This window comes from Balaenoptera musculus, chromosome 1, assembly GCF_009873245.2.
Source record: "Balaenoptera musculus isolate JJ_BM4_2016_0621 chromosome 1, mBalMus1.pri.v3, whole genome shotgun sequence".
Classification (NCBI taxonomy): Eukaryota; Metazoa; Chordata; class Mammalia; order Artiodactyla; family Balaenopteridae; genus Balaenoptera; species Balaenoptera musculus.
The window spans coordinates 97704615-97760395 of NC_045785.1; the positions used below are offsets into that span (position 1 = coordinate 97704615).

The window sequence follows — 55781 nt, forward strand, 5'->3', positions numbered from 1 at the left end:
GGTTTCATGGGTGTATACTTATCTCCAAACTCATCAAGTTGTATATATTAATTATGCACAGCTTTTTATATGTAAAAATGAAATAAAATACAACAGAAAAACATGACCAAGCCCAAGTTCTTCTCTAATTCACAGATACATTTTTAAAAGTGTTATCTTGTTCCAGGGCACATCCAAACACTTTAAAAAGTGACATTTATTGTGTTTTCTTCCTGATCACAAAAGTGCTGCATGATCATTAAGGAAAACGTGGAAATTACAAGGCCTCTGGCTTCTTTGATTGCACCAAAGGGAAAGCCAAGCATCCTTCTCCATCCTGTCCTGTTCTCAGGATCCAAGTCGTATCCCTCTCCATCCTGACCCCCTCTCTTCATCCAGGGATGGCTTCAAGAACTCATTTAACCTATTGGTCAATTAGTATCTTAAAGGTCAACTCAATATTAACTCCTCCAAAATTAAAACTATTGCTTTTGGTGTACACTTTCCCCCTCTACAACATGGCATGATGAATGTTAGCTTTAATATTCTATGATTTGGTAGCGATAAAAAATGACTCCAGTTCACATTTTATTTTATTATCTTGGGGCTATATTTCACATCTAACTCATCTGAGAGGGTCCCTTTAGATGTGGACCCATGCAGAAGAAAATGTTCTCAAGAAATGCATGTGGCATAATATAACGTTATATATTTTAAAAAGCAGAAACAAAAGTGTATATGAGATGTGCTACAATGTTAAACTGCACAGATTCATCAATGAACAGAATATAGGGGCAGAGAATAAAGAAACTTACCTAGTAAGTTTGCTACCTGAAAGTGGCATTTCAAATCAGTTAAGGAAAGATGAATTTTTCATAAATAACATTAAAGCATGTAGCTAACTATTTGGGAAAAAAGCTCCATCCACATTCATTAAAGAAAAAATTAACTCCATATAGGTCAAAGATCAAAATGTAAAAAATAAATGACAAAGTGTTAGAAGAAAACATAAGTAATTTTTAAAAATATAATCTTGGGTTTAAAAGGCCTGTTTGCTTAAGCAAGATACCAAAGCCAGAACTCATAAAAAAAAAAAAAGATTGATTTTAACTACATATAAATTAAAAACATTGTGGGCAAAACACCACAAACAAAATTAAAAAAAAAAAACTAAGAAAATATATTTGCAACACATTTGACAAAGCTCTAATACACTTTATATATAAAGTCACGGCTAATTTATTTATGGTATAGAGTTCTTTCAAATAAAAAGGAAAATCCAATAGAAAAGTAGACAAAAAAAATATGCACGCAGTGCTCTGACAATGAAATGCAAATGATTCATAAATGTAAACAATAACACTCATTTAAAAGAGTACAAATTAAAACAATGAGGTAACATCTGTCACCTATGAAATTGGCAGAGATAACAAAGTTGAAAGATGTGCAAAGTCTTTGGAAGGCAGTTTTACAATAACTCTCAAAATTTAAAAATTCAAATACCCTTTGACCTCTCAATTCTACTGCTAGGGATTTCTCCTAGAGGTAGACTCCTACACGTATAAAGAATAGATATTTTCATGGATGCTCATTTTAACTTTGTTTTAAATAACAAAAGTATCTAGAGATAAGCTAAATGTTCATCAATAGGAAATGATTAAGTAAATGAAGGTATAGCCATACAATGGAATGCTGTGAAGCCAGTAAAAAGACTGAGTTAGATAGGGACTGATTTGGAAGGATATCTAGGTATATTAAGTGGGAAAAATGTAAAGAAAATGAATATTTTATGCTCCTATTTAGACATAACACTAGATTTCTTAAAAGGTGAACAAGTATGGCTGGTACAGTGAACTAGCAGGACATACCAGTTAGAATCATCAAAGCAACTTTACTTTTGGCTCTGGTCCCTCTAAGTTTGCTGCTCAGTGGAGATGGTTCTACCCTCTTCCTGGATTTTTCTTCTGACTGGCAGGTAATAAAAGTTCTACAGTCAATATAAGTTACAAACACAATTCAGTTTACTAGCCAGTCCCAGATGATAACCAAGACTCCAAGCTTGCCTGAATGTTAAATCTGATCCTCTTCCCCAGCCCAGCTTGCTATGGGATGCCGCTTGAACCCACCTTCCTTTTCTCTTTTCTTGCTTTACTCTTCTGCCCCCTCATTTTCCATCTTGCTGTTTTGATTTCTGAACCAGCTTTAGCCAAAGCCAGGGGAGGGAGAAGAGTGGCAAGAGGAATAGGATAGTTGTCACTTAACTGGTGTGGGCTTAAGAGGGCTTCATGCCTCCAGGGCCTGGCAGATGTTTCAAGCTGACATTTTTCCCTCCTGAGAGAATTTGTGCTTTTTCCTCCAGCCACTGGTTCCCATCTGTCCCTGCTTTTCAGGTATGTCCCTCCAAACAGCAGACTTTCTCTGTTGGGGTCATATTGCTCTTCCTTGGGCAGAATTTAAGATGGATCCAGGCCATTTGTCTTTTCTGCGTGGCCCACGTCTGATATATGAGAAACAGCAGGCTCAAGGCCAGAGAGAAGTCTCCTGGGACTAACACAGAGCAAGAGAACAGAGTCAGGAAAAGTGAGAGACAGAGACACACCCACAGAGAAAGCCAGGAGCCTGGAGAGGTGGTCAGGGAGCAGATCGTGTAGGGCCTGGGAGATCTGGGTTGCTAATTCGTGCCTGGGTTTATTGTTTGGGGAATGTGAAGTCCCTATGAAGTCCAGCTCTGCTTTCACGAAGCTTGCCAAAATGTGATCACTTTGAGATAGATGAGGCAGGATCAGTATCTTCAATCCCAATTTAGAGATGGCCAGAGTGAAACCAGAGAGCTAGTTAGTGAACAAAAGGCCACTAGACAGGACTGTGACCTGGGACTTGAACCTAGATCTCCCGACCCTAAGCCCACCACACTGCAAACTGCTTTCTCAAGGGTGTAAGATGTTAAAGAAAACCAGAGCTGGACAGTAATTAAAGAGGTAAAAATAGCTTTTATTCAGGAGATATTATAAGAGGGGAAAGGAGACCTCAGTATTGTACTGGGCTCAATTCTAGATACAGCAGAGGCAAGTGGGGATGTATAGCCAAGGAACAGGTTGCAGGTGTGGGTTGGTGGATGGAAAAAGAGGGAACATTAGAGCTAGGGAGATTCTTGCTAAACTGACTCAACAAAACTCTTGCTGAAGGCAGGCCAGGGTGACCAGATATCACCTGGGGGATGGTAGGGGGAGGAGGAATTTGATCAAATATTGAAGAAGATCTGATATCAAGGGTGGGGCAGTCTCATTAAACTGACTTAGGATTCTCTTTTTAAACATCTTTATTGGAGTATAATTGCTTTATATTGTTGTGTTAGTCTCTGCTGTATAACAAAGTGAATCAGTTGTACATATACACATATCCCCATATCCCCTCCCTCTTGTGTCTCCCTCCCACCCTCCCTATTCTCCCCCAAGGTGGTCACAAAGCAGGGAGCTGATCTCCCTGTGCTATGCTGATCTCCCTGTGCTATGCGGCTGCTTCCCACTAGCTATCTATTTTACATTTGGCAGTGTATATATGTCCATGCCACTCTCTCACTTCGTCCCATCTTACCCTTCCCCCTCTCCGTGTCCTCAAGTCCATGACTTAGGATTCTTGCTAAAACTGCACTCTGCAAAGATAGGCACAGAAGTCCAATGTCAAAGTCTAGTTGAGAAGAGGGTTCAGAGGAGTCTGGCTAAAGTTTGGTCAAGGAGCGTCTTTGTTAAAGGCAGCTCCATTACCCTGCAGAAAAGTCTGCAGAGAACCCAATCTTCCTCTACCCAATCCAATCAATTTTCTGGCCCAACAATCCTTCCTCTCCTTTTTTGTTCCAAAAGAGACAGGGGTTGGGATAGATAAGTGGTGAGAAAATACTGGGGAACGGAAGACTATTTCAGGATTTCTGTGAAAAATATGTTGTGCAATGGCAATTACTTCCTCTTTCCAAGAAACACCTGTATTGCTTCTACCCAGGTTCCACCGCATGGTTGATTCTTCTACATTACGCTTGGAATTTATCAACTCTGTAATCCTGTTTCTGAGGAACCATAACTTTGATGGGCTGGACATAGCTGGATTTACCCAGATCTGAAAAACAACACTTGTTTCACTGTGCTGATTCATGTAAGGCAAACACTGTGGTACCCTTAGTACCTTAACAAATGGAACCCATGGCCACACCAGGAGAAAAAAAGGAAGAGATTGGCTCTGGCTTGCAGTCCCTTCCTTCCAGAAGCCCCCACTGTTGAAGGAAAAGCCCTTGGTCCTAGTTTAGGGCAAGGACAACATCAAAGAACAGAGCCTCCTTACACAATAAACAACACTGAAACAAAGCAATACCCACGTAAAAGATTGTGGGGCCATAGAATCTCCTGAGCACTGAAAGAGTCTCATAGATGGTCTATCAGATAGATTAGAGAATCCATTAATAGGAAACTCAGATAGTTTTTCCTGGGTACAGTGTGACTGGTTGTCCTCCTGCCTAATGTGGAGATTTCCTGACCACAAGGCAGGAGGCATCCCCATGTGGGAATGGGGGGAAAAGATTTGATCTTTCCATCTAATGCCGTTCTAGAGACGTCCTATCAAGCAAGAACTTTAGTGCTGTCCTCTGGGAGGGAAAATTGACCTCTTCTAGGGTTTTTTTTGTTTTCATAGGAGTTAGCAGAAGCCTTTCAGCAGGACTTTGTAAAATCCACCAAAGAAAGGCTTCTCTTGACTGCAGGAGTTTCTGCAGGGAGGCATATGATTGACAACAGCTATCAGATCAAGGAATTGGTAAAGTAAGTGCATTGGAGCACCCTCTCCATCTCTCTGCCTCCAGCCTGGCCCATGCAAGTGATGCGTGCCAGTATGTCTGAGGGATGAAGGGAAGAGGGAGAGCATGAAGGTCACTAACCACATCATCTGGGCAGGAACTTTTCCTTTATGGCTTATTTCAATCCTTCTAACAGCACCCAAAGCCCTAAACAAATATGTATACAGTTGACCCTTGAACAAAGCGAGGGTTAACCCACATGTAATTTATAGTTAGCCCTTTGTATCCATGTTTCCTCCACATCTGTGGATTCACCCAACCACAGACCATGTAGCACTGCAGTATTTACTGTTGAAAAATACCCTTGTACAAGTGGACTGTGCAATTCAAACCCACAATGTTCAAGGGTCAACAGTAGCTGCTCCCATCTCTGCTCATCACAGAATCTTTTCCTTTGCTTTTGGCAATCTAGAGAACTGGATTTCATCAACCTCCTGTCCTTTGACTTCCATGGGTCTTAGGAAAAGCCCCTCATCACTGGCCACAGTAGCCCTCTGAGAAAGTAGCAGCTGGACAGAGGGACAAGCTCCTACTACAATGTGGTGAGTTATAAGGAGGAAGTGTGTTGGGACACTGGCTGTGGGGCAAGCTGAGGACAGTGCAGAGTTATTTGTGTCTTGAACTGAGGAGGACATGTGTTGCCAGAGGGACTCAGGTAACCCTGGAATCTGGTGAGAACAGGGAAAATGCTTTGACCAGGCACAGTAAAATGTCACCAGGAAAATGTCAGAGGACCTCATATTTGAAGCGCCCCAAGCTTTGTCTCTGGCCCAAGGTGTCAGCCACCCCAGTCTTCTCTTATTTCTCCATCTTTGATACATTTCCTAGTGCCCACATGGATGTACAGGACTTGGTACTCTCCTGTGTCTGTCCACATTCTCCATTAATTTGATCTTCAAAATAATCCTTTGAGGTTGGCTGGTCAGGAAGCATTACTCTCACTTCACAGATGATGAAATGGAAGCCTGGCAAATTAATTGGCTCAAATTAATTGGTTCAAGGTCATGCTGATGTGAAGGTCCTGAAAAGTGGTGGAAAATGAAAAATGCAAGGGAAAAATGTCATTAACAAAACAATTTTATTGTTGTGGTACATATATATAGATATGTATTCTTAAAATTGGGTGAGAGAAAATGTTGTCTGGGTTGCATATTTCCAGGCCTTCATGTTTAAAATTACAAAATGGGTCAGTCCAAAGCTGGGTATTCTAATTTCTAGTCTGGGGTTTTCTAGAACTCTGTATGATCGTGTCACATCAAGTTCCCTTCATTCCTTCCTCTCCATTGATTATCTTTAAGGATAAGGAGACATATCCTCATCTTCTCTAACCCCTTATTCTGTTCTGGAGGGCAGTAAGGCCCCAACTAGCCTCTGACCTCTTACCTAACCTCTTGGGTCTGATGTCATTGTGAGGCCCCACAGACTAGGGTCTGACGGCCACCTCCCCCCCCACCCCACCTTCATCAGTAACACAACTAGCCATAGTGTAGACAAACTCCATAGGCAATTGACTCAAAGGGGAAAGAAAGATGGTGACAACTTTGATTTCATGTTTTCTAGGTCACTTGCCTGATTTCTTTCGTGACCCATTGTTCAGTTTTCTTTCACGATTAGAAAAAGCTGAATTGGTCTCTTAGTGCTGAAGAGCATTAAGTGCATTAGAATAAGCACTCTGGTTCTGGTGGGACCCTCCATAGTTACTGATGTAGAAAAGGAATCAAGGAGTCACTTCTGTGAATTTGGGCTGGAGGCTCAGAATGGTCTGACATCTTTCTTTCCCATACACACTGTGCCTCAGTCTACTTCTCTTTCTAGGAATATGCTGTGGGATACTGCATAAACAAAGGGATGCCTGTGGAGAACGTGGTCATGGGCATCCCAATGTATGGACGTTCCTTTACACTGGCCTCTGCAGAAAACACCTCGGGGGCCCCTGCCTCTGGTCCTGGAGCTGCTGGCCCCATCACCAAGTTTTCAGGCTTCCTGGCTTATCATGAGGTACCTGGATCCACCCTGTGCCTTTAGCTGCCCTCTGTCTCTGGGTAGGGGTTCCAGCTTCAATCTGACAATAATAAAGTATCACATCCTGAGTGCTGGGAAGGGAGGTATGGAGTACTATTGGAGCATGTAAGAGAAGCTCCTCCCTCTGACTTGGGAGGGGGTCGGGGAATGCTTCCTGGAGGAAGTGACGTTAGCTGACATCTGGAGAGGAGGTGGAACTAGTGAGGAGTGGGGATGGGTGGAGCAGGTATGGGAGACTGAAAAGGGAGACTGCCCTAGGTTTCTGACTTGGGCAACTATGTGGATGGTAATGCCATTTTTACTGAGTTGGGATAGGAAGGAGCAGAGTGGGCATTGGTCTCAATCATGAGATCAGTTTTGGTCATTCTGAGTTTGAGGAGCAAGTGGGACATCCAAATGCCTGTGGGACATATAGATAAAAAGTGAGTGTTTAGGTATATGGGTTTGGATCACAGGAGGTCAGTCTGTGCTAGCGATGTAGATTCTAAAATCATCAGCATAAAGATGGTATTTGAAGCCAAAGCGTGAGATGTGACAAAGCCCAAGGACCTCCTGCACCTAAGAGATAGGTAGAAGAGGAGCCCATTAAGGAAACTGACAAGATCAACAGAAGGTAGGCAGAACCCATACTGTTCTGTGCCAAAGACCTTAGAGAAGAGGGTGTTTCAAGAAGAGAGGAGTGGTCAAATGTGTCAGATTCTGTCCGGAAGGCAGACAGACTTAACATCACAGAGATAACAATCAAAGGTGTTCGGTTGATTAGACCATCATTTCTTTCTGCCCCTCAATCTGAAAAAAAAAACTTTTTTTTTAATGTATAGGAAACACTAAGAATCAAACAATAATTCAACCAACAGAAACTCTTGGGACCCTGCCATATCACAAAGACTGGGTACTGTAAGAGCTAGAAATAAGTAATTCTTCATCCTTGTATCAAAGAGCTTACTGTCAAGGTGGAAAGAATGTAGAATGCATTCATAATATAACTAGTTAAATAAGAGTTTAAAAACAGGATAACTATGGGGAATTCCCTGGCAGTCCAGTGGTTAGGACTCAGCGCTTTCACTGCTGAGGGCTCAGGTTCAATCTCTGGTTGGGGAACTAAGATCCTGCAAGCTGTGTAGTGGGGCCAAAAAAAAAAAAAAAAAAAAACTTAAAAAAACCCAAAGATAACTATAATAGTTAATAAAATTATGTAGGTATTGCAAAATGAGATGTGATTAAGTGGCCAATGTGGAGGGTCATGAGTTCAAAGATGGATAACAGGGGAAGAGAGATACATGCTGGCCCTTGAAGGATGGGAAGGAGTTGGATCAGGTAAGGAAAGAATAATATCCTACATCTTGGTTTCCCCCTGGAGTCCTAGTCTAGCCTCTTGTCACTGGCGTGGGCAAGCTATAAACCCATACTGAGGGACTTGGCATCCACTGAGGTACTCAGTGAATGTAATGTTCAATTTTTCCTCTCTTCTCACACAGGGGAATGATTGAGGCACCTTGTTCAGTTGGCAAGGGGAAAGGGGCATGGATCACCATGGTAGTCCTCACTGAATCATTTAATATAAGGGATAAGAGAAGTCAGTGCTCAGAATCTGCTGGTAGGATTTTAGTACGGACCACTGGATACACACTCCCCTATTTCATGGAAACTTTAATTTGATTGTTCAGTTTACCACCCTAGATTATTATAACTTTGACAAACTGGTATTTGCTTAAATATTCAACTTTCCATTCTCTACCCTCTTTGAGGCAAACGTGAGTGTAAATAATCTAAAAAAAGTAAGCAAGATCCAAAATGAGTTTTCTACGTGACCTTAAAATACATTTTTTTCCACTGAAGATTTATCTCTTTTAGTAGCTCTTACTTATGCTAACAGAAAGAGAAAATAGCTGATGATAAAAGTGGGGATCCCAACACAGGCACGTTGGGAAGGGGAAAGGGGAGAGGGAGAGCAGCGGGATTGAAGCAGGGATAATTTACAAGGTGGGGGGAATGATGGTGATGGTCATTGTAACGCTACGTATTTATAAAGCACTTTACTGTTTTCAAAGTTGTTTCTTTCCTAACGTGTGTTAGTTCATTTGATCCTAACAACAATATTGTAAGACAGGTGTATAGGAGACATAATTATAATAGTTTCCATTTTGCAAATGAAGAAATGGGAAGATTTACTGGTCAGTGCTGAGGTCTGATGTGGAACTCAAGTACTGTCTGCCCTCTAGCTGTTTGTGGCTCCTTCTGATGAGGACTTGGCACAAACAATTTCCAAAGGTTCACCTTGGACCATCCATTCTGTATGCTGTATCTGGTCATTTCTCTCATTGATCCCTGGAGTGAAGATTCTGTTGTTCCCAAGACACTAGTGTCTTACCTGCCCCTTCTATTTCTAAATTTCAAGAAGAACCCATTACTGACCCTCTTGTTCCTCCTTCCCCTGCCAGATCTGCCAGTTCCTGAAAGGGGCCAAGATCACAAGGCTCCAGGATCATCAGGTTCCCTATGCAGTCAAGGGGAACCAGTGGGTGAGCTATGATGATGTGGAGAGCGTGGAGACCAAGGTAGGCAGGCAAGAGGCTCTGGGACAGCAGAACACTCATGCGGGTGGGGAATGGGGTGTGAGGTCAAATGCCTTAGTAGTCTGTGTGGAAGGAAAGAAGCCTCGGGGATCCATTCTTGGATGGGATCCAGTGGCCTCTGTGGCTCAAACCTAGTAATGACTCTAAGCCACACCTGTGAGCACCTATGGTACATGTGGGAGAGGTGGAAAGGACGCAAAGAAGAATTAAGAATAAGGGGAGAAGCGAGGAGTGGAGAGGAGGTAGGAGGAGGAGAAGGGAGAGGGAACAAAGGAGACATTGGTGCCTATATAGAGTAGTTACCCACCCAGTTGATCATCTCAGGACAAACCCTTCTGTCCTTCTCATGGATTACCTCTCTAGGAGACTCCAAATTTCTGAGCCTACCAGTTCTTAGATCTTGCTAAGACCTTTGTTTGCCTTCCAGGCTTAGAGCAGGACAAAGGCATCAATGTAATTGACAACCCAATTGTAATTCAAATCTTGCTAGTGGCTTCCTAGTTCCTACTCCTCATCCGGGAGTCTCTAGTGTTTCAGAGCCTCCAAGAACACTGAACCTAGGGTGTGGTTATTCCATGAGAAGTGGTTAATAGTGGGTGGCCCTCTCTTCCTTTTATAAGCCTCCCTAAGCGACCTTTCCCTTCAGGGAATCCATGAGTCCATAAGCTATAAGTCTACTTCTGCACTCTAAGCTCAAATCCTCATCTGAACCTGACTTGGGTCTTGGGCCTTTAACAGTCTCTTCTAACCTCTGTATGCCCTTCTGTGCCACCCTCAGGTTCAGTTCCTAAAGAATCTAAACCTGGGAGGGGCCATGATCTGGTCCATTGACATGGATGACTTTACCAGCAAATCCTGCAGCCAGGGCTCCTACCCCCTCGTTCAAGCTGCCAAGGGAAGCCTTGGCTCCCTAGGAAGATAACAGAGTCCAGGACAGGCTGGGAGTGGGCAGAGAGCTGGGCAGAGTGGGACACAGGAGACCGGGGGAGGTCATCTTCACATATTTGGATTGATCCATTCTTATGTTCCTTTGGACCTTCTGCCTTGTTTCCTTATTGATTAGGCTGGTTCTGTCCTTTTGGTAGGCTTCCCATAGATTTTTAAAATATAACAATAATAATTTGGTTACTATTTATTGAGAACAGTCTGAGCTAAGGGCTTTCTTTTCATGTAGAGTGGGCATAAACATTGACTCCACCACAAAATCATCAGCCTGTTTTAATTTTCTAAATCAGAATAAATCTGATTTTATGTCCCCCACTCACTGCTGAGAAATCCAATCTCAGCCGTTAGTAAAGTTCCCTCCCTCTCCACATCCACAGTTGGTCTTACTTTAGACATTCAGGAGGTCTCATGGTCACCATTGATAACCAAGCCCATTATTGCCTTAACGGCAGGTGGTTTGGCTCTGCTCCACCCCTGGGTTCCTGGCTCCCCAGGTGAATCGTACGCATATCCTCTTGTGCAGGTGAGAGCCTTTGCTGACCAACCAGCTGTGCTGACACCCATTGCAGTGGAGGAGCAGGAGACTGCGAATCACTGCAGACAGACAACTGGAGAGGACTGGCCATGTTGTCCTGGAGAAGGGGGGCCAGAACAGTTTGAAATCTCCTAGACTAGATGACTGGGCAGCAGCTTTCCAACTCTGAACATCTATGGCTTGGTAACTTGACTCAGGCCTCAGGTTAGTGACTTGGGCTTTGAAATAGTCTTTCTTTTGTATCCAGGTTTAACTCATAGCTGAGCAGCCAAGGAGCTGCCTGCTCCTCCTCTGCAGGAATTCCTGAGTGAGATTCTCAGAGGTTAGAAGAGGCTCTCCAGATGTCTCTCCTCCAAGCCACCCCTTGACTTTCTCTCAGACTTCAGACTGGGCCTGGCTTTGTTCTCCTGCAGCTGCTCACTTGTTGTCCTGAAGCACAGTAAAAAAAGCATTTGCTCCAGTCAGTGTGGCCTCATTTGTGCAATCTTTGACCTTCTGGTATAAGGTTGTCCTGTCTCACCATTTGTGGCACCCAGGTCTGGGGTACAATTGGAGGCCTGCATATCATATGTCTAAATATTTAAATGAGCCCAGTATTAAAATATGGTTTATATTCTTAACAAATATGATTTCACAATGACCTAAAAGACCAGGCTTGAATTTAGAATTCTCTGACTCCTCGGAATTCTGCACCAGCACGCAGCAGCTTGTGCTCTTGGTTCCCAGCCCATGTGCAATACCCTTCTCTTCCCATCTCCATCCCTGTCCCACAGAGCAAGGACCTCACATACACGCTTTGCATCCAAGGTTCGTCTACACCCCACCCCACCCCAACACACACACACACACACACACACACACACATCCTCTAGCAGGCATGTTCACACTAGCATTGTGGTTCACACTCAGGATCATGGGACCAGGAAAAAGGGCTGTGCAGGCCCTGAAAGTGGGCACAGGCTGTCTGGGCTATTTGGGCAAAGTCCTGGGTATCTGGATTAGGGTTTAAAAGAGCAGGGATGTGGGCTTCAGGTGGATGTGCCCTTAGTCCTGCAGTCTTCTCACCTCATGGTGAGGGGTGCATCTGGAAGAGGGCAAGAATGGAGCCATCAAAAGCAAGAGGTAGCAAACTGCGGCCACTGGGTCAAATCTAACGCACTGCTTGTTTTTGTAAGTCAGATTTTATGAGAACACAGCTGTGCCCATTTTTGTTTACATATTGTCTACGGCTGCTTTCTGTCTACAGTGGCAGGGTCAAGAAGTTGCAGCAGATTCAGTATGGCCTACAAAGCCTAAAGTATTAACTATCTGGCCCTTTATGGAAAAGTTTGCAATTCTTCCTCTAAAGCATGGTGCCCGAAGCAGGGAGTAAGGCTGATTGAAATCTAAGGCTGTTTCTGAGCTCAGACACCCTAATTTCAGGATAAACTGTGTTTCCCCTCATTCTCCCACTACTCTTCCAATCCTTTCCTTATTGAAAAATGATTTTTATCCTAAACTTTCTTCTTTTTCTTTTTTTTGGCTGTGCGGCATAAGGGATCTTATTTCCCCAACCAGGGATTGAACCAGTGTGCCCTGTAGTGGAAGCGCAGAGTCTTAACTACTGTACCGCCAGGGAAGTCCCTTATCCTAAACTTTGAACAACAATTTCATTTGCATATTTAATCCTCATGGCTTATGAAGGAGGCATTTAAGCCCAATTTGCAGATGAGCTGACTGGGGCTCAGGGAATGTAAGATCATATATCTAAGTGGTGGCAGCACTGATCTCGGAGAGACAGCAGTGAACGGTGGCTTGAAGTGAGATCTTAGTTCCCTGACCAGGAATGGAACCTGGGTAACCTGGATGAAAACAAGGAATCCTAGCCACTAGACCACCAGGGGCTAGAAGATAGAAGCAAAATTCCCCTGGCCCTTGCTCCCACTGAAAAATGTATTTCTCAAGGAGGCAAAAACTGTAAAAACAGGTACAAAGTTTATTATTAGAGACACAGTACAACAAGTGGGAGAGCCCACAGAGAAACAGTTTGTTTAGTTAAGAAAGAAGCAGGGCAAAGATACACACCAGGAGAGAAAGGGTGTGGGCCTCCTCCCTAATGAGGAGTGCAGTAGAGAGGTGGTTAAGTCATTTATATAGGGCAGTTCTTCCGGGCCTTTGTTTACCTTTGGCCAATTACCTGGTTTATTTTTCCACACCTGACCAGTCCTAGGACCCTCCCTAACGGGTGTGTGCTACTTTTTCCAAGATGGGTTCCAGCCCAGAGGCCTATGGGGGGCCTTGGCATCACCTATTCTGGGGTGGTGCCCCCTCCTTTTTGACCAACAAGGAGACTTTCTGTGCATATGCAGTATCTTCCTTGCCCCAAGGATGGGAAATACGTGACCTCTTGATCTTTTACTCAAGCAGGGTTTAGCCCCTCTCTGTCCCTGCCATAACTGTTATCTTAAAGTGTCCACAGGAGGCAAAGTCCAGCTATTTACCCTGTTCCTGTTGTTATTTCCATCTCGAAGGGCAAACAGGAGGCTGGTTGTAAATATCTAGTCTAGAGCCCACCTGCCTCCTTCCTCAAGAAATGTAAACAGGAGGCTAGTTGTAAATGCCTAGCCTGGAGCCCATCTATCTCCTGCCTCAGCACCAGAATTTCTGCAGATGAAGGGGCTTAGAGGTGGCTACATGATCCGAAGGTGAGTGAGAGTGGGAGTACTAGGGGATTTATTCCTTTATGGTTGAGAAAACATCAGATGTACATACGAAAAAACAGGGGTGGCAGATGCTGCTGGAGACTAGGGGGAACTTTGTGTCCAAGGCCCCCTAAATGCTGCCCCAGAGCTCAGATCTTCTTACTATAAGGTATACATTGTTTGGGGCACCTCTCTTGTTTTCTAGCTCTGGCTCAGTCCTTTGCTTCCTCAGGTTGTTGCGTTCTTGAGAATCAGAAGAGTGAAATGATTAAGAGCACAGTCAGGAGTCAGACTGCATGGATTCACATCCTGGCTTTGTCACTAACTTACTGTGTGACTTTGGCCAAGTTACTTACCCTCTCTGTGCTCCAGTCTTCTCTGTAAAATGGGGATAATAAGCGTGCCTGCTGCCGGAGATATGAGGGGTAAGTAAGGTAATATTTGCAAAGAATTTAGGCTAGTACGTGATACATCAAAAACATTAGTTGTGTCTGTTGTTACTTTGATTATCATGGACAGCTGTCCAACACAGTAACTTTGGCCTCGCATGGAGCCTAAGAGTCCATCAGAGGTCTATGTCTTGGGCTCCAAGCCCTGAACTCTATGGATTCCTTTCTCACACCTGCTGTGAGGAGAGAACCCTTTGCTTTGCAAATATCCAGGAGTAGATTAAGGAGATTAGGGCCTTTTGTTTAGCTGAGATTGGAGAGGAACCACCTCCCCCCCCCCGCACCCCCCCCCCCACCCCCCGCCCCCAGACAACTCCTTTCAGGAGACTTTTTAAGACTAGGAATCCCCTGCCAAAGAGGAGCCGTATGTGTGGGTTGTATGGGGTGGTGTGGGTGAGGGATGGTGGAGCAAGAGAACCCAGGTCCCAGAGGCAGGCTATCTCTGCTTGGGTCTCAGCTCTACTTATTCTCAGTGTGACCTTAGGCAGTTTACTTAATTTCCCTTAACTCTCAGTTTCCCCAGTCTGTAAAAGGGATGACAATAATATGCCTCAAAGGGTTGATTTGAGGATTAAATGACTTAATCACCTCGCACATTGCATGTGCTGAATGAATGTTAGCTGTTATTACTATTTTCAAGACCGGGCCAATTCCAGTTAGTTAATGCCTCAAGTGCTTGGCAGTCAATGACTAGAGGCCAACTGAGTCAAAGGCCTGGGAAGGATCAGGGGAGACTGTAGATAACAGCCATGGGAGTGCAAGCAGCCCGTCCTACTTATATTGAAGTCTGTAGGAGCCATTCCTGTATTCTCTGTGAACCCGGATTGCCCTTAAATGGGTCTGGATTAGAAGTTCCCAAGGGTCTGGTCAGCACCTTTCAGAAGACCTTGAACACTCACCTAGCAGGTCCCTAAGCAGCAGATGTTGCCTGGAGTGCCGCCAGCAGTGCCACCCGTCCCAACTGGGATTTTAGTCAGACTCAGTGGGTGTCCTGGGGCTGGTGTCAATGCCAGAGGTAAAACCACACCTTTGCTCCTCTCATTGCCTTCTGGGGCTGAGTGACCCTGAGATGTGGTCTGGACATCTGTGATGTGGCCTCATAGTGGGCTGCCTGTAGGTGCATCCTCTTCTGTCTGGGCAGTTAGCCTGGGAGTGGACTGGAGGGAGGGAGGCAGGTCCTAAAACATTGTGATTCTCAGTGCCTCGATCCACGGACATTTTTGCTGCTGTCTTTGCTCTGATTTTTATGGCTCCCTGGGGCCTTGTCCCAGGACTTGCTGCTTCTCCCGTCTGAATCAAAGCCTAACTATAAATGTCTGCGCCCCGTGAATTTCCTCCATCCTCTGTAAACCGGGCAACCTTCAGTTAAACAGAAGCAAGTTTGAAAAGTGATGCTTTCTCACTCCAAACTTGGTGAAACCTCACAAACTGGTAGCCATTACCTGACATCTATTGCTACAATGGAATCAAGGAGTTGGAGGCTGGGCAGGGCTACCTACCATTGTCTGGCCAGGGATAAATCCTGGTCAAATGGCAGCCTCACTTCCCTTGTCCATACTCCTCCCCGAGAGTCCGGATGGTCTCTTTGGACATGTAGGGCCTACTGTGACCTGTAATGACTTTGAACCCTAGGCCAGCCTTATACCTGTGCCAGATATACCATTTTCCTAAACGTACTTTCAGTCAATAACCTTTCAAGGCTGTTCTTACCGAGTCTCCCTTGTGTCTTGGGGTTGATTACCTAAGAAGGAAAACACAGATAAGGTGCAGAGGATAAATGGGAGCCACGTGTCCCCTGCTACCCCTTTATTCCTGGGTCAGAGGAAGGGAGCCTTGCTTGCTGAAGGGAGCCAGGTGCGGGGTGGGAAGGCCTCCAGCGCTCCCTATAAAAAGCTGTCGAGTGCCCATTCAGCCCTGGAACTCGCAATGAGCACTTCCCATCAAAAAGGGGAAATTGCTGATTCTTGCCGGTGAGTCTGTCCCAGGAGGCCCAGTTGAGCTTTCAGAGTATCTGCTTTTTCTCCTCCATTTATTCTACCTCCACCCTCACTCTCTATGCTCCAAGGCTTCCTTGTCCCCTTTCTCTCTTGCGGATTCCTTGGGTTCATAACATAGTGGGGAAGGAAGGAAGGAAGAGAGGGAGAGAAAGAGGAAGGAAGGGCCCACTAATCACCCAAGGGCTTCAGATGGGAAAGAAAATGGATAACTCTGGTGAAGCAGGACAAGGCCACTTCCCCATGTAGGGTGATGGAAGACTGGGGCTAACCATTCTAGTTCTGATGTTCTGTGATGCTTCCTCACTGCCAGCCACTGAGCGGGACCTCAGTGCATACACCTGACCAAGGATTAATCAGCTAACAGGAACAACTAGCAGAAAGCTGGATGAGGCAGAGGTTTTTCTGAATGTGTACTTTGGGGATAGGTGTGAGGGTTCCAGGGAGAGAGGCAGACAAGACCTCAAAGAGCTAATGCAGTTCCTCCAGTGCTAACTCATCCCTAGAGATGACGCCGCAACTGTGGGTAGGAGCCCAACGAGAATGGTCACTGAGTCAGATAGCACAGCGCATCCTGGGCACAACTGGGTAGCTTGGATGGAAATAAAATTTAGGAGCATAATTTCAGTTGAGAAGTAGAGTGAAACTGGTTCTGGAAAAGTGAGTTCCAATCCTCAGTGTGAAGGGAACGGCTACCGGAGGGGCTCTCTGCCTGCCCTCCCCTTCTCCACCTCTGGTGCCTCCTCTGCCCTTCTCCACCACTTTGGTTTATCTTTAGGGTCTGTTCATTCAACACATATGGATAGAGAGTTGACCATGTGCCAGGCACTGGGCTGGGGAGTGGGGACTCAGCGGTGTAAGCACAGTCCCTGCCCTCAGGGAGTTCATAGTCTAGTGGGCAGACCAATGAACGATTAGTGCTTTCAGGGTGAAACGTGCTGTGATAGGGATAAGAAAGCACAAATCCCAAAGGAGCCTAGAGGGAGAACAGAGAGCCCAGTCCAAATGTCACCTCCCTTGGGAAGTCTTCCCTGACTTGTTTTCTATAATATCCTGTGCATATCTCAATTTTATCACTTGTCTCATTGCATTGAGCTGAGGTTTGGTTGTACTTACAGGTTTGACTTCCCCACCAGGCTCAGAGTTCTCTGAGGGCAGGGAGCTTGTCTAGTTTTTCTTTTTGTCTTCAGAACCCAGTACTTAATATGAGTTTGTTGAACGAATAACAACAAGTGTTCCTGGTTCCTGAACTGCTCACTATCATCTGAGCTTCTAGATAGGTCACCGAATGCCTACATTAGCTACTTTCCCTGAAGTCATCATGTAGGGGTCCATGTTGGGAAAGGATTTATAGAGCAGAGCGGGTACCAGGCCCCAGCTCTCCTTCTCCATTTACTGCCAAGTGCTGTCGCAGGTCAGCCAGGGAAAGAATGACCCTGCTACCCTCTGACCAAGATCTCTTTTCTTCTTCAGGGCTGGCCCTCCTGCTGCAGCTGGGTAAGTGCCCCATGTGAGGATGGGGAGTACCAGGGTGCCCTGGGGACAAGGGATATTAGTCAGGGCAGGGGCCACCTCTTATTTCCCTGCCATTCCAGGCACAGCAACCAAAATTGTCTGTTACTTCACCAATTGGAGCCAGTACTGTCCTGGGATTGCCCACTACATGCCTGAGAATGTGGAACCTTGTCTCTGCACACACATCATCTTTGCTTTCACTGGCATGACCAACAACCAGATCACAGCCATTGAGTGGAATGTTGAGACCCTCTATGCCAATATCAATGGCCTCAAGCACTAGTGAGTTCTGGGCTCGGGCTCTGGGCTGGGTTGGAGGTTTTCGCATGGGTCTTTCAGAAGTCCTTAGAGATACCAACACCAGAATGCCTAGTCTTTGAGTCCTGTTTGCAGACACTCTCACGCCTCATTGGCAGAGCTATTGGCATCCTTCTCCCGAGGAGAGGCAGGTTGCTGTCATTTGTCTGGATTATTTTCTCAGCAGATCCTTCGCCTTGAACGCTATGTGTCCCATGAGGTGCCATCCACAAGGGACTCATTGTGAATACAGTCCCCTGGAGGTTGCCGTGTTGCAGTACAGACCCACACCAACCCATGGGCTAGCTGCCAATTTAACCTGACATGATTCTCGTGCCAATTAAACACTTAGCACATTTATTGGGTGACTACCAATGAATTGGGTGAGCCAGACATTATGCTAGGTGCTTTTCATTTATTATTTATGTAACCCTCACAACAAACACTAGGAAGTAGGCATGTTAAAGTTTAAAAAATATTTTAAGCTTGAGGAAACTGCACTGTAGAGAGGTTAAAAGCTTTCCCTAGCCCACAGAACTAGTAAGTGGCAGAACTCAGGAATGCCAGATCAGTTTATCAGATAGGTTAATTGACACTTTGGTCCAGTTGGGAATCCAGTGGGTAGGTTTTAAGATCAAGCTCACAGGACCTGGGTGCCTGCTGGGAGACACCATGGAATAGAGGAGTTAGGTTTAAATCCTGGCTCTGCCAAGCTTAGTAGCTGGGTCATCTGGAACAAATTGCTTAAGCTCTCTGAATATCACTTAAAGGTCAAAATGAGATTAATAGTTCCTGCCTATTTGGATTGTAAGGGTGACAGAAGCGATGCATGTAAAGTACCTGGCATTTGGTAGGCACTCAGTAAATGGTAGACACTTCTACTGCCTCTATTCCTTGTTCTTTCCTTTAAGAGTCTCAGACTTTCAGCTTTCTGGCCTAGTGTATCCTGGCAGCTCCAGCCCCTCTACCATCTGTGCTAAGGGACTACTTTTATGTTCTTCCATCCTCCCTAGGATGCCCTGCCTTGTCTTCCCCTGAAGCTTCCTGTTGAACCAGGATCCACCAGCCCACTGGCAAGGCCAGGAACAGGAACCTGTTCAATGAGCATTTATACTGTGTCCTGGAGGTACCCAGAGTAAGACAGTACTTTGCTCCTACAGAGAACTCTGCTCCCAGTGCGAGATCAGAGACTGGTAATGGGGCAGGCCTGGCGCTACTCAGGTGTGGGATACGAGGGTGGAGAGACTGACCAGCAGATGACATCTCCTTGCCTCTGGAATTTTATTTACATTGGGATCTTTCTATCTCCAGCAACAGGGAACTGAAAACCCTGCCATCTGTTGGGGGCTGGAACTTTGGAACCCAGGGGTAAGACTTTGCATTCACAGAGGAATCGCTCTCAGATTACTCAGTCTCTTCCAAACTCCAAGGGCTCTGAATTCTCTGAAGTGGGTGGCCTCTGGCTTCAGATATCAGTTTAGATATCCTATTACCTTCTGGTCAGAGCTCTCTTTGAAGTCTGTCCTTCCTTTATCACAGCTCTTACCACGCTGTATTTTAACTGCCTATCTACTTATCTATACCTTCCTCTATAGGAGCTCCTCCAGGGCAGAAACTCTATTGTATTCACCACTATACCCCAGCACTACCAAATGTCAAATGAATGTCTGAATAACTGAATATGCATCTGGACAAATAGGAGGCTAAGTGACAAGACAGAGGACCCAGGAACTTAGGCCACTATTGTTTCCTCCTGTGTCCCCCCACCCCACCCCTACCCCGGCCCCAAGTGCCGCATAATAGAATCCTGCCCTTGAGAGAGTCCATGTTGAAGCCCATCACTGCCACTAAAATCATAATGACTTGCTGACTCCAGATTCTCCAACATGGTGGCCACTGCTGAGAACCGCCAGACCTTCATCCAGTCAGCCATATGGTTTCAGAGGAAGTACAACTTCCATGGGCTGGACATTGATTGGGAGTATCCTGGCAACCGTGGCAGCCCAGCTGACACCAAGCAGCTCTTCACTGTCCTGGTGAAGGTGACTCACCTTCCCTGTGTCCAAAGAACATAGGATCTGGTCCACAGTGGACTGGGGAGAAGACCTCTATATGATGAGGGGGTTTGAGAGAGGCTAATACACCTGAGGGTGTGAATCTCAGCTCTTCTGGCTCAAAGACTGATTTCTTTAGTGTAAGATCAGATTTTTCTTTCAGGGAAAACTTGCAGGGCCAAGTTATAGAGACTAGTGTAGGGGTGCATGAAAGTTAATTTATTTACAGTAAGATATCTGCCAATGAGTCTGAAACATTCATGTTCTAAGCACAGCTATGGGAAGTCAAATAGTCCTCAAACAAGTCCTTCCTTGGGAGGCAGCATGTAGGGCAAGGTGAGCTAGTTACAGACTGAGATGTGCAATGGCCCCTCACTCTGGTAAGTAGAAGCAGATGTCTCCAGCGAAGGGGTACTCCTGCCACCAGGGCCAGACATAAAGTTGTTGGGCCAGAGTGTCCTCTCCCCTGGGCAGCTTGATTGAGCACCAATGATTGCGTCATTACTCTTATTTCCTCTTCTTCCATGATTGATTTTTCCAATTGTTAGATTTAATCATATATAGTCTGTAGAGCTAAGAGCCAATTTTTTTTGTCCATATATAAGCTTTCTCTTTTTATTTTTCTGCTCTGGACATTATTTGTGACTCTTAGAGGGTCACCAAATTTCCCTCAGTACAAGTTTTGGGGAGACAACTCATTGTTGTTCCCAGAGACCAACAACAGTTTTTTTTTGTTTTTTTTTTAAATTTATTTTTATTTTTGGCTCTGTTGGGTCTTCGTTTCTGTGCGAGGGCTTTCTCTAGTTGCGGCGAGCGGGGGCCACTCTTCACCGCAGTGCGCGGGCCTCTCACTATCGCAGCCTCTCTTGTTGTGGAGCGCAGGCTCAGTAGTTGTGGCCCACGGGCCCAGTTGCTCCGCGGCATGTGGGATCTTCCCAGACCAGGGCTCGAACCCGTGTCCCCTGCATTGGCAGGCAGACTCTCAACCACTGCACCACCAGGGAAGCCCCCCAACAACAGTTTTTGAAGCAAAGAACTCTAAGCTGAACACTTTTCAGCTTTCTTTGTAAGAATCATGACCTCGTCAAATGTTCATTGGTCCTTGCAGCCTGAGTCCAGTGTCCTCTGTTTCACAGGAAATGTATGAGGCTTTTGAGCACGAAGCCACCCAGAGCAATAAACCTAGTTTGTTGATTTCTGCTGCTGTGTCAGCTGGCAAAGGTACCATTGAAACTGCCTACCAGATCCCCGAGATGTCAAAGTAAGTAAACCCCAAGCCCAGGAGCCCAAGTTCAGAGCTAAGTAACTCTGAGACCTGCCCCATAGATTAGCCAATGCACAGGTACCTTGGAGAGAGAGGGCTCTGTCCCAAAAGAATAAGATGACCCCAAAGCCTGAGAGAGAGACATGGGAAGCCGGGCAAAATTCTCAATGATAAAAGGCTATTTGGAAAAGGTTAGTTGAGTTTCAAACTTCTACAAGACCTGAAGGTCTGAGTGCAGCCAGATATTGATTATGGATTGTGTGCCTTCTTTTTTTTTTTTTAAACTTTATTTATTTATTTTTGGCTGTGTTGGGTCTTCGTTTCTGTGCAAGTGCTTTCTCTAGTTGTGGCGAGCAGGGGCCACTCTTCATCGCGGTGCACGGGCCTCTCACTGTCGCGGCCTCTCTTGTTGCGGAGCACAGGCTCCAGAAGCGCAGGCTCAGTAGTTGTGGCTCACGGACCTAGTTGCTCCGCGGCACGTGGGATCCTCCCAGACCAGGGCTCGAACCCGTGTCCCCTGCATTGGCAGGCAGATTCTCAACCACTGCGCCACCAGGGAAGCCCGATTGTGTGCCTTCTATACATCAATTTTTCAAATAAAGGTGAGAGAGAATGAAAGAAAGAACAATAAAGCATATTCCCTCATGATGTAATTACAAACAACATATTCAGTAGGGACTAGGAGCTTTAGGGGGAGTGGGATGGAGAGTATGATTTCCTTTGGATCATTTTTCTTCTCTTGTATCCTACCCCCAACAATCCAAGGTACATGGACCTCATCAACATGATGACCTATGACCTCAGGGGCTCCTGGGATGGCTTCACAGGAGAGGACAGCCCCCTGTTTGCAGGACCCAATGACAAGGGAGACTACAAATACTTCAATGTGGTGAGTAAGGATTTGGGACAGCTAATTCTGATGGATATTTTCAAAGCATGTCATGGGATCCCTGGCTAAGGACCAAAAGGGAGGCTGAGGAAGCTTGATTGACAAGATAAAGATGGTGATCTTTTTTAACCCAGTTCATGTTGCCTGCTTCCTTTTTCATATGATTAATTGTACCCATTCATCTTTCACACCAAAAGAAGCAGAATAGTGGCTTGGGATAATCCCAAACATTGAAAAAATAATTTAACTATCATTGTCATTGATGCTAGGAGCACATTTCATGATCTATCTTGCCCCTAATCTTCCTCACCTTCCTTCTACTTTCTCCCTATCCCATAAGATTTATCTTCTTAACTTGTATGGCATAGGCAGCTGTAATAATAAATCTTCTTAATGATTAGTAGGTGTGTAAGTTGGCTAGATGTGATTTCAGTGTAGAATGCAACCAGAGATATAAAAATTGGCATGGAGAAGTCTCCCAGGGGCATACCCCATACTCAAACAATTCTGAGCTGCTATATTTCACAAGTTGGGAAAACAAGAGGATGCATAGCTGAACTCCAGTCCCATCCCAAATGCCAAGTCCAGTATGAGGGGAAGGAGGATAGTGGAACATTTCGTTCCCAGTTGACACTGGGCCCTGCTACCTAAGTACTATACCTCTTGACTGAGGCTGCCTCTAACACCCAGTTCCAGAAGGGAGGGTATCCCTTTCCTTTCTGTGAGGTTGGGCTGTGGAAGGGTCTGGACTGCAGGCTATATCTGAAGTGGCCAGGAAATTGGGTAGAAAATGTTGGCTATTCCACAGGCCTCTGGGCACATCCTCAGCTGCTTTTTAGTACAGTAATATGTTCCTTACCTTGCCTCTAGGATTATGCAATGAACTACTGGAAGAATCAAGGTGCCCCTGCTGAGGAGCTGATGGTGGGCTTTGGGGCTTATGCCAGTACCTTCACTCTCACTAACCCTGCCAGCCATGGCCTGGATGCTTCCACCTCTGGCCCTGGGACTGCCGGGTCCTACACTCAGGAGACTGGGAGTCTTGCCTACTTTGAGATAATGTCCCAGAGGGCTGGAGGAGCAGAGAGATTTACTTTCTGTTCTAAAGGATCATAGATACTTCCAAAGGGAAAGAATTTATACTCTGATTTCTAACACAGGGTACCCCATTGTTGCCAGCTCCGAGTGTATGTGGTAAGGAGGGAAGGGTAGAATGAACTATTGATAAAACATCTTAAATTTTAACCTTTTAGAGTAAATGTGCATCTTTCATGCTAGTAGTGGTTAACATTTACCGAGTCCAAATGGATAGCTAGGCTCTGTTCTCAGTGATTTTCATATATCATCCTATTTAACCCTCACAACAGTGAGGTGCTGATTTTACCCTCTTACACAAGAAGACACAGAGGCACAGAGGGATTAAGAAACTTGCTCAAGGTCACAGAACTTGTAAGTGGCAGAGCTAAGATTCAAACTAAAGTTGTCCAGCACCAGAATCTCAGACCCTAAGCATTATGTGTTATCACCCCCTTGTTGGCTCTTGGCTCTTTTGTGGCAAAAATTCTTTCAAATAAGAGAAACAGGAAAACTCGTTTCAAAGGGAAACTGGGGCACAAGGCACAAAGAAGCTGCCCTGTCCCTTGTCTCACAGATGGGTATTGGCAGACCCAGGACTGGGATTCAGGTCTCGTCTTTCCAGCCAGTGCCCTTTCCACTGTGCCACCCATAAGAGGGAAAGCAGGGGAGCTGGGGTGAAACTGGAACCATGAGCTCTTATTTCCAGCAAAGAGAGGTGGGGAGAGGAGTGCCTTCCAGAAAATAAAGGGAGGGAAGAGGGAGATGTGAGCCAAACACAGGCAGGTGCATCTGAGCCGTGATTTGTCCTCCTGCCCCAGGTCTGCTCCTTCTTGAAAGGAGCCACTGAGGTGTGGAACGCTCCCCAGGAGGTGCCCTATGCCCACAAGGGGAATCAGTGGATTGGATATGCCAACCCCAAGAGCTTCACCCTCAAGGTAAGGCCCTCCACACCCTTCCTACTGCACAGTTGGGAGAGGTAGGGAACCTGCCCTCCAAGTGCATTTGAATTATAAGAAAACACCTAAGAGGGGTAAGGCAAGACCCAGGGTGGCTCTCAAGGGAGCTGGTGGCCCAGCTGCAGAGCTCGGTGGTTGGAACAGCCCCTCTGCTTCCGGGTAGTTGCAGCTGGTTCCTTCCTTCCCTCAGCTCCTGCATCTTCCCGTCCCCGGCCCCCACACCCACTCCTGGAGACTCCCTTTTGGCCCCTTTCCCTGCTCTGCTCTGCTCCTGATCCAGCGCTCTGATTCGTGCTTCCTGAATTAGGCACTCTTTCCACCCCGAGGGCCATGGTGTAGATCAGAGTTTCTTCCTCTCCTTTGCTCCTCTCCTGCATACAGTAACTTCATATAGGAGGAACCCAAATCGGGAGGCAAGAGATCCTTGGAGCCATTAGGCTTCTGCCCACTGGCCTTCACATGCTCACATCTGGGTGGTTACTATTTACCAGCCCCAAAGCCCTTCACCCTATACCTCCCCATCAGGAGCCCTGTCTCTCTGCGCAGACACTTGCCAGGTGCAGGGCCCTGTATCTCTTTTGACATCACAACCCACCCAAGCTCCAACTCAGACAAACCTTCTCAGAAGGTGGTTGGTGATAACAGAGAGCAGGGGAGAGACTCATTCTCCCTGACTCGGTAGTCCTAAGATCTCTCCTTGTCTACAAATATGTCCATGAGTCCCTCAAAGTCTCTGTGGGAAAGCCACTCTCCCGTTCCCTCCTCTCCATGACTGGATCATGGCCTTCCCCGTCATCCTGCTGGAGTCACTCCCTGCAGTTGTGCAAGGACATCCCACAGTGCCCCCGATTCTCTCCCACAGGGTGAGTGGCTGCTGAAGAGCAAGTTGGGGGTCCATGGTCTGGAACATTGGCTTGGTTGACTTCACAGGCACTTTCTGTGGACAAGGCAAATACCCTTTCATGCATGTCCTCAAGTCTGCACTCAGCATCTTCACTCCCGGTAAGTAGTGAAGCACCACCTACCAGCCACGAGGTAACAAACTAGACATTAAGGAGGAAGAAAAGACTATCCAGAGCTCCTCCCAGTCTGGCCTCAAAGAAAGCCTCCTTCAGATCTTCCACCTGTCCTAGCATGTCCACGGGGAACTGGCATTTGGGACCCAGAAAGAGAGACTCAGGTGGCTGCTAGGGGACAGCCCCTGAGTGAGAGAGAAAGGCCTATCCCTGTTCCTGAGGGCTTTCCTTGTAGAGCTGTTCAAGGAGCTCCTGGAGAACATTCCGGAGCCTGGGTAGAGAGAGGACCACAAATGTCTTGTTCCTGTCCCCGTCTGCCCAGCTCCAGCCTTTAGGAACTTTGTGGAGCAGAGAAGACAAGGCAAAGGAGGGATGGCAAAGTTAGGTGGTGAGGAAAGGGATGAGAGAAGGAGAACCCTGAAGGGGTCCAGCTTGCCCATTCCCTGAAGTGAGGAGCAGAATTATGATTGGTCTCAGCACACAGTTTTGCTCCAGACCCAAAGGCTTGGGCAAGTGCAGAAAGCAGAAGGGGCCAGGAAGACATGTGGACAACCAGTGCTGACCGCTGGACCATGTCAATTCTGCTGGTTCTTTCAGATTTCAAGTTATCCTCACAGGTGCTCTTGGAGACAGGTGTAATTAGTCTATTTAAACATAAAAACCAGGGAGGGAGAAACAGGGAGGTATCAGTCAAAGGGTGCAAGTTTCAGTTTTACAACATAAATAAATCCTAGAGATCTACTGTACAACATAGTGCCTGTAGTTAACAATACTATATTGTATACTTAAAAATTTGCTAGAAGGGTAGATCTTGTGTTCTTATCACAAAAAATAATAATAAATAAAGAGGACAGGAGGAGACTTTTGGAGGTGATGGGTATGTTTACGGCATTGATTGTGATAATCACAATGTGTACTTATCTCCAAACCCATCAAGTTGTATGTAAACACTTCGTATGTCAATCATACCTAATAAAGTGGTTTAAAAAAGAAAGACAGCAGTGTAGTAGGCATAGCACAGGCTCTGAACTCAAGGTAGAACTGGTTTTAAATCTCAGTTCTCACCTAAGCTGACATGAATTAAATGATCTTTAAAATTCTTCCACTTTGTAGGATTTTGGGGGGTTATGAAACATAGTATTTGGGCAAGCATTTAGGTGATAAAGGTGATAAATAAACATTATTTTCCTCTTAAAAATAAAATAAAAACAAAGCTAATTATTGTGTAGCACTTACTATTTTATATAGCATACACATGGGAAAATGCTTTACGTAATAATTCTAAGAGATAGTACTAGTATTCCATCATTTAAGGGAGGAAATTGAGGCTCAGAGAAGTTAGTGACTTGTTTGTGGTCACATAGCTCATGGCAGAGCTGGGCTGTGAACTTGGGTATCACTGATTCAGGCCCAGAGCATTTAACCACTGGTTCAGATAAGATGAGGAACCCCCAGTGACACTACAGACAAAACACTCGTGCTGGGAAAGTAGTCCACCCCAGAACCTATGGGGCCCTTTTCTTACTCTCTCAGGTTGCAGAGTGCCCACCTCTACCGTGGGCTCCCCCACCAACACTGTGGCTCCCGGGAGTGGCAGCGCTGGCGAGAGTGGATTCTGTGCCGGAAAGTCCAATGGTCTCTATCCCAGCCCCACCAGCAAGTGTGCCTTCTACAACTGCGTGGATGGACGTACCTATGAGGAGGCTTGTCAGACAGGCCTGGTCTTTGACACCAGCTGCTCTTGCTGTAACTGGACTTAAGCCATCTGCTTGTGGGGTCCACTGGGGACTGTAGGACAGAAGGATGATTAAATGGAAGTTTTGCCTCAGTCTACCAAGTTGTCTACTTTGATTTGTAAATCTACGTGATACTCCCCTGTGTGTAAAAGAGAAGCCTTACCTTCTTGCTTCCCAGAGGTCTCCAGAGGTTGGGGCCGGGAGACAAGGATGGGTAGTGGCTGGGACCTCTCTGAGCATCTCCGTGAGAAGTTCTGGTGTTCTGGGCTCCTCCTGAGGCAGAAGTGGAGAGGAAATGGGAGGCTTTAGGGTCAAGAGAGATGAAGGGAGATTTGATCTCTCATTTTGTTCTTTCCCACAAATATGCCTCCAAAGTGTCTTGCAGAAGGACCTAGAAAAGTGGTTGGACTCAGAACACAATTTACTGCATCACCTCCTTCAGGAACTCTTCCTTTACCAGGTTAACTCATCTCCCAACTCCAGGGCTAAACAGCCCAAGCAAACCATACTTGTTTGAAGACAGAGCATGAGGGTCACCTGTAGGATGGCCACACACTCCACTCCAACACCTGTGAGGCTAGAAACAAAGGCCATCGGCACAATTGCAAAATTAGCTAACTTAAAAAAATATTAGTTCATTTTCATCTTTATTGCCACACTACACCTGAATGTACCCTCAATTCCCTCAGAGAAGGCACCAAGAAAATGGAAAGAAAAGGCACCTTACAGCAGGGGTGGGAGGTCTCGCTCCTACCATCTCCAGGACAGCATGGCCCCCGCTCTGAAGAAGCTGAGGAAGCGTGCAGCTCACCAAGCAAGGAACTGCTTCCACACGAATCAGCTCATTTAGGAGCTCAGGGGAGACTGGTTCTGGAGATCATGCTATTTTGACAAAACCAATACAAACAACAAGCAGAAGTTAATTTCTTTCCCTCTCATCTCATCAGCTGGAATATGAGCAGGGTTTCTACCCATTTCAGTTTGCCTGGGATAGTCCTGGTTGTTAACTATTGTCCCAGCTTCCCATTCATTTAGCAATTTTACTGGTTTAAGAATCTTATTAAAAGGTTTTTTTTTTTTTTTTTTTTACTAGTTGTATCAAAGTTACCTGGAATGGATTTGACACACCTCTACTTTATACTACTTCTAATTTCTGCCATGGTCTGTACACAGCATTCTTACTTTAACACATGGTTAAATCTAAATGTTCACTGGTAATAACCCATCTCTCTTTTCCTGATTCTTTTCTGACAAATCTTAAATTATAGCCTCTTGCGACTGCCTGCAGATGCTCACTGAGAAACGGACGTGTGCTTGGATGGAAGTGGCTAAGGACAGCTATCTCCTCTTGGTCTGCAGGGCTGATGGGGGAGGTATTGACACTGCTGCTCCTTGGTGGGCCACCCACTGTGCTGTGGCCTGAACCACGGCCTGCAAGAATCACAAAGTCATCAGGTCACCAAGGGTGGGATCAGTGGGAAATGTGGGAAAATATAGGTTAGAATTATGTGTAATATGAACAGGGAAATAGAAACCAAGCAATCGGACCACTGAACTTATTATAAAGAGTAGTCTGAATGCTCTTGCTACAGGGTTTGTCATTTATTGTGTGGCGTAAATCTACAACCACTTATTTTATTGTCTGACAACCCTTTCTATTTTTCAAGTAAATGCTTTTGTCACCAATAAGCTATATACAATTAAAGTGACTATATAATGAAAGATTAAGTACTGAATTTCCATTTTCCAAGAAAGTTGAGCTGAATGTATAACTTGCATAAGATGTTAGTTGACATTCACTATAATAATAATTTTCTGAGAGAGACCACAGAAGAAGCCAACCCAGCAGACACCTTGATCTCAGATTTCCAGCCTCTAGAACTGTGAGGAAATAAATTTCTGTTCTATTATGGCAGCCCTAGCAAAGTAACACCAAAGGTATCAGCATCTTTGAAATGATTAACCATGGAAAGCAATTTTGAAGAAGATTTCAGGCAACATTATAAAAAAAAATTTTAAATAGTAAAACCACATTGAAAAAACTTTATTCTTCAGAAAAATGCCGGTGACACCTTACTAGAAATATGGCTAAGAAATTGATTGAAGTTTGTGAATATGTAGCAAGAATAATTATTCAGAATTTAAAATTTTGATTTACTGTGCATATATATATTTACTTTTTAGAAAAATAAATTTTTGAAAAAAATTTTAACAGAACTATTTGGTAAGTCCACTTGTATAACATAACATCGATCAAAAAATAAACATTTCAAAAATTACATATTTCTAATGCCCCTTTCACTCAAACGTGTCTGGGTTTGGGTGATAAATTATGTGAAAGGACTCAGAATTGTTGATCAGATATTCCATTATATACTGAATGCCCTCATACATCCGCAGAAAAGAAGACCCCAGATTTGCACAAAGTGCTGACCCAGCCATTTTGTAAGCTAACTACAAAGAGAAAACTTGAACTTAATTTCTTGTGTATTTGACATATTTCAGAGCCATTACAGCATCTCTGGCCCAGGGTTTCCCCATCTCCCTGTGATCCCCGTGGCTTGCACTTTAGCCATTTGCACATGTGTCTGGATTGCTGTCTTTATCCTGAGAGTCCACGCACCCTCATGGCTCCTTATCTCATTGCCCTGGCTCTGCCAAGAAGGAAGTCACCCTCCGTATTCCCCCAGTCCTCGCTCCAAGTTCCTTCCTGCTGCTTTATTTATTTAACCAACATTTATATAGCACGCTATGAACAGCCCTGTCCTCAGCACTCTAATAAACATCAACTCACTGGATTTTCATTAGGACCCCCTGTGGTAGTCATGGTGATTATTCCCACTTTACAGGACACCTGCACAGAGAGGCTGAGAGACTGGCCTAAAGTCAAAGGGCTGGAAAATGCATTTCAAAACTGGTAGTGTGGCTTCCGTGTCCGTGATCTTAACCCACACTCCGTGCTGCCCTTTGGCCCATCCACACCGGGAGGCCACTCCTCATTTACAGCCCGGGCTCCAGTCTTCGGATCATACTCAGAACTGAGGGGAAAGTGAAGTGGAGCGGGTCAGGGGGCAGTACCCAGTGTTTTAGGACCCGCTCCTCTGACTTCAGCACACCCCATCCAGGAAAATGAGTCATGCTGCCCCTGACTGATCGCCCTCCCGGCGGGGCAGGGACCTCGAAGGGGGAGCGGGGTGGTTGGAGTATGCTGGCAGGTGGTGACCCAACCCGCGGGGCTGTCCTTGAGCCATCTCGCCAGGAGCCACCAGCAGCCTCATCACTTGCGCGGAATGATCCGCCCCGCGTGCGGGGCCGCGACAGCGACCGTCCCTCTTTTCCCTCCCGCCGGGGCACTGGATCCCAGCCAGAGCGACCCCAAGCCGCTTCCCGCTGGCGAGCGCACTTGCTGGCGCCTCGGCACTCTGTCCCCTCTTCTACCCGCGTCCCCTCCCCCCATCTTCCACGCCCCCTCCCCCCTCCCTCGCGAGGGTTGTCGAGCTCAGAGCAGAGGTTAAGGGCAGAGGAGCCAAAATCTCTTAGGGTGATGAAGAGAGCCGGTTTGCTGTCACGGCTGGACTGGACGGGACGCCACAGGGTGGAGTGAGCCCAATGAGGAAATCCCTATCCTTGTTCCTGGAAGGAGACAATAGAAGGTCAAGTGACAGAGCGCTGGAGGTGTCAGTGATCTACACCTCCTGCACTTCACAATTCTCATTGCTAAAGACTGACATTTTCTTTTTTTTTTTCAGAACCTCTGTAGGGGCGTCCTGAGTTGGCTTGAGCTGTCAAGGCCAGGATCCAAGGCTGGATTCTTGGCTGGAAGGAGCATCCCATGTTGGGTTCTGCCCCGGGAAAATCATCAGGGAAGTGAGGACCCTCTCAAGCGCAGGCCGCCTGGACTCCTAAGGCCGCTTGGCGCTGGCTGCTGGAGTTCCCTTCCCACCAGCCGACCTGAGACACCGCAGTCTAGCCAGGTGCGGTCACCACCATTCCCAGCAACAAGGAGCAGGTGGGCCATGCCCTGGGTCTTTAAAACCTCCTGGCTGGAAGCTCTGAGAGCCCAGATGGGAGGCAGGCAAGTCTGTGGGACCAGGTGCCCAGACCTTGCCCATTATTCCTACACGTTGACACTCACCTGCTCCACTCTTGTCCTGCTGTCTCTAGTTCCTCACTCCATCACCATTTTTTTTTTTTTTCAGACATCACTATCAGAGTTATCATTTGGATCTGACAGGTTGCTGCAGCATTTCGCAAAACATGTTGTAAATAACACCAGCGTTTTGCAAGCTGGTAATAAATTAAACACATTTGGGAAATGTATCCTATGTTCATACTATGTGTGGGCCACAAATTTTATTCTACACTTCTGGTAGCCAGTAAAAAATAGGAAAAGAAATTAGTTACACAATATATAATATCCAGAAGATCAGAACAGACCAACAAGACAAATCCAACTAGTTTAGATTCTAAGAGCAGAAATAGACTTCTCCGCAGGATTTTCATAAAGAGGACACTGTATAATGTGAGGATGAACATCCTCCCAGTACACACAAGGCATATTTTATAGGTGGGTGCTCCCTGTACTATCCCTCAAAAGAAAGGGAGGGCCTAAGTCCAAAATGCAGTCAATCAAAGCAAAACTCTGGGGAGCCTATAACATAAGAGCCAAATCTGAGTTCTCTGCTGGGCTCTCTAGAGCTGGGCTGTCCAAAACAGTAGCCACCAGTTACAAGTGGCTACTGAGCACTTGAAACATGGCTCATCCAAGCTGAAATGTATATTTAAGTGTGAAATACACACCAGCTTTTGAAGACTCACTGAAGGGAAAAAAAGTAAATTATCTCAATAACTTTTATATAAATTGTATAAATGAGTAGTCACATGATGAAATGTTATTATAGATAAATTAGATTAAATAAAATATTATTAAATTAACTTCACCGGTTTTCTAAATGTAGCTGTTAAAAATTTTAGAGTTATATATTTCTACTTAACACAGTTGCAGTGTTACTTAAACTATATACCATATAAAACTATATATAAACTATAAATATCAAGTATGCATGACAAAAAGATTCCATATTTAATAATTTGGGAAACACTGTCTACTCTATCCCCTTCTTGGTGTGTTCTGTAGGACAGTAATGTGGGAAACTTGGGAAAAAATTTCATGAATTAAACGTATTTGGGAAATGCCAGGTTAAGCATGGAGGACTTCTTGGGGTTTTCAATACCATGAGAATTGTGATTTTCCAAGAGATGCTTCTCAGATGCAGCATTTTCCCAACATCTTCGACCAAAGAACTCCTTTTATCATGAACACAGCACTCACTGACATAACTCTGAAGGGCAGTTTAGGGAACACTGGCCTAGAGGATAAGTCTCACAGGACTTACCTTGGTCCCTAAGGCTCTTGTGTGGCTTGTGGTTTGGCTCCAAAGACTTTTCTCTTGCTATTTCCTCCAGTTAATATCTAATATCTAATATTTTCACTAGATTTCAAGTCTTCGCCCCAGACTTAATGAATTAGACCCTTTGAGACTACCCTTTTTATATCAATTAACTTTTTCTGCATGATAAACCTCCCCCAAATACAGTGGCTTATAATAGTGATAAGCCACTAATAATTTTGCATGCTATGCCATGGATGAACTTTGCTGAGTGAAATAAACCCTTCACAAAATGACAAATACTATATGATTCTACTTACAGGAGGTATCTAGAGTAGTCACAAGCATGGATACAGAAAGTAGACAGTGCTTACTGGGAAATGGGGAGTTGTTCAGTAGGTATAGAGCTTCAGCTTAGTATGATGAAAAAGTTCTAGAGAGCTGTTACACAACAATGTGATTATAGTAAACACTACTGAACTGGACCCTTAAAAATGGTTAAGAAGATAAATATTACAGCATGTGTTTTCTATCACAATTTAAAAAATTTAAATTAAGAAAAAAACAGCAACAATAAATTTAGTTTGCAATTCTGTAGATCAGCAATTTGGGCTAGGATGAGCTGGGCACTCCTTCTACTGGTCTTGGCTGGGCTGAAGCATGCCTCTATGGTCAGCTGGCAGTCAACTGGCTGACACTGCTCCTGGGGTTGCCTGGCTCTCAGCTAAGGCCATTAGGGTGACTGGCCACATGCTTCTTGTCCTCCCTCAGGCTCACTCTGCTCACATGGCAGTCTCAGCATCCTAAGACTGTGAGAGCAAAAGCTGCACAGCTTCTTCAAAACTAGACCAGGAACTCACACAATGTCATCCCTCTTGCTGCTTTCTATCAAAGCAAATAACAAGGTCAGCTCAGATTCAAAGAGTGGGGTAAGTATCTCTATCTCCTGATGCAAGAGCTAAAAAGCAGCGTGACTATTTTTACAATGGTCCACACATGTCCTGTAGTCCCATTTTCCAGAACAATCCATTATGATTGGTTTCTTATCTTTGATATGTACAGAAGCATACTTTTTTTATTATGAGGCTACCTTCCTGTTTATTTTATATAATGTACAACCAAACATAGTGTATAAACTTTTACTTGATATAATAAAATTTCCTATTTCAGCACAATGTCAAAGCAGACTATTTTGTACTTCACTTTTTTCACTTTCTCAGACACAAATCATCAGCAGATCAGAGCTATTTTATATTTTTAGTGGTGAATTTTTTTTAAAGCTTTTTGCTTTTTTTTAAAAAAAATTATTTATTTTTATTTATTATTTATTTTTGGCTGTGTTGGGTCTTCATTTCTGTGCGAGGGCTTTCTCTAGTTGCGGCAAGTGGGGGCAACTCTTCATCGCGGTGCGCGGGCCTCTCACTATCGCGGCCTCTCTTGTTGTGGAGCACAGGCTCCAGACGCGCAGGCTCAGTAGTTGTGGCTCATGGGCCTAGTTGCCCCGCGGCATGTAGGATCTTCTCAGACCAGGGCTCGAACCCGTGTCGCCTGCATTGGTAGGCAGATTCTCAACCACTGCGCCACCAGGGAAGCCCTTTAGTGGTGAATTTTTGCATTATCACATTGCTAGGCTTTCCTTGCCCCCTGTCTCTCCATTGTCTTTATTGTATCTCAATACTAAATGCAGGATATTTTCAATATCATCTTTTCCAAATACATTTTTTGAGTCCTTCCACCTACCTCTGACCATTTTCTTTGGAATCTTTAACCCCAGGTGCATAGCTGCCCACTCCTCAAGCTGAACTCCTTTTTGTTGGGCTCTAGTGGTTGCTCTGGACCAACTTGTCCTGTAGCACTTAATTCACCAGATCATAATTTTCCACTTACTTACCTATCTGTACCAGTGATGGTGAGCCCTGTGTCTTGTTTACTCATACAGCCCAGCATCCTCATGGTACCTGGCACAATGTAGGCATTCACTAGGTCATTATTAAATAAATAAATGAACATTAATGAATAAATCGTTCAATGCAGGTGCATTCCCATGGTTTTTTACTGTGAGTACGGTATCTGTCCACAAGGTTATAAGGGATGGGAACTGTACCTCCTCCCTTTATTTCTTCCAACTTGTGACTCACATTTTACTGGAAGAATGCCTTCTTTTAATACCTCTACCCTGGTTTCCCATATGCACATTACTATGGCAACACTCTCAGATTTCTGTGTACACACCTATGAGTACCACTTGTTAGATTCTGCCTCTTTATCAGAGTATTTCTTCTTTGTGTGTGCTTTAAGTGATGGGAACTCTCTGGAAACAAGGGTCCCTACCCTCCTCACTCCTTCTTGTGCACTTGAAAAGAATGATTGTGCAACTGTGGATACAGTGTTTTATGTATGTCAATTAGGTCAAATTTATTAATCATCTTCTCAGATCTAGACACTTACTAACTTTTCTTTTTCTTCTTACTGTAGAGAGGTACTTTTAAATCTCCCACTGTGATCTTGAACTTGTCTGTTTCTCCTTTCAATTTTGTCAATTTACATATTACAGAGACTTTGAATTTTGATATCTTCTTGTTGGATCAACCCCTTATTACAAAATGCCCTTCTTTATCTTGAGGAATACTTCTTATCTTAAAATCTGCTTTGTCTAATATCAGTATAGCTACACCAACTTTCTTTTGGCTAGTGTTTACATGGTATATTTTTCCCATCCTTTTACTTCAATCTTGCTGTAGCTTTGTGGTATGTATCTTATAAGTAGCATACACTTAAGCAGTTTTTAAACAAGAAAATAGATTGCCAATCTTTGACTTATGCCTAGAGTATTTAGCCCATTTATCTTTACTGTAAGTACTAGTATATTTAGGTTTAAATCTACAATCCTTTTTTTTCACTGCTCCAGTCAACTAAAGGGAAACTTTATTGAGACCCCCAGGGCCACAGGGATACGACCCTGAAGAGCAGGAGAGACTGTATTTGACCTTCTTCTTCGGGTGCATGTGGTTGGTGTGGCTTGTAACATTTGACAGCATAGGGGTGCAGGTGAGGGAAACTCTTGGGACAGCTTATCTTGTTGAAGTTGTATTTCTGGTCTAGCTGGTGGGGAAGCCTCAGTAATGTCACCTGATAGGTGCAGCACCAAGTTTAGGGTGGATTTTTCCTGGATGTTATAGTCTGAGTGAGTATAGCCACCCTCCAGCTGCTTACCCATGAAAATCGGAAGGTGCTGTCTAGGTGGGATGCCCTCCTTGTCTTGAATTTTGCCTTTGACATTCCTTTGACACCTTTGACATGGTCACTGGGCTCAACCTCAAGAGCAAAGACCCCATCAAGGTCTCACAAAGATCTGCATCTCTACATCTTCTTATTGGCTGCCTCACTGAAGAGAAAGAGCTAAACCTACAATCTTTTAAGACCTGCATGATTTATATTGTTTTCTCTCCCCATTGAAGAGAATAACAATTGTGAAAAGGGAAGCAAGGAAGGAAAATCTTCAGACTGTAGACTAGTTTTCAGGCAGATAAATTCTAGCAGAGAGTACATAGGAAATTTGAGAATCTGGACATTTATTCTATTCAAAAGTGTTGTTAGATATTCTAGCATCAGGTGTGAAGGCACAGGGGAAAGAGAGAGTAATAGCATGTTAATCTGCTTCTGGAAATCATTTGCTACTAATACATGAGATAGGAAGCCAGAGAGATTAAGTGACTTTCCCAAGCCCCTCAGCTTATTAGTGGTAGAGCTCGCACTAGACTTCTGACTTCCAAGTCCAGGACGTTTTCTCATCCATTACACCCTGGACTTGGGTTAAGTGTTGTATCTGCCTCTCACTCTCCTCCCTCACCCTGCCCCCATCACTGCTGTAATCCCAGTCCTTACTGTCCTTTGAGAGGAATGGGCAGCATACTGCTGCTCTAGAATCATAGGCTGGGGTCTGTCCTTACTGTTGAAAAAGAGGCCAGAACAAAGGAATAGTAATAGCCATGTAGGGCTTTCCAGGAGCCCACAATAGGGTTGGGAGACTTTCAAAGAAACCAGCTGAACTAGCACAGATGGTTGTGAACTTTCTTAAACTCACCTGAGAGCCTTAAGATCTGGCAGTAAGAACAGGATCAGGACGTCAATGCATTCTACAGATTGGAAACCCAAAACAAATCAGAGATAGGACTGAGTCCAGACCCACAGGCACCAGCAAAGTGCTTCATATGCTACACTGCTAGAACTCCCTAGCTAACCTGTTTTACTTTTAAGGGAGAGGAATGCTTTGAGCATTCTGAAACATAGCTCAGGAGACAGGAACTAATGATGATCTGGGAGGGCTGGAATACAAGATGAGAGAAACCATACTTACCTTTCATCCAGGTGTACCTGGTGTGCACACTACCTCAGTGCCTCATTCTTACGGCTACGAGTTTTACAACAACCCTTCTCAGACTGCAAAAAGACTCAGCTAAAATCCATCCTGCATTTCCTAGTGCTTGTACTAAGACAGGGGGTATGTCTGGACAGCCTTCTACAGGATGTGATTTGAAAGAAATCAGAACATCCTTACCCAAAAGTATGCCCTTGTGCCAGCCACTTCTTGTATATAAAATATGCATAATAGTTACTTGTACTAAAATTAATTCATTTGGTATTCAGTGAACGTTTATCCATGGGGCCTATTTTGCATAGGAAGTAGATTTTAAGTGTGACATGGGAAGCAACATTGGTTTGGTTGGTGTTGTTAAGGAGCATTAAGTCAAGCAAGGAAGATAAGGCACATGTGCAATATTCTATAATGACAATTATCATTTGTGGAGTGCTCATTGTGCACTTGATTCTTTACATATATTTTGTTTAATGCTGAGAACTGCTTTGAAAAGTAAGCATTTATGTCCCACTTTTACAAACTAGGAAACTGAGATTAAGGAATTTTCCAAATTTCCCACATCTAAGAAGTGGTAGAAAGGATATGAACTTCAATCTGTGTGGCCCTTCTACTAGTTCCACACTTCTTCCCAAATGGTCCATAAAATAAGCAATGAGTTATCTGAAAGGTGCAAATAAAATGCCAGGGAGCAAAGATGAAGAAGGTGCTCACTTCCAGCTGTGATGATTGGGGAAGGTATCATGGCAGAAAGCAATTGAGCTGGGCCTTTAATGATGGCAATGGATACAGGAGGAATATATTCTAAATTCTAGACAGAGGGAATGGCTTCAGAAAAAGCATAGAGATGAGACTGGTTTGGATCTCATAATGGGGAAGAGTATAATTTAATACCCAAGGTGTATACTGAGGGGCAAGCAGGAGGCAAGGCTAGAAATGTGAGTTCAGTCCAGATTGTGGAGTCTTGTTGACAGGTGAAGAAGAAAAGACTCTCTTTATGAGACAATAGGAGCCATTAAAGCCCCCCTCTCAGGCCCAGGGAATTGGGGCTATATATAGACTACATTTAAAAGGAAAATGAGGCTACAGAAGACTTATACCTTATTTTATTGCACTTTGTTTTATTTCACTTTGCAGATACTGCATTTTTTACAAATTGGAAGTTTGTGGCAACTCTGTGTTGAACAAGTCTATTGGAACCATTTTTCCAATAACATTCTTTTACATTGGGTCTCTGTCTTACATTTTAAAAATTCTCCCAATATTTCAAACTTTTTCATTGTTATTGTATTTGTTATGGTAATCTGTGATCAGTGATTTTTTTTTTATTTTAAAAAATTATTTAACATCTTTATTGGAGTATAACTGCTTTACAATGTTGTGTTAGTTTCTGCTGCATAACAAAGTGAATCAGCTATATGTATATATATATCCCCATATCCCCTCGCTCTTGAGTCTCCCTCCCATCCTCCCTATCCCACCCCTCTAGGTGGTCACAAAGCACCGAGCTGATCTCCCTGTGCTATGCAGCTGCTTCCAACTAGCTATCAATTTTATATTTGGCAGTGTATATATGTCCATGCCACTCTCTCACTACATCTCAGCTTACCCTTCCCCCTCCCCATGTCCTCAAGTCCATTCTCTACATCTGCGTCTTTATTCCTGTCCTGCCCCTAGGTTCATCAGAACCATTTTTTTTTATTCCATATATATGTGTTAGTATACGGTATTTGTTTTTCTCTTTCTGACTTACTTCACTCTGTATGACAGACTCTAGGTCCATCCACCTCACTACAAATAACTCAATTTCGTTCCTTTTTTATGGCTGAGTAATATTCCATTGTATACATGTGCCACATCTTCTTTATCCATTCATCTGTTGATGGACACTTAGGTTGCTTTCATGTCCTGGTTATTGTAAATAGTGTTGCAATGAACATTGTGGTACATGACTCTTTTTGAATTATAGTTTTCTCAAGGTATATGGCCAGTAGTGGGATTTCTGGGTCATATGATAGTTCTATTTTTAGCTTTTTAAGGAACCTCCATACTGTTCTCCATAGTGGCTGTATGAATTTACATTCCCACCAACAGTGCAAGAGGGTTCCCTTTTCTCCACACCATCTCCAGCATTTATTGTTTGTAGATTTTTTGATGATGGCCATTCTGACTGGTGTGAGATGATATCTCATTGTAGTTTTGATTTGCATTTCTCTAATGCTTAATGATGTTGAGCATTTTTTCATGTGTTTGTTGGCCATCTGTATATCTTCTTTGGAGAAATGTCTATTTAGGTCTTCTCCCCATTGCCCTGTCTGTATATCTTCTTTGGAGAAATGTCTATTTAGGTCTTCTGCCCATTTTTGGATTGGGTTGTCTTTTTGATATTGAGCTGCATGAGCTGCTTGTAAATTTTGGAGATTAATCCTTTGTCAGTTGCTTCATTTGCAAATATTTTCTCCCATTCTGAGGGTTGTCTTTTCATCTTGTTTATGGTTTCCTTTGTTGTGCAAAAGCTTTTAAGTTTCATTAGGTCCCATTTGTTTATTTTTATTTTTATTTCCATTTCTCTAGGAGGTGGATCAAAAAAGAGCTTGCTGTGATTTATGTCATAGAGTGTTCTGCCTATGTTTTCTTCTAAGAGTTTGATAGTGTCCGGTTTTACATTTAGGTCTTTAATCCATTTTGAGTTTATTTTTGTGTATGGTGTTTGGGAGTGTTCTAATTTCATTCTTTTACATGCAGCTGTCCAGTTTTCCCAGCACCATTTATTGAAGAGGCTGTCTTTTCTCCACTGTATATTCTTGCTTCCTTTATCAAAGATAAGGTGACCATATGTGTGTGGGTTTATCTCTGGGCTTTCTATCCTGTTCCATTGATCTATATTTCTGTTTTTGGACCAGTACCATACTGTCTTGATTACTGTAGCTTTGTAGTATAGTCTGAAGTCAAGTAGCCTGATTCCTCCAGCTCTGTTATTCTTTCTCAAGATTGCTTTGGCTATTTGGGGTCTTTTGTGTTTCCATACAAATTGTGAAATCTTTTGTTCTAGTTCTGTGAAAAATGCCAGTGGTAGTTTGAAAGGGATTGCATTGAATCTGTAGATTGCTTTAGTTAGTATAGTCCTTTTCACAATGTTGATTCTTCCAGTCCAAGAACATGGTATATCTCTCCATCTGTTTGTATCATGTTTAATTTCTTTCATCGGTGTCTTATAATTTTCTGCATATAGGTCTTTTGTCTCCTTAGGGAGGTTTATTGCTAGGTATTTTATTCTTTTTGTTGCAATGGTAAATGGGAGTGTTTTCTTAATTTCACTTTCAGATTTTTCATCATTAGTGTAGAGGGATGCAAGAGATTTCTGTGCATTAATTTTGTATCCTGCTAGTTTACCAAATTCATTGATTAGCTCTAGTAGTTTTCTGATAGCATCTTTAGGATTCTCTATGTATAGTATCATGTCATCTGCAAACAGTGACAGCTTTACTTCTTCTTTTCCAATTTGTATTCCTTTTATTTCTTTTTCTTCTCTGATTGCTGTGGCAAAAACTTCCAAAACTATGTTGAATAATAGTGGTGAGAGTGGGCAACCTTGTCTTATTCCTGATAATGTTGTTTTCATGCCCACTAACACAGCATCCATTCTGTAGCCCATGGATCAAGGAGAAATTTCAACTTGTTATTCAAAAAATACATTTTTAAAGGCTATGGCTGCCATAGATAGTGATTCTTCTGATGAATTTGAGCAAAGTAAATTGAAAACCTTCTGGAAAGCATTCAACTTTCTAGATGCCATTAAGAACATTCATGATTCATAGGAAGAGGTCAAAATATCAACATTAACAGGAGTTTAGAAGAAGTTGATTTCAACCCTCATGGATGACTTTGAGGGGTTCAAGACTTCAGTGGAGAAAGTAAGTGCAGATGTTGTAGAAATAGGAAGAGAACTGGAATTAGAAGTGGAGCCTGAAGATGTGACTGAATTGCTGTAACCTCATGATAAAACATGAATGGATGAGAAGTTGCTTCTTTTGGATGAGCAAGGAAAGTGATTTCTTGAGATGGAATCTACCCTCGGTGAAGGTGCTTTGAAGGTTGTTGAAATGACAACAAAGGATTTAGAATATTACATAAACTTAGTTGATAAAGCAGTGGCAGGATTTGACAGGATTGACTCCAATTTTGAAAGAAGTCCTACTGTGTGTAAAATGCTATCAAACAGCAATGCTTGCTACAGAGAAATCATTCATGAAAGGAAGAGTCAATTGATGCAGCAAACTTCATTGTTTTCTTACTTTAAGAAATTGCCACAGCCATCCCAGCCTTCAGCAACCACCACCCTGACCCGTCAGCAGCCATCAACATCGCGGCAAGACCCTCCACCAGCACGAAGATTAAGACTCTCTGAAAGCTCAGATGATGGTTAGGTTTTTTTTTTTTTGCAATAAACTATTTTAAAATTATGTTATGCACATTTTTTTAGACATCATGTTATTGCACACTTGATAGACTACAGTATAGTGTAAACATAACTTTTATATGCACTGGGAAACCAAAAAATTTGTGTAACTTGCTTTATTGTAATATTTGCTTTATTACAGTGGTCTGGAACTGATTCCACAATATCTCTGAGATATGTCTGTAAACCGTCACAGATGATAAGCTCTGAGAGCAGTGGTGGTGGAGAGTGGAATGGAGGGTACTGAGGAGAGGGGACCCTCTGGGCCCAAAGAGAGGAGTGCTATCGAGCTCAGTAACCAATGGGTTGTGGAGAGTAGAGAGATGATTCAGAAGGGATATTGTGGTGAGAGCCATGGTGAGCAGAATGTTGGAAACATTCACAGAAATATGGGCAATAGGAAGAGATGCTGGCCTGGGGGAAATAACCACCTGGAAAGTGGCACCTTTAGGCTCAGGGTCTGGTGGTGAGGCAGCTTAGGCTGTGGGCAGCTGAGGAAGGCTGAACCCAGGGAAGTATCACAGTGGGAGGGAGCTTGAGCAGAGTGGAAACAAGCTAGGGCCACTTGAGGGGTAGATGTTTGGGACAAAGTAGGAGGACTAGAAACAGGAAAAGGAATAGGAAGAAAATAGGTAAGAATTGGAGGGCAAAAAACCGGAGTAGGTTACTCCTCTCTATGCCTTTGCTTAAGGAGGGACCTTTGTTCTTACAATAAATGAATGAATTCAAACAATAAATAAAAGCAAAGTTAGTTAATGCTTCCGCCTGTCAAAGAGAGTGTGTGTGACATAGCCAATTAGTTGCTTCACTCTCCAAACAGATTGTAGCCCACTGTACATGAACCATCTTGAATTATGTAAGTTATTCCTTAATAGAGCTTATTAATATGGTTCCTGGGCTTGAGTCCAATCTTTTGTTCTAGTAAAGTGAAATCAAATAACATGGTTTCACTGTCGATAATGAGTTCTTAAATGGGCTTGAGCTTTGTTAGCATTACCAACATCAACATTCACTTTTTAAAAAAAACCAAAAACCAAAAAACAAAACCATTCACTTTAGAGGCGATCACGGTAAAGGAAAATCTGATAAATCAAGAGAGAGGAGGAAGAGGGTAAGAAAGGCAGGTTGGATGAGGGAGCCTCTACACTGAGGCAAATGACCCAGCTCAGCCGTCTCACTGGTCAGGAACCACCACAACTCTGTGCCTGTGAGCCACTCTCTCCCTCTTGTTTTTTGCCTCTTTAAAACTTTCTTATCTTCAAATTCAAACCAAATCACCTGAATTGATTGCTTTTGACAAAAAGTACAGGGACACAGTTCCTTCCCTGGTGAGAGGTATCCTACTGCCCTGCTGTCTCCCTCCCTTCATCAAGCCAATGGCTCATGGCACTTTAATGGTATTGTGGGTGGGAGGAGAGGAGCTTCCAGTAGAAATTCTGAGACTTTATCAGCATCAGTAGGTTGGGAGTCTACAGAGGATATTAAAAGAACTCAAGAAGTAAAAGATAGAAACGTTTTCTACTGCAAGTGAAGCAACAGTTTACAAAAGCTGCTCTGTTCACAGATGTGTTCCTCCAGCTGCTCTCTGTTGCTTTAAGCTCTGCTCCCAGTGCTGACAGATGAGATAAGTATGTATTCCTCTTGGGATGGACCCCCCTATTGTTCTTTTTTGTTTCTTCATAATTTAGAAACTCAGCACAGCTCTCTGTCCTTCTACTTCAAGCAAAGAATATTAATTAATTTTTAAATAGAGTTCGAAATTCCTTAACCAAGTTTAAAGGATTAGGATCATTGATCTAAAAATCCTAAAGCTGAAACTGACTAGCTAGTGGTCTTAAAAATAAATATTAGGGACTTCCCTGGTGGTCCAGTGGTTAAGACTACACGCTTCCAATGTAGGGGGCGTGGGTTCGATCCCTGGTTGGGAACTAAGATCCCACATGCCCTTCAGCATGGCCAAAAAAAAAAAAAAGTTAACATATACACACCACTACGTATAAAATAGATAAACAACAAGGAACTACTGTATAGCACAGGGAAATATATTCAAGATCTTGTAAGATCCTATAATGCAAAAGAATCTGAAAAAGAATATATATATGTATAACTGAATCACTTTGCTGTACACCTGAAATTAACACAACATAGTAAACCAACTATACTTCAATTTTAAAAAATGATTAAAAAAATCAAAATGCAAAAAAAAAATGTTAACAATAAAAATAATATGGCAAGGCATATACATGGTATCTTCTGCTTTGTTAAAGCATTTTCAAATCTGTCATCTTACTGAGTCTTTTTTGTTGTTGTTGTTTATTTATTTATTTTTTATTATTATTTTTAAATTTTTGGCCACACTGTGTGGCAAGTGGGAGCTTAGTTCCCTGACCAGGGATTGAACCTGCACCCCTTGCATTGCAAGGCAGAGTCTTAACCACTGGACCACTGGGTTCTTTTAGCTGTGGCATGTGGAATCTTAGTTGTGGCATGCGGACTCTTAGTTGTGGCATGTGGACTCTTAGTTGCGGCATGCATGCAGGATCTAGTTTCCCGACCATGGATCAAATCTGGGCCCCCTGCACTGGGAGTGCAGAGTCTTACCCACTGGACAACCAGGTAAGTCCCAAGATGACTTCCTACGTTGATTTTACTGCAAGGTGTTGGGACCACTAAGTTCTCACACTGCTTTCTTTGGGTCTCTCTTAGTTTCACTGCCATGGTTTCCAGTCCTGAGAACCACTGGACTTCCATTGCTTCAGTCACTAAATTCCTGCGCCAGTATGAGTTTGATGAGCTGGACTTTGGAAGTACCCTGGCTCTTGTGGGAGCACTCCTTAGAACAAGCATCTCTTCACTATCCTGGTGCAGGTGAACTGTTCCATATTATTTTGACCGGAAAGCACACAGCCAGTCTCCTATGAAAGATCACTGAGGCCACATAGAAATCTAAATCCTTACAATCTCAGTTGGAGATGAAGGATCTGGAGACTCTATTCCAGTGAGGATGCTGAAGAATGAAGGATGGGAGAGATTAACATAATTCAAAAAGTAGGAATGGAAGTCAACTTAGAGTTGATATTCATAGACTTTTTTCTACTCGTGTATAGGAAATGTGTGAAGCTTTTGAACAGAAGGCCAAGTAAATCAACATGCCCAAGCTGATGGTCACTGCCACAGGAGTTGCTGGCATCCCCAACATCCAGTCTGGCTATGAGATTCCCCCACCTGTCCCAGTGAGTGATAACACGCCCTATACCTCCTCTGTGTATCATTTGTGCAAGAGACACTCATCCTTAGTCTGCCTGCTGTTCAGGGACCTTGTTTAGGAGGTTTTGGAAGTCTTATCTTTTGTCTGCATAAGAGTGGAAAATGACAGTCAGAAATGTTTTTAAATCCTTTACCTCACTGGACTATATCCATGTCATGACTCATGACCTTCAGGTCCCTGGGAGGGCTACACTGGATAGAACAGCTGTCTCTACAAATACCCAGCTGACACTAACAGCAATGCCAACCTCAGTGGGGTGAGTCCCTGCACATACCAAAATGCGGACCAGAGATGATGTTGTAAATCACATGGAGATTCAGGGACAAAAGGTATCATAAATTTAGTAATTTTCTTAAATGGGAATTTAAGCTGTTACAATTAATTAACTAGTTCCCACTTACTAAAAATTCACCAACTAATTAATACTGTACTGAAAATTTTATCAGATAGGAAACAAGATTAACAATCAGCGCTTTTTTTAAAAAAGAAAATGAAGTACAATTACTCATTTTTCCATAAATTACAGAATGTTTCTCCCACCATTCCCCTCTTTCTGTTCCCTTTCTGCTTTGTCTATTTTCTAATATTCTAATTTCTTGCACATGTACGCCATACAGAATTTCAGCCATTCACCACTGGATCATACCAGAAGAATCATGAAAAAAAAACCCTTAATCCTTCTCTCATATATTTTTGATGGGAAGGTTATATCTAAAGCCTATATATTGGTATTTTATTAAAAGAAGTTTGTTGAGATAGAGACATACTACTTCAACAGAGATATATCAATGATGCTCTAAAATACATTGCAAATACTTTGTACAGCAGGTATAACTGTAACAAAAAAAGCTTAATAAATACCTAATTACTAGACCATCAACTGGATCAGGCTTCTAGCTAACCTGCCTGCCATTGCAGGATTATGCCAAGAACTACTAGAAGGACAATGGGCCCCCAGCTGAGAAGCTCATAGTTGGATTCCCAGCCTATGAACTCACCATCATCCTGAGCAACCCCTGCGACCATGAAATTCATGCTGCTACCAATGGCCCTGGCTCCTCTGGGTCCTATACTAGGCAGTCTGGGTTCTGGGCCTACTATGAGGTATTCTCCTGGAAACTAGAGAGAGGGGGGAATAGGTGACTTTCTCTTGGGCCATAGATTTAACAATATAAACAATAGTCAACACTTCTTGGTTTGTTTAACTAGTGGTTGAGGCTACTAGTGGATGCTCATGGCTATTTGCAAGGGAGGATAGATAAGCACTCATATTGGCTACTTTAGTTGGACCCCCCACTAAGGGCTCTTTTAGGCTGGATTCCAAATACAAAGGAAGTAGGAAAAAAGGATATCATCAATGAGATTATATCAATTTATAGATACTTCTAACCAAATGCCAAGGTATTCTTTGATTTGAGAATCAAAAATTTTAATGTCATCTTTTAAAAATTAATTTTTATTGGAGTATAGTTGCTTTACAATATTGTGTTAGTTTCTACTGTACAGCAAAATGAACCAGCTATACATATAAATATATCCCCTCATTTTTGGATTTCCTTCCTATTTAGGTCACCACAGTGCATTAAGTAGAGTTCCCGGTGCTATACAGTATGTTCTCATTAGTTATCTTTTTTTTTTTTTAAACTTTGGGTTTATTTATTTATTTATTTATGACTGTCTTGGGTCTTCGTTTCTGTGTGAGGGCTTTCTCTAGTTGCGGCAAGTGAGGGCCACTCTTCATCGCGGTGCGCGGGCCTCTCATTATCGCGGCCTCTCTTGTTGCGGAGCACAGGCTCCAGACGCGCAGGCTCAGTAATTCTGGCTCACGGGCCTAGTTGCTCCGCGGCATGTGGGATCTTCCCAGACCAGGGCTCTAACCCGTGTCCCCTGCATTGGCAGGCAGATTCTCAACCACTGCGCCACCAGGGAAGCCCTAGTTATCTATTTTTTACATAGCATCAATAGTGCATATGTGTCAATCCCAATCTCCCAGTTCCTCCCATCCTCCCCCCTTCCCCCCTGGTATCCATACATTTGTTCTCTACGTCTGTGTCTCTATTTCTGCTTTGCAAATAGGATCATCTATACCATTTTTATAGATTCCACATATATGCATTAATATACGATATTTGTTTTACTCTTTCTGACTTATTTCACTCTGTATAATGCTCTCAAAGTCCATCCACATCTCTACAAATGACCCAATTTTGTTCATTTTTATGGCTGAGTAATATTCCATTGTATATATGTACCACATCTTCTTATCCATTCCTCTGTTGATGGACATGTAGGTTGCTTCCATGACCTGGCTATTGTAAACAGTGCTGTTATGAACATTGGGGTGCATGTCTTTTTGATTATGATTTTCTCTGGTTTTATGACCAGTAGTGGCATTGCTGGGTCATATGGCAGTTCTATTTTTAGTTTATAAGGAACCTCCATACTGTTTTCCATAGTGGCTGTATGAATTTACATTCCCACCAACAGTGCAAGAGGGTTCCCTTTTCTCCACACCCTCTCCAGAATTTATTGTTTGTAGACATTTTTATGATGGCCATTCTGAGTGGTGTGAGGTGATACCTCACTGTAGTTTTGATTTAAATTTCTCTAATAATTAGTGATGTTGAGCATCTTCTCATGGGTTTGTTGGCCGTCTGTATGTCTTCTTCGGAGAAATGTCTATTTAGGTCTTCTGTCCATTTTTGGATTGGGTTGTTTGTTTTTTTGATATTGAGCTGCACGAGCTGCTTGTATATTTTGGACATTAATCTTTAGTCAGTTGCTTCATTTGCAAATATTTTCTCCCATTCTGAGGGTTGTCTTTTCGTCTGGTTTATGGTTTCCTTTGCAGTGCAAAAGCTTTTAGGTTTAGTTAGGTCCCATTTGTTTAGTTTTGTTTTTATTTTCATTACTCTAGGAGGTGGGTCAAAAAAGATCTTGCAGAAATTTATGTCAAGAGTGTTCTGCCTATGTTTTCCTCTAAGACTTTTATAGTGTCTTGCCTTACATTTATGTCTTTAATCCATTTTGCATTTATTTCTGTGTATGGTGTTAGGAAGTGTTCTAATTTCATTTTTACATGTAGCTGTCCAGCTTTCCCAGCACCACTTATTGAATACGCTGTATTTTCTACATTGTATATTTTTTGCCTCCTTTGTCATAGATTAAGTGACCATAGGTGTGTGGGTTCATCTCTGGGCTTTCTGTCCTGTTCCATTGATCTATATTTCTGTTTTTGTGCCAGTAGCATATTGTCTTGATTACCGTAGCTTTATAGTATAGTGTGAAGTCAGGGAGTATGATTCCTCCAGCTCTGTTTTTTTCCCTCAAGACTGCTTTGGCTATTCGGGGTCTTTTTTGTCTCCATACAAATTTTAATATTTTTTGTCCTAGTTCTGTAAAAAATGCCATTGGTAATTTGATAGGGATTGCATTGAATCTGTAGATTGCTTTGGGTAGTATAGTCATTTTCACAATATTGATTCTTCCACTCCAAGAACATTGTATATCTCTCCATCTGTTTGTATCATGTTTAATTTCTTTCATCAGTGTCTTATAATTTTCTGCATACAGGTCTTTTTTCTCCCTAGGTAAGTTTATTCCTAGGTATTTTATTCTTTTTGTTGCAATGGTAAATGGGAGTGTTTCCCTAATTTCTCTTTCAGATTTTTCATCATTAGTGTATAGGAATGCAAGAGATTTCTGTGCCTTAATTTTGTATCCTGCAACTTTACCAAATTCATTGGTTAGCTCTAGTAGTTTTCTGATGGCATCTTTAGGATTTTCTGTGTATAGTATCATGTCATCTGCAAACAGTGACAGTTTTACTTCTTCTTTTCCAATTTGTATTCCTTTTATTTCTTTTTCTTCTCTGATTGCCCTGGCTAGGACTTCCAAAACTATGTTGAATGATAGTGGCAAGAGTGGACACCCTTGTCTTCTTCCTGATCTTAGAGGAAATGCTTTCAGTTTTTCACCATTGAGAATGATGTTTGCTGCGGGTTTGTCATATATGGCCTTTATTATGTTGAGGTAGGTTCCCTCTGTGCCCACTTTCTGGAGAGCTTTTATCATAAATTGGTGTTGAATTTTGTCAAAAGCTTTTTCTGCATCTATTGAGATGATCATATGGTTTTTATTCTTCAATTTGTTAATATGGTGTATCACATGGATTGATTTGCATGTATTGAAGAATCCTTGCATCCCTGGGATAAATCTCACTTGATCATGGTGTATGATCCTTTAAATGTGCTGTTGGATTCTGTTTGCCTGTATTTTGTTGAGGATTTTTGCATCTATATTCATCAGTGATATTGGTCTGTAATTTTCTTTTTTTGTAGTATCTTTGTCTGGTTTTGGTATCACGGTGATGGTGGCCTCGTAGAAGAAGCTTGGGAGTGTTCCTTCCTCTGCAATTTTTTGGAAGAGTTTGAGAAGGATGGGTGTTAGCTCTTCTGCAAATGTTTGATAGAATTCACCTGTGAAGCCATCTGGTCCTGGACTTTTGTTTGTTGGAAGATTTTTAATCACAGTTTCAATTTCATTCCTTGTCATTGGTCTGTTCATATTTTCTATTTCTTCCTGGTTCAGTCTTGGAAGGTTATCCCTTTCTAAGAATTTGTCCATTTCTTCCAGGTTGTCCATTTTATTGGCATAGAGTTGCTTGTAGTAGTCTCTTAGGATGCTTTTTATTCCTGTGCTTTCTGTTGTAACTTCTCCTTTTTCATTTCTAATTGTATTGATTTGAGTCCTCTCCCTCTTTTTCTTGATGAGTCTGGCTAATGGCTTATCAATTTTGTTTATCTTCTCAAAGAACCAGCTTTTAGTTTTATTGATCTTTGCTATTGTTTTCTTTGTTTTTATTTCTTTTATTTCTGTTCTGATCTTTATGATTTCTTTCCTTCTGCTAACTTTGGGTTTTGTTTGTTCTTCTTTCTCTAGTTCCTTTAGGTGTAAGGTTAGATTGTTTACTTGAGATTTTCCTTGTTTCTTGAGGTAATCTTCTATAGCTATAAACTTCCCTCTTAGAACTGCTTTTGCTGCATCCCATAGGTTTTGGGTCATCATGTTTTCATTGTCTTTTGTCTCTAGGTATTTTTTTGATTTCCTCTTTGATTTCTTCAGTGATCTCGTGGTTATTTAGTAACATATTGTTTAGCCTTCATTTGTTTGTGTTTTTTACGTCTTTTTCCCTGTAATTCATTTCTAATCTCATAGCGCTGTGGTCAGAAAAGATGCTTGATATGATTTCAATTTTCTTAAATTTACTGAGGCTTGATTTTTGACCCAATATGTGATCTATCCTGGAGAATGTTCTGTGCGCACTTGAGAAGAAAGTGTAATCTGCTGTTTTTGGATGGAATGTCCTATAAATATCAGTTAAATCTATCTGGTCTATTGTGTCATTTAAAGCTTCTGTTTCCTTATTTATTTTCATTATGGATGATCTGTCCATTGGTGTAAGTGAGGTGTTAACGTCCCCCACTATTACTGTGTTACTGTTGATTTCCTCTTTTATAGCTGTTAGCAGTTGCCTTATGTATTGAGGTGTTCCTATGTTTGGTGCATATATATTTATAATTGTTATATCTTCTTCTTGGATTGATCCCTTTATCATTGTGTAGTGTCCTTCCTTGTCTCTTGTAACATTCTTTATTTTAAAGTCTATTTTATCTGATATGAGTATTGCTACTCCAGCTTTCTTTTGATTTCCATTTGCATGGAATACCTTTTTCCATCCCTTCACTTTCAGTCGGTATGTATCCTTAGGTCTGAAGTGGATCTCTTGTAGACAGCATATATATGGGTCTTGTTTTTGTATCCATTCAGCAAGCCTGTGTCTTTTGGTTGGAGCATTTAATCCGTTCACGTTTAAGGTAATTATCGAAATGTATGTCCCTGTGACCATTTTCTTAATTGCTTTGGGTTTGTTTTCGTAGGTCCTTCTCTTCTGTTTCCCACTTAGAGATGTTCCTTTAGCATTTGTTGTAGAGCTGGTTTGGTGGTGCTGAATTCTCTTAGCTTTTGCTTTTCTGTAAAGAGTTTGATTTCTCCATTGAATCTGAATGAGATCCTTGCCAGATAGAGTAATCTTGGTTGTAGGTTCTTCCCTTTCATCGCTTTAAGTATATCATGCCTTCTGGCTTGTAGAGTTTCTGCTGAGAAATCAGCTGTTAACCTTATGGGAGTTCCCTTGTATGTTATTTGTCGTTTTTCCCTTGCTGCTTTCAATAATTCTTCTTTGTCTTTAATTTTTGCCAATTTGATTACTATGTGTCTCGCTGTGTTTCTCCTTGGGTTTATCCTGTATCGGACTCTCTGCACTTCCTGGACTTAGGTGGTTATTTCCTTTCCCATGTTAGGGAAGTTTTCGACTATAATCTCTTCAAATATTTTCTCAGATCCTTTCTCTCTCTCTTCTCCTTCTGGGACCCCTATAATGTGAATGTTGTTGTGTTTAATGTTGTCCCAGGGGTCTCTTAAGCTGTCTTCATTTCTTTTCATTCTTTTTGCTTTATTCTGTTTCTCAGCAGTGAATTCCACCATTCTGTCTTCCAGGTCACTTATCCGTTCTTCTGCCTCAGTTATTCTGCTATTGATTCCTTCTAGTGTAGTTTTCATTTCAGTTATTGCATTGTTCATCTGTTTGTTTGTTCTTTAATTCTTCTATGTCTTTGTTAAATATTTCTTGTATCTTCTCGATCTTTGCCTCCATTCTTTTCCCAAGTTCTGGATCATCTTCACTATCATTATTCTGAATTCTTTTACTGGAAGGTTGCCTGTCTCCACTTCATTTAGTTGTGTGTCTGGGATTTTATCTTGTTCCTTCATCTGGTACATAGCCGTCTGCCTTTTCATCTTGCCTATCTTTCTGTGAATGTGGTTTCTGTTCCAGAGGCTGCAGGACTGTAGTTCTTCTTGCTTCTGCCATTTTCTGGTATTTTTTGATTTCCTCTTTGATTTTTTTCAGTGATCTCTTGGTTATTTAGTAGCATATTGTTTAGCCTCCATGTGTTTGTATTTTTTACAGTTTTTTCCTGTAGTTGATTTCTAATCTCACAGCATTATTGTTGGAATGATGTTTGATATGATTTCAATCTTCTTAAATTTACCAAGTCCTGATTTGTGACCCAAGATGTGATCTATCCTGGAGAATGTTACATGAGCATTTGAGAAGATATTGTACTCTGCCACTTTTGGGTGGAATGTCCTATAAATATCAATTAAGTCTATTTGGTCTATTGTGTCATTTAAAACTTGTGTTTCCTTACTTATTTTCTGTCTGGATGATCTGTCAATTGGTGAAAGTGGGATGTTAATGTCCCCCACTATTATTGTGTTACTGTTGATGTCCCCTTTTATGGCTGTTAACATTTGCCTTATGTACTGAGGTGCTCCTATGTTGGGTGCATAAATATTTACAATTGTTATATCTTCTTCTTGGAATGATCCCTTGATCATAATGTAGTGGCCTTCCTTGTCTCTTGTAATAGTCTATTTTAAAGTGTATCTTGTCTGATATGAGTATTGCTACTCCAGCTTTCTCTTGATTCCCATTTGTATGGAATATCTTTTCCCATCCTCTCATTTTCAGTCTGTATGTGGTCCTAGGTCTGAAGTGGGTCCCTTGTAGACAGCATATATACAGGTCTTATTTTTGTATCCATTCAACTAGTCTGTGTCTTTTGGTTGGAGCACTTAATCCATTTACATTTAAGGTAATTATCAATATGTATGTTCCTATTACCATTTTCTTAATTGTTTGTGGTTTGTTCTTGTAGGTCTTTGTCTTCTCTTGTTTTTCCCTCCTAGAGAAGGTCCTTTAGTATTTGTTGTAAAGCTGGTTTGGTGGTTTTGAATTCTCTTACCTTTTGCTTGTGTGTAAAGTTTTTGATTTCTCCATCAGGTCTGAATGAGATCCTTGCTGGCTAGAACAATCTTGGTTGTAGGTTTTTCTCTTTCATCACTTTAAATACATCCTACCGCTCCCTTCTGGCCTGCAGAGTTTCCACTGAAAAATCAGCTGATAACCTTATGGGGATTTCTTTGTATGTTATAATTTTTTTTCTCTTGCTGCTTTTAATATTTTTTCTTTGAATTCAATTTTTGTTAGTTTAATATGTGTCTCAGTGTGTTTCTCCTGGGTTTATCCTGTGTGGGACTCTCTGTGCTTCCTGGACTTGGATGGCTATTTCCTTTCCCATGTTAGGGAAGTTTTCAACTATAACCTCTTCAAATATTTTCTCAGGCCCTTTCCCTTTCTCTTCTTCTTCTGTGACCCCTATAATTCGAATGTTGGTGCATTTAGTGTTGTCCCAGAGGAATCTGAGACTGCCCTCATTTCTTTTCATTCTTTTTTCTTTATTTTGCTCCTCGGCAGTTATGTCCATTATTCTATATTCCATGTCACTTATCTGTTTTTCTGCCTCAGTTATTCTGCTATTGATTCCTTCTAGTGTATTTTTCATTTCAGTTATTGTGTAGTTCATCTCTGTTTGTTTGTTTTTTAGTTCTTCTAGGTCCTTGTTAAACATTTCTTGTATCTTCTTGATCCATGCCTCCATTCTATTTCTGAGATCCTGGATCATCTTTACTATCATTACTCTGAATTCTTTTTCAGGTAGATTGCCTATTTCCTCTTCATTTATTTGGTCTTGTGGGATTTTACCTTGCTCTTTCATCAGTAACATATTTCTCTGTCATCTCATTTTGTCTAACCTACTGTGTTTATTGTCTCCTTTCTGAAGGCTGCAGGGTAGTAGTTCCTCTTGCTTCTGTTGTCTGCCCTCTGGTGAGTGAGTTTAGTCCAGGAGCTTGTGTAGCCTTCCTGGTGCTAGGGACTGGTGCCTGCACTCTGGTGGATGGAGCTGAGTCTTTTCCCTCTGAAGGATGGGGTCAAATCGAGTGGCATGTTTTGGGGTGTCTGTGAGCTTAGTATGACTTTAGGCAGCCTGTCTGCTGATGGGTGGCACTGTGTTCCTGGCTTGCTGGTTGTTTGTCATGAGGTGTCCAACACTGGAGCCCACAGGCATCTGTGTGGGGCCGGGTGTTTGTGTTGATTTGGATACCTCCGGGAGTGCACACACCAATTAATATTCTCTGGGCCTGGGAATTCTCTGGTAGTCCAGCGTCCTGGACTTGGTGCTCCCATTCCAGAGGCCCAGGCCCGACCACTGGCTGGGGAACCAAGAGCCCACAAGCCATGCAGTGCAACCAGAGAAAAAAGAAAGAAAAGAAAAGAAAAGTAAAGGAACAGACAAACAAAACCCAAAACAAATAGCAAAAACAACAGCAAACAGCAGCAACAACAACACAACACATACATACACAAAAAAAAGAAAAAAAAAGAGAAAAAAAACAAAAGAATTAAAAAATGAGAACTGTCAATAAGGACTAAACTAACAAAAACAAAAAATGAAAAATAAAAACAGAAAGCAAACAAACAACATAAGTGAAGAAAACATAAAATATACACATAAAAACAATCAAAAAATAAAGAAGAAATATAATAAAAAACAAAGAACAAAAACAAGAAAAAACCACGAAACAAAAATGTAAAGTAAAAATAGAAAAATAAAAAATATATATTAAAAAAATAGAAAAAATAAAAATAAAAAAGATAGAAGATAAAAAATGATAAAAGGAACAACACCAACAACTGAACAAAATGAAACAAACAAAAAAAGAATAATAGTAATAAGAATATTTTCCTAGGGACTTCTCTGTCAGTGTCATTGCTATCACAGTGAGCCATAGCCAATCTCTGCTTCCCCAGGAGGCCTTCCAACAGCTCTATGTAAGTCTCTGGACCTGCTGTGGGCACTGTGGGGCCAGCTCAGACTCTGACCTGGTCTGACTCCCACATGTACTTGTCCCCAAAGTCCACTGTTGCAAAGGCTAGATGGCCTCAAATGTGAGAACACTTGTTGTCTATTCAGGTATTCCACAAACACAGGATTTACCAAGCTGATAACAGGGATTTAGTCTGTGGCTTGTGCAGCTGCATGGAAAGATTTCTGTTCCTCTTCCTTAGTCGCACTGCCCCTGGGGCTCACCTTTGGCTTTGACCCCACCTCTGCATGCATGCCACCCTCAGATGTTTATTCCTTGCCCAGGCAAGAGTGATCAAAATCAGTAGCTGCTTGGGGCACATTTACTCACTCAGGCTGCGAAAGGGTATGATGGCCACAATTGGGTTGTGTGTGAGTTGCCTGCGGCGGTGGGGACCAGCAGGCATTTGCAACAGACTGTGGTGTGCTCACTCTGGTGGGATTCCCTCCCAGTTCCTGCAGAGGCAGGAGCTGGCATGTGAGAGTGGTGGAGGCCCTGCCCCCACATGTACCTCTCAACTATAACGCCTTGCTTTCCAGGCAGACCACGCTTCCTCTAGGGGCATTCCTGGCCATGCATCCCCTCACTCCTGTCCCCTCTGCTGTATTTGCACAGCCAACAGTGCTCCTCTTCTGGGATCCATTCTCCCAACCCCATGCTTTAGCACTAAGCCCCTCCTGGTGTTGGCAGACTCTTGTTCCAGCAATATCATCTTTTTATAGTAGAGCTAAAGTCATATTTGAATTAATGTGATGTTCATCACCCATACTTATACTACAGCTTCTCTAGTACTGGATTCTTTAATTCTTTGTTTTTGTTTGCCAAGAGGGCTTAGAGTTGTTGTCTTCCATTTCCTTGCATGTACGAGAAAGCCTGACTGTTGTTTTTATACTCAATCAATAGCTTGTTGAACATTAAAGTCTTGGCTCACCTTTTTTCCTCAAAATATTGTAAGTTTTACTTCCTTTTTTCCTCTGGCATTGCATATTGAGCTAGTTCTTTGCCTATGGCTTTTTCATTTACTTTTTGTTATTGTTGTTGACTGGATTTGCAGTTGAATAGTTTTTTCAAGTAGTGCCATGGCTGCTAGAGTCCTTGAGTTCATTCATATTTGAGAACATCTGCACATATCCTTTATACTTGAAAACTTCCTTGGCAGAGTATAATATGACAGGCTAATACTTTCTTTTCCTCAAAACTTTATAGATGTAGATAAAACTTTAACACCATTTCAAATTCTCTCTGCTTTACCATTCAACTTCAGCCACTGGGGCAGCAACCAGTTCTTCATAAGCTTCAGTCACCTTCATGGAGTTGTAGACCTGTGTGTTGCACTTCCTGCTTCCCACTCTGGAGCTTCTCAGGTACAGGCTTCCACTGAAGCATGGGCAACCTAGACTTCAGAGGAGTTAATGTCATCCCTGGGGGTCAGGGGAACATGTTGTCTCCACCTTTCTTCCTTGGATGATCTAAAAACACATTCCAGAACTTATGGTTACCAGGGGAGAAGGGTGGTGGAAAGGGATAGATTGGGAGTTTGGGATTGACATGTGTGTACTGCTATATTTAAAATAGATAACCTACAAGGACCTACTATTAAAAAAAATTAATTAATTAAAAAAACTCATACATT

At 42.8% G+C, this 55781-nt stretch overlaps 2 protein-coding genes and 1 pseudogene across 2 annotated transcripts; all 3 read left to right on the top strand.

Moving 5' to 3' along the window:
* Positions 1-3925: 3925 nt before the first annotated feature.
* CHI3L2 (chitinase 3 like 2) lies at positions 3926-10339 on the top strand. Its single transcript, XM_036863660.1, is given in 7 exon segments — positions 3926-4067; positions 4070-4125; positions 4660-4784; positions 5232-5361; positions 6635-6817; positions 9283-9399; positions 10196-10339. Coding segments are annotated over 7 exon segments (897 nt in total).
* Positions 10340-17451: 7112 nt separating this feature from the next.
* LOC118900893 (acidic mammalian chitinase-like) lies at positions 17452-26849 on the top strand. The gene is given in 11 exon segments (XM_036863780.1): positions 17452-17518; positions 17617-17818; positions 19145-19201; positions 19710-19875; positions 21024-21148; positions 21917-22040; positions 22911-23097; positions 23937-24052; positions 24936-24961; positions 24963-25075; positions 26623-26849. Coding segments are annotated over 11 exon segments (1410 nt in total).
* Positions 26850-43765: 16916 nt separating this feature from the next.
* On the top strand, positions 43766-45460 carry LOC118900957 (annotated as a pseudogene).
* Positions 45461-55781: the final 10321 nt, after the last annotated feature.